The 67,520-nt window shown below is 44.3% G+C and overlaps 4 protein-coding genes across 5 annotated transcripts; all 4 read right to left on the bottom strand.

Moving 5' to 3' along the window:
- Positions 1–12,231: 12,231 nt before the first annotated feature.
- Positions 12,232–17,781, bottom strand: LOC115390403 (beta-1,3-galactosyltransferase 5-like). Of its 2 annotated transcripts, XM_030094260.1 has the most exons (3): positions 17,551–17,781; positions 15,477–16,498; positions 12,232–12,452 (listed from the first exon to the last, which is right to left on the bottom strand). In XM_030094260.1, the coding sequence occupies exon 2, from the start codon at positions 16,482–16,484 to the stop codon at positions 15,507–15,509; it is 978 nt and encodes a 325-aa protein (XP_029950120.1). In that variant the 5' UTR covers positions 16,485–16,498; positions 17,551–17,781; the 3' UTR covers positions 12,232–12,452; positions 15,477–15,506. The 2 variants fall into 2 exon arrangements, with proteins under 2 accessions (XP_029950120.1, XP_029950119.1); XM_030094259.1 differs by lacking the exon at positions 12,232–12,452 and having other exon boundaries at positions 13,724–16,498.
- Positions 17,782–21,153: 3,372 nt separating this feature from the next.
- On the bottom strand, positions 21,154–25,907 carry LOC115390757 (arrestin domain-containing protein 3-like). The gene is made up of 6 exons (XM_030094756.1): positions 25,652–25,907; positions 24,206–24,263; positions 23,970–24,117; positions 23,488–23,584; positions 21,926–22,182; positions 21,154–21,837 (listed from the first exon to the last, which is right to left on the bottom strand). The coding sequence occupies exons 1-6, from the start codon at positions 25,905–25,907 to the stop codon at positions 21,589–21,591; spliced, it is 1,065 nt and encodes a 354-aa protein (XP_029950616.1). The 3' UTR covers positions 21,154–21,588.
- A 7,820-nt stretch (positions 25,908–33,727) lies between these two features.
- Positions 33,728–37,421, bottom strand: LOC115389488 (uncharacterized). Its single transcript, XM_030092888.1, has 4 exons — positions 37,118–37,421; positions 36,869–37,024; positions 36,648–36,740; positions 33,728–35,026 (listed from the first exon to the last, which is right to left on the bottom strand). The coding sequence occupies exons 1-4, from the start codon at positions 37,253–37,255 to the stop codon at positions 34,748–34,750; spliced, it is 666 nt and encodes a 221-aa protein (XP_029948748.1). The 5' UTR covers positions 37,256–37,421; the 3' UTR covers positions 33,728–34,747.
- A 13,698-nt stretch (positions 37,422–51,119) lies between these two features.
- LOC115391141 (beta-1,3-galactosyltransferase 5-like) lies at positions 51,120–64,085 on the bottom strand. The gene is made up of 4 exons (XM_030095252.1): positions 64,052–64,085; positions 63,780–63,840; positions 52,311–53,326; positions 51,120–51,226 (listed from the first exon to the last, which is right to left on the bottom strand). Exons 1-4 carry the CDS (start codon positions 64,083–64,085, stop codon positions 51,120–51,122), a joined length of 1,218 nt encoding a protein of 405 aa, XP_029951112.1.
- Positions 64,086–67,520: the final 3,435 nt, after the last annotated feature.

Here is a 67,520-nt window from a genome sequence, read left to right as displayed (position 1 = left end):
CACAGCCACAGCGAGCATTTAGGAACAAGGACAGCAGCAATGTGCGTGCGTGCGTGTGTGTGTGTATATATGTGTGTGTGTGTGTGTCTGTGTCTGTGTTTGTGTGTGTTAGAACAGGAAATGGTCGTATTAGCAGTCTAAACTCACATTGATCTGACTCTTCAGCCCCATTCAGGGAAAACCATGACATTCCAATGCGTTTGGACCTTTGATTCATTTCCTCATAGACGAAGCTACAAATGATCAAAAACAATTACATCTGAAAACTCTGACCAAAGTGGAGATTTGGAAAACCTGTGGTGCATGCAGACAGCTGAGAGTTTAGCGTCACAGTAACTGACAGAAGCGTCATTTCAGGTCAGTCTTGCAGCAGTTGGTGATTTAGTGAGGAAACCTAATCGATTAACGAACACAAATTGACATGCATCAGAAACAGTACAGCTGGAAACATCTTCTGCGTCTTGGCCACTCCCCCTCTCCTGTCGAATGCATGTGTCATTTTTCTTCAGACGGTCAGGTTTGGAGCCAGTTTTCCTGATAGGGCTCTGTCCACACTGAAGATAACTTTAAAGCTGTGTTCACCCGCACTGCTTAGCGTAAACATTCTGTAAACACTGGAGCTGATCGTGATCCATAGCCATCCAAATACAGAAGGAAAAAAAAAAGGAATTAATCAATTTTCTGTATGATCTCAACACGTATTCCGTGGTTATATTCTCACCTGAAATGTTTTCAAGTAAAGTGATGAACAAAGAGCTGCAGCCAGATCTGTTCGTATCCTTCAGTAACAGTTTGCTTTATAATCGTTACACTGCTTTGCACTACATACTTTTTGAGTATGTATGAGTTAGTAGACGATCTGGAGAATAAGAAAACGCATCAAATCGCCGCAGCATCTCCACACAGCTGTTCCACTGAGCGTCTTTCCTCACCATGGAAGCGGAGAGACTCTGTTCTGAGATCGATCTGAAAGTGAGCCCACCAATACCGATCATAACATTTGTTTATTTGTGATGAAACAGATGTGCTCTTACTGTGAGCTACACGCTTAACTTCTTACGACCGGCTCTTTTAACGAACTACAAGCTACAAGAAAAGCCAAGACGGCTGCATCATGTGACCAAGATGCAAAGCATTATGGGAACTTGTCAAAACAACAGCAACATTGTTTTTGAACACATAGAAACACAAATATCTGCTCGACTGTCTGTAAACATGGCCTCCGGTTCAGGTCAGGTGAAAAACTCCAGAAAGCTTCACTGAGGCGCCGTTCACACAAGATCTGAGTGACAACGCAAAACCTTCTCTGGGCTTTGAGTGTCCGTTTATACGACAACGGCGCTCAGAGCCAACGGCAACAGACAGTTTGGAAAACAGTTCCCATGGTGGAACTTTTTGATGCTCTGATTCCATCACTGTGAAAATGGCGGAAAACTTTTAGAAAATGCTGCGACTGCACATGTGCACCAGGAGGTAGTTCTTCTGCACTGCAGTGTACCGTTATCACCATCGCTAATGCTTATAGCATTTTGCTCACCGCCTGCATTCTTGTGTGATTTTGTGAAATAGAAATAGAAACAGAACCAACAGTGCCAACTTGTGGCCTGGCATGCTAACTGCATCTTTTCCAGTGTTTCTGCTCCGTGTAAACAGACGTCCTTTTTCAAAATGCTGACGTGCGAATGCGAAACGTTTATGAAATAAAAATTTCAAAAAACGCTGCTCTGTCATGTGAAACATTGTCCTGTAAACCCGGCCCTGTATCCTTCACATGTGCTTCACATGCCACGGTCCACAGCCAAAGCTTCAGGTGTAATTAGAGCTTCAGACTCTGGTTTCAGGCTCCTCCCCTCCTCCGGTCTGATTGCTGCTCTGATGTGTTTCACCTGTGTGTGAGTGTGTGTGATCGTCTTCACCTGCTGGCTGTGGTATATATTGTGCATCTTGTGTGTGTTCTGCTTTTTTCTGGTTTGTCTCTCTTTTGCTGTTTGGTGTCTTGGCGTTATTTCCCGTGATCTCCAGTAGGGTCGGGCGCTATGAACAGAATCTTATATCACGGTATCAGAAATGTCATATCTCGGTAACAGTGTGTATCACGGTATTATTTTTCCCCTGTAAATTCAAATAATTGCTTAAAAATAACCAAACTGTCACATTTGCTTATTTTCCTCTTATTTTTTTAAACTCTGGTTTATATAACTTCAATCATCAAAAAAAAAAAAAAAATCACATAATGAAAGAAAAAAAACCCCTGAGTTTTTAGCGTCACTCCCGGAGCCGCTAGTCTCTGCATCCGCCATTATGGCTCCCACCTCTCCTGGAGACGCTGGTGTTGTTCGCCAGCGCACCCTGTGCTTACCTGACCAATGAAACGCAGCGAACAAACCCCACATGATGTCAGGACACGCTGTGAAACTGCACAAATGCACCCAAACAATTGCGCTCCGGCTGTCCTGTTAGCGAGTGAGACGACTGAACACTGACTCAGAGAGCTGCAGCAGACATCTGCTGTCTCTCCGGTATGAACGGTGTGGCAAATTTTCAACCGGTATACGCTTTTACACCGTCACACGGTGTTATACCGTCACAGCGCTCAACCCTAAACTCCAGGATTTAGAGCAAAATGAGCTCCTGCTTTGTCTGAAGTCCAGCTAAACACATCAGAAACTGTACATGTAGAAACATCAGACTGCATGTGGAAACTTCCCACTCAGTTCAAATCAATCAAATCAATCTTGACAGATGATCTGAGTCTAAAACAAGTCAAAAGTTTAAAGGAGCTTTTTGTAATAATTCGAAATGCTGCTTTAAAGCCGACTCTGCTCATCAGGACCGGCGTCTCTGTCTGTCCTCCTCAGAGAAACCAGGTGTCACATCGAGCTGGGGAAGATAACCCTCGCCTGTGGGGGGGGCTCAGGGTCTTGCTCGTGGGCACTTTTGCCCAGACGGATGCTTTCTGTTGTGATAAGTCTGGTGAAAGAGTCGGAGTGACCCTCTCTTATCAGAGAGGAGGAAGACAAGGAGAGCAGGAGGAAAGAGGGAGACGAGCAGGACCTGAGGAGGAGTGGGAGGAGACGAAGGTGAGGAGGAGAACAGGGTGAGATTTAATGATGGAGGCAGGAGGGAGGAAGTCAAATAATAGGAGGAGGAGGAGGAGGAGGAGGAGGAGGAGGAAGGCTCAGTCATGGGAACCCGTGTTGGGTAAACGCTCCAGACTGGAGCCGTTTCTGGCCTCGTCAGTGTTGTTGTTTTGTTTTCTCATGGCCTTCAGCCTCACGGCTCGGACCACAAACAGATGGGATGACGTCCCGCTCAGAGTCACCGGCGCTGCTAATGGGCTGTGGTCAGACGTTTTCTGAGGACGGACGCCATCGCAGAGGAAGCCAAGCTGCGATTTAAGAAAAAAAAGAAAACAGTAGAAGGAATCATTCCTGGGGGAGTTTGTCTGAAACTGAAGTGAGACTCAAAGCCAATGTCCACAGGTTCCCAAACACGGTCCGGAGGAGGGTCAGAGCCTTCTGGTGGTGACGACCATCTTAAAGGCGTTTAGCTTGACTGAGACGATAAATCAGCCATCGGTGCCCAAATTACTGGAAATAAATAAAAAATAATAAAAAGGAAATAATCAGTTGTTTTCAAAGTGTTGTCAATTGAAGTTCGGTTAGACTTTGGTTTTCCCGTTACATGACGGCAAGCCATGAGCGCCACGGGGAACAGATCCTCTGAGGAGATGGACAGTCAGCGTTTTCCTCCAGAGGGTCATGACCCTGTGACCCCCCGTCCGCCTTCTCCTGGACTTTGTAGTTTTACAGTTAAGTCACTGGAATAACAATCTAACTCGTCGTCGTCCAAACGATCGTCTCTGTTCTCGTCACTGTTCATGTTTTCAGGGTGTTATTCTCTGTGTGAACAGGTTTCATGACAAAAAGAGGCCACAGCGCCAACTTGTGGTCGGCTGTCTCCGTGCAGGCCAACATCATTTTTGCGTAAACATGACATTTTTCTGAAACTAAAACTCAAAACCGACGAGTTTTCACTGGATAACTGTGAGTAACGCAGCTCACCTGCCGGGTCCTAATGTCTCTGATGGAATGTTACTGTGCTGCATTCTGTATGAAAGCAAACCAATAACAAACCCGTCGGCGTGTCAAACAGTCAAACACGTAATGCATTTATGAAATCATGATATTGAGCTTGTTTCCTGGTGGGGAGTCAGCTGAGGAAGTGTCTCCGTTACAGTAACTGTAGATCAGCACTTATGACACCTTCCATTTCAGACATTATAAATCACAGTCCTCACTCCTCATTAATCTATGAACATAAACTCCTTTCAGCACTCTGCATGACCTGGATCACTCTGAAGATTCCACATTCAGAAGAAAACAGGCTAAATCCATCATAACAAATGTTTATCTATGCAGAGCTCGAGTGTCGAGCGCAGCTCTCTTTTTCACAGTTACACACACGGCACATGAGCCGAATTCGACTTCTCTTCCTGATAACTGCTCAGTGAAACGTCGTCTCTTTATCTTCACGATCAGAAACCTCAAGAAATTAATCAGATAAACTGAAGACAATGTCCAACTTACATCATTTGCTTATTTTTTAAGTCTGAAATCTTTTAGAAGAAAATGTTCATGTGTGAAAAACAAAATAATGTGTAGGTGTGGAGAGTAACAGCTTGCAGGGAGGAAACTCCCTGTCAGTGTGAACATGAAGCCCAGCAGATCTGACACTGTGCACGATTCCTCTGGGACCGAAAAGGAGGAAGGACGGGGGTTCTGGGGAAAAATCAGATGAAAGAGACCACATGTACAATTATTGTTTGGCTCTGTGTGTAAACATGATACTCTGACTCTGTGACATGTTTGTGTTTGTCTTTGCGTGTGTGTGTGTGTGTGTGTGTGAGTGTGTGTGTCGCGCCGCGGCGTGAGGCCTCCAGCAGCCGGGCCCGGCGGTGGTTCTCACAGCCCGCCGGGTGACTCTCCGACAGGGATCGTGAGAAGCTGGGCGGCGGCGGCGGCGGCGGCGCTGCTGGCGAGGAGGAGTCTGACGAGATGCAACGAGGAGGAAAACGACGCCCGGAGGTCGACGACGCAGCGAAGTGAGGGGAAAGGAGAGAAAAAGAGCCGCCGCTTCACTCCGTCCTGCTAGACTGTTTCCCGGTGGAACCACTTCCAGCATCACGGCCTTCATTTTATAACTAATCCCACCGAATTATTGAGTTTTCAACTCAACAGGTAAAATAAACCCAGGACAAGAGGAGGTGGAGCAAATGTTAAATATCACTTCATCACTTTGACAAGTAGAACTGATTATAATACTCATGAAAGTATGAACTACTCAAATATCAGTTATTTTTCTTCCCTCTTAAAGGTAATGCAGATAGTTCATTCACCTTCAGTCAATGTTTTCAGTCAAATATTTAAGAGACTTAAGTTAAAAAATAAATAAATCCAACTTTATTTATTCTCGAAGCAAGTAGGGAGGACCCGAGCGATGAGACTCAGAAGAGTCTTCATAAGATATGAACACTTGGTAAATTAAAAAAGTATATATATTTAAATAATTTACTTTAAATCAGAAATACATAAAACATGCAATAAAAAATATAATTTAAGAAACTGCATTTTAACAAAGGATAAAAAATTATGTTCATAAAATCAGCATTTTACACAGATATGGAAACTAAGCATTAAATTCCTGCTTTTTGGCAAATATGCAGATTTAAGGGCTGAAATGTTCGTTATTTTTCATTCATCTATGGACATTTTTTGTAAAGTCTTTAAAAATTAACAAAGCAGTTTATAAAAAGTAGAATGGTCTTAGTGAGTGAATTTAAATGATTTAAAAAAATATATAATCCAAAATGCTGCCTGGATTGTAGATTTCCAGCCCAGGCCTGCTGAAGACACTGAGTGTGAAATTAATGATGTATTTATGTTTTGTTAAATTTCATCTGCTCAAATATTTGATGTTTTTTGTATTAAGTGAAAAAGACACAGGTGTTGCAGAGCTGCTGTCTCTCTCTGTCCAGCCAACTGTTTCAGTAAAAGCTTAAATTTAAAGGTTATTACTCCGCGAAACTCCTCACTGACACTTTTCTTTTCCTTCATCTGCATGTTCCTGGTCGATCGTTAATCCCAGCTATTAGAGCGTCTTCCCTGCATTATTACTGCAGAAGACACACTCAGTGCGAGTCGTCTGTGATGGCAGGCTTCTGTTCATCAGACTCCATGTTCTTACACACACACACACACACACACACACACTCCTACGCTGCCGGGATTCCTTGGAGACAAAGTGTGTATCTTCATTAAAGTCCAGCTGACCGTTTGAGGACGTCCTTCCTCCTGATCTTCAGTCAGACTTGTATTTGATTTCCAGGATGTCCTTCGCCGTCTGTCTCTTCGCTCCTCGTTCACTCTGGAGACGTCGCAGACGTCTGTGTTCATGCCGGACACCATCCTCCCCTGAAGAGGCCGTCGTGAAGCAGACGCGCTCCAGCTCCTGTCATTCTCGGATGACCGAGGCTTTTCAGAGCGACTTGCTTCATATGGAATCAGTCACAGATCCTCACAACGGAAAAAAAACATGGTCGGCTAACAAACACTAAACAGCAGAGAAGACGACTCTTCTGAAACAACGGAATCCACGGAGGATTTAAACAAGCAGTCAGTCATGAAACAAACGGAGGACGACCAGCTGAGCGGTGTGTGTGTTTTCTGCTGGACCCAGCAGGACGTCTGGACGTTTCCCACACCTGTCTGTCCTCTGCGTCCCGGCTCTGTCCGTCCGTTCATCCAAACACATCGTCCCTCCGTTCTCCATTTGTCATCTGCGACCCGGCCTCCCCGTGGCTGCGGGATTATTTATGGGCTGGTGAACGGAGGGAGATAGCACGAGACCCCGAGCTCGACCTTTACCCCCACCGCTGTCTGCTGGCCCTAAATCACCGGCGAGCGGCTCGCTCTCTCAGCGATGGCTCATTCCTGGTGGTGTGTGTGTGTGTGTGTGGAAGCCTGTACGTGTGCACGTGTCCCAGCGAGCCGCAGAGAAAGAGGTGGATGGAGATTCATGCACCATTCGAGCCGTCTTCCCTCAGATGTGCTTTCACTGCCCGTCTGGATTCCGTCACACGGAGACGACTGCAGCGTTTCACACTGACGTCTGGAGGAACAGCAGAAAGACATCGCCGCTAAATAAACACCTGCGGGTCTTCAGGAGGGCGCATGGCGCTGCGATTCCAGATCAGCCTTTATTTCCAACCTCAACCAGTATTCAAACGGAGGACCCGGACACAGCGCCGCCGAGAGCCGTTCTGGAGAAGGTTTTGTTGACCAGGAAGGAATTTTAAGTCCAGTATTGACTTTATATGTTTGTGTCTCCAGGCGACGAATCTCCCCACCATGATTTGCCGTTACTGAAGATTACACTGACGACCCCGTTGTTCATCCTTTCTGGATTGTGAAAAAATGTTTACAGACCTACTTTGTTCAATTTATCAGTTTTTAGAGTCAATCCTAAAACAACAAACAAACAAACAGAACTCATTATTTTAAAAAATCTCTAAAAAGACTACATTTCTCAAAGAGCAGGTTTTTCCTTCGCTGTCCTTTCAGAACTCGTCACTGTTTGCTGCATCAGCAGCTGTCCTGACTCACTCCGTCCTCCATCAGCTCCACTGGTTACTGATTATTTTTAAATGTATTGATCTTAGTTATCCTGATTAGTCGAAACGATACTTAATCCCGTTCAACTGTTCTTACAGTTTAAAGCAGGCCAATCAGATATTTTTTGTTGTACCATGAATTAAAAAGGAAACTAGAACAGTCTCCCATCCTCCTACAATGTACTTTGAGTTTTTTTGTTTTTTTGTTTTTTTTGAAAAGTGCCTTATAAATGAAATTTGATTTGTTTTGATAACCTCCTTTAAAAATGCCACAGCTCAATATCCTAAAACTACCTTTGTTCCAATTGCTTGCAATTTTTTTTTAAATGATTTATTTACAGTTTTTATTCTTTTATTCATTTATCATTATCAGCAGCATCTGTGGCGCAGCGTGTTTGAGTAATGCCTGCAGAGAGCTGTGTGTTTATGGTGTGTGTGAGTGTGGCTGATGTGTGTGAAGGAGTGTGTGTGTGTGTGTTGTGATTTTGAGGTGTGTGTTTGTGGGTTGTATGTTTACTGTTTATTGTTTGTATGAGTTTTGTATCTTATGTTTTCTAAAATGTCTGTACTACTTTATCTGTCGTATACGTGTAATTTCTGTGTTTTTGTGGATTTCAGGGTCTCCTCAGGAACAAGGTGGTTCATCCCAAGAGGTTCATCCTCTCAAGAAATAAAATAAATCAAATATCGGGGAGGCCGACTGTCTCTCCTTTGAAGGTTTGGATTCCGACTTTTCTATTCAGTAAATCTTCATGAGGGATTCATGTTTTATTTGTCAAAGTGTCTTGAAATGATTATATTAGGCAGAAAATATACTTCCTGCCATCTCACCACGGTGATTGTTCTTCACTGTAAACCAGCTTATTTATTCAGAGTTTAGGAACTTTTGACACACTTGATATGGATTTATTTCAGCGTTTAGATCTGCTGCAGCGCACGTTTGAAAAGTGAAAAAACATCGATGAAAAAACTATCAGTTAAGAACGACCATGAAGGGAAAGTTGAAATGTTGCATCAGTTTCATTCACAAAGAAACCTGCATTCTTCTGAGCGGCTGTTCTTGTCTTCAGTGTGAGAGTGTGTGTGTGTGTGTGTGTGTGTGTGTGTGTGTGTGTGTGTGTGTGTGTGTGTGTCTGTGGCCAAAACAGAACCAGCTGAAGTTTATGGCCCTGCAGTGCGGTCTGTTTGGTCAGGGTGACAAAGAGGACAGCCGGTCTGCAGGGGGCGGGGGCGGCCGGGGGGGGGCATTAGAGACACCTGGTCTGTGAGTTACAGCCGAGAGCTTTTGAAAAGACATGTTGTATTTATTTAACGCGGTCGTGTCTTTTGAGCTGCTTCCTTTCACTTCAGCAAGTCGCAGTAACTGGGATTCGAACCCGAGTCCCAAAACACTCGGCCATGTTTTACCGGCCTGGACCACTCAAGATGAAACTGTGGCCCCTGAACTGCGATGTGTTTGACACCCCCGATTTAGTATCTTTGTCTTTCTTCTTATTAGCTTCAGTTTCAAACCTTAGGAAGAAAAATGAATCTAAAATGAACAAGCAGCACAAACGGACCCACTCAGAGATATTTCCTCAGTAAATATAAATCTGAAAGCTTCAAAGGAAGTTGAGTTGATGAGCAATTTCCTCTCTGCCGTGCGCGTCGTGCACGGAACCATGGCGTTCATACCTGAGACGACGAACGAGCCTCGTGATGCTCTCCCAAATCAACCGTCCAGACAGGAAATGACTGAGGAGGAATACACACATCCTGGCTCTGAGCAGAGAGAGGGCTTTCAGACAGTTGCATCAAAGTCTTTCTCACGAGGGCTGATTGTTTATCACGGCGACAACCGGCAGCGACTGTACTGTAAGACCAGCGGCTGAGCTGGATCTCACAGCCTAGAGGAAGACAATGAATCCCGTCCAGAGATTTATGTAATGCTGAGCCTTGAGAGAGAGGGAGAACAGACCAGGACTCTGGAGGACAGCGGAGGAAGTGGCGGTCGAGTCGAGGTCCTCTTGGCCTTTTGATGCAGTGTGAGCTCGAACTGGATTTGAGTTTACGAACTTCAGCTGGATTTTTAGGCAGAGAAGAAAGAAAGGGGTCAGAATTATATCTTCTACGTGCTGCAATTGTTTCCTCCTCTGCTCAACGACTGAGAAGTCATGTGACCTCTTCACCTGACCACGGTGCTGGATTTTACATTGTTCACTTTGGCAGATATCGGATTTATTTCCACAGATTAATGAGGAATGTATCCAGTCTAAAAATATCTGAATGGACTCGTCTTTTCCTGCTTATAATATCTTAAAGCAGGTTTGATCTGGATCACATAAGAGCAGAAAATCACACCTGGATCTCTTGACACTGCGGACGTCACGCCTACTGGCTGCCTGAGAGTCCAGAGATCCACTTCAAAATGTGGCTTCTTCTCTGTAAAGCTTTGGATTAATCTCAGATTTACCAGGAGACTATTACCCATCCAAACCCTAATGCCTTGCTCAGTGTTCAGGGCAGGGTGTTAATCAGTGGGCTAATGAAAGGTTGAGAGACAAAAATGAATTTGAAGCTGAATTATCTTTTGTCTGGTTTTTATTGAGCGTATTGAGCATAATGCAGTGACGATGCAGTTCGCCAGATGACAGTAAATATCTCAAAAACTTCTGCATGTCAGCAGATTGTTTCTCGTACAACAGGGGTGTGAAGCTCATTTGATTCACATATGGCACAATTCGATGTTAACTGGCCTGAACCAGTAAGTAATGGCATTTAAATCTCTGTATTTGCTTTTAGAAAGTTCACATTTAATGAACGATCCTGTTTCAACACATGGCAGACCTGAACTCTGAATAAAGCAACTGCAATTTCAACAATATTATGTCTCAGTTCACCTTGGGCTTTTTGACTTACAGAGGAAACTCACGCCGGTGTGCTGCATAGGTCCATTTTCCTGGAAGCACAATTATTTATTATCCTAGCATTCTTTTTTTTTTTTTAATCCTGCTCAGCACACTTCTCTTTTATCCAGCAACATTTCTCACATCCTTAATCCTTTTCTCTTTTGGTTTTCACTCATTGTATATGTATGCATGTGCAGGTGTGTATGTATGGGTATATGTATGTATGCATATACGGGTGTGTGTGTATATATATATGTATATAGTCTTTATTGAATTGATTATTTTCTGCATAAATTATAATTTTCTTTTTCTTTCTGATGCCGTTGCAATACAGGAATTTCCCAGTTTGTGATTTATAAAGTAACACTCTACTCTTACAGAACATAATGAACTTTTTTTTTTAACTATTTACATCTTCAAAGCCGTAAAACATTTGACCACATTTGATTGGAAGTGAAAAACTATAGAAGGTTAGCGGACAGTATGATCACATCAAGTGGAAATGATCTTTAATATGGACACTTCTTCCTCTCTGCAGTCATCCTGATGATTTGAACTGATTCATTACATTCTACAGACCAAAGCGCACCCTCTAGTGGTCGTATGGATGTATTCCACTGAATGTCATCGTTTCTCAAACCTGGACAATGTCATCTCGTGGGCCGGAGAGGACTCTCTGGTGAACCGCTTCCGTAGATGGAAATATATAATTTATCACAGGATTACAGCATCTTTCCTGTCATGAAAGAGATGGAATAACACAATACCATGCAGCTGACTGAATGGGTTGTGGATGGAAAGTGGTCCAAAGTGTTTAAATCGATGCTCTACCTCATCAGTCAACAGGTATAGAGGGTCCGGATTTTCCTGATAAATCAGGAAAAAAAGAGAGAACTTGTCTTGATGGGCCAAAGGTAAACACACCGACAGGATTTTGTGCGGTGTAAGTTCGTGACACTAGTTGAAAGACAAGATTCAGGAAGTTGGTTTTAACTGTTTGAACACTTCTACAATTAAAGGTTAAAGTCTATTTAATTCAATTAAAACACAAAAGGTCACCAGTCCATCACAGCTGACAGAGGTCAAAGGGCAACGATGAAACCCGAGGGGTCAGATCAGAGGCGGAGCGTGGGTCTCAGTACAGGGGGGGGCGGCGCATTCTCGACAGGCCCTTATGATAGTAATTTTACCATTCAAACAATACTTCATTCCACCGTCAAACACACTTTTATTGAGCCAAGCAACCTATATGCCTCAGAAAGCAGAATAAAGTCACAAACCAGTTCACAAAGTTGTTCTGAAGAACAAATACACATATGCACGCATGCACACACACACACACAAACACACACAAGCAGCCTGACAGGTGTCAATCTCAGAGCGTCCGCTGTCCATGGTGCTGAAAACTCAGATAAAAAACTCACTGGCTAAATCTGTACCATCTTTGATACAGCTTAAATATAAAATGAACACAGCTGGTCTAAAATTACACAATCTATTCAGATAGATATAGACACAGCTATCTATATCTTTTGGAATTCATGTATATTTGAAAAAAATAGACTCAGTGGTCTCTCATAGTTGAGAGCAACACAAGGCACATTCAAATAGGCATTTCATTTAAAGAAACGAAGCGGAGTGTGGCAGGTGTCAGTGGAGACAAGTCAGGGCTTGAATGATGCTGTTGAAAATGGAAAACAGTGTCTTGATGTTTCCTGCGTCAGAGCTGATGAGTCCAGAGCAGTGTTGAGATTTAGCATGAGAAATGGAGTCGCTGTGAAGAGAGAACCAATCGTCGTTATGAATGGTGAGACCAGATTTCCTGCAGAGGCTTTGGAGTTGTTGGTTTTGGATTTGAGAGCGTGGAGGTCAGGGGTGAAGCAGGGAGCAGGCTGGGTAAAGAAAACAGAGCAGGGTTTGACAGGAGCGAGTGAGTGGAGAATATTACCAAGACCTTCATTATGCTGGGTGACAGAGTGGTGGTGATGTGTGTGTGTGTGTGTGTGTGTGTGTGTGTGTGTGTGTGTGTGTGTGTGTGTGTGTGTGGGGGGGGGGGGGGGGGGGGGGGGGGGGGGGGGGGGGGCACGTTCAGGCTCTGTGACACCCGCCACTGACGTGAGGGGACCAAGGGAATTAGCAACACAGGCTGGTGCCCCTCGCCATCAGCTCCAACACACACACACACACACACACACACACACACACACACACACACACATTGTTGCAACTGAAGGGTTATGATATCTCTGTCCAACATGGAGGAGGACTGCAAAGGTGCACCACTGAGGTACTATGTTATCCAAATCATAGTGACAAATGGGAAACTACATTTTATCCAACTAAACCTTCAACTCCAGACAGTGACTGGAGACAGAAATCTCATTAAAAAGTTATTTTTAGGACTGGCCCATAATATCCAACCCTTCTGGACATACCGTAAGTAACATCAGTGGCTAATGAAGTCATGGTAATTGATCAAATAACACTTGCCTGGCAATAAATCTTTCTGATTCTGATTTGAAGGCATGTTCAGCTGCACTTCATAGCCTTTAAAAATAAAATATTACAAAAATCACAATGCAGAAACCTTCAGTACCCACCGTTAATACAAAATACATGGTAGAGTCTGGAGAGAACCGTTTCTTAAATACTTGAATAAATATCAGAAATATGTAGCTTGACCTTCTTGTTTGAACATTTCTAACAAACACTGAAGACGAGCCTCACCACAACAACACAACCACAACTCCTTCACTTCAGTGTGAGTCGATCACAGTAATTCCAGAGCATCATGATGCTCTGGAGCAGCTCTGCGCCTCCTTTAAGTTTTACCTGGTGTTAGTTTGCCCTCTGCTGGATGAATGGAGAACTACAACACATTCTGGTCTTACTCCAAATCTTCATGAATGCACATCTGCATTTTACTTTTTTGATAATAATGATCATTAAAGAGACATTCAATACAATTATAAATTCAATAACAGCATCTAAGTGAACAACCAAACTTCACAAACCAGTTCTATTCCTTTCACAGGAGTGTTATTGACTTGATCTTCACTTATAACAGCAGATAAAATGGAAAACTTTCAGTTCAGTCTCTGATTTAGCTGCCACATGGCTGAAGTTTCTGACGGTCATAAATAAACAGAGAAACACAAAAATATCTGGAAACATCAACAGATAAATGACAATCTTTATTCCACAGAAAAAAAAAGTAGACAGTTCATGTCGGAAACCCTCAGTTTGTGGTTCAGAAATAAATGACCGCTGCAGATTATCAGTGGTCAAATAAAAATCCTCAATCTGTAACTTTAACAGACCAATAGGTTGATCCGTTTCTTATTCTGTAACTAAAACCGCAGCTTGGTTCTTTGTTTTTAACTATATCAGATTGTTTCAATACCACGGCGTGGTGACTGCAAGGGGTCATCCCTATGTTCCCCGCTCCCAATACCGGGGAACATAGGACCCCGGTAAAGAAGGGTCCTATGTTCCCCACTGTCAGGTGAGGTCTACGTAAAGACCATCGACAGGTTAGGGTTAGGGTTGTCGATAGGTTAGGCACGCTTTAACGCGCACACGGACAAGCAGACACTTTCAGTGCACGGCGGGGAGCTGAGGACCCTTATTTACGAGAGGGTCCTACGTTCCCCGGTCACATACAAAGCGGGGAACACAGGTACGCTCCCGACTGCAATAAGCCTAAAACACTGCATTGTTTAACACTTTAACTCTCATCTGACAGTTAAAGATCTGTGTAAATGATTAATGGTGAATTATTTTACATAATTCTGTTTGGCTAATTTAAGAATAACATCTGCAGCTAAATGAACAAAATCTCATTATTAGCAACAACATAAAAAAGTCAAGTGAGTTATAAAAACATAATAAAGCTTTTATTCTTGTAGCTTTTTCTGTATCTGTGAAAGATAATTTAGTAAATACAGATTTTTTTTCCTTTGAACACTGTTGGTGTGATCAGTGGTTTGTTATACTCTGATGAGTTATTTTTTAAAATGATGGTTGTGTTTATCATGTGTTCAACTTGCTTTAGATCTGTGCTCCTCGGCTCAGATCAACATGAACTTATTGAGATTGATTTTACTATTTATATTTTGAACACAAATTCAATGGTTTTTTTATGAATTGGTGATTGCCTTGTGTTTTCGATTGTTATTCTACAGTTTGAGGGCTGCACGGTGGACCAGTGGTTACTGCTCTGGATGTGTAGCTCCATCTCATTTTCAGCAACAGTTTCTCATTTTTTGTCATTTTAGCACACAAGTTTTGCACAAATTTCTCTTCTGAAAGATCCTCTTGCTCATCTTTAATAATCACTCAATATTTCTTTCTGAATTATGTTTTATTCACTGTGGTTTTGCTCCTCAGTGCTTTATACTCAGGTAAGACAAATGCAAGGAGTCATGCCTCAGTCTGATTTGTTGATGATCTCCATGCAAATGTTTAGGAATGATGTGAAAAAATGCCGGAGTTAACACTGGTTCAGCAAGACTTTATAATAATTTAGAAGATTTGGTAACACTTTAATTGAAACACCCAGTATAACACATTATATGTAGTTATAAACACTCATAAATGATCACAATGCTTTATAACCTACTATACAGCATAGGGTTAGGGTTCGGTCCTGATGCTATAAAGCATTGTGATCATTTCCGAGTGTTTATAACAATAGTTTTACAGTGCTGTAATGTACTTATAATGTGTTATACAGGGATGCTTCAAGTCAAGTGTTACCGAAGATTCGTATTCTTTAACAGTCATTGAAGAAATAAACTAACATTTCAAAGTGAAACTTTAATGAAACTGTCTTATCTGCAGCAAAAGAGATCCGGGTGGATTTTTATCTCCTGTCTGCAGGATAAACTGCTGTTTGAAAACAACAAAGACAAAACCTTCTCAGCCCTTTGCTCCAGAGCGACAGCTCAGCAGTGGACGTCCTCCCGGCTCCTCTCCCAGTAGCTCCTCATCTGGGAGGGGCTTGTCGTCGTCACGGCGACGACCTTGGAGAGGCTGCAGGAGGTCAGCGGATGCCGGGGCGCCACCAGGAACATGTCTCCCCGCGGGGGGTCGGTGGGCGTGACGCCCAGCCGCTGCAGGCACATGCCCAGGTAGGCGTCCTCGATGTAGATGGGTCTGATCAGGGGCGACACCTCCAGGATCCTGGCCGGGAGGTCCAGGGACATGACGTACGCCATGCCCAGCGGGTACGGCGGGTACTCGGACTGGGCGATCACCGCCCTGGGCATGTAGAACCTGACGAAGGGGTTCCTCACCACCGGGCTGTGCCACCACACCAGGCCGCTCACGTAGTTCCTCCGGGCCGTGCCGGGCTCCAGCAGCAGCGCCACCAGGTTGCGCACGTGGAGCAGCACGTCCGAGTCCACCTTCACGGCGAAGGCGGAGCGCCGGCAGCGCTCGGCCAGCCACTCCAGCATCACCATGGTCTTGATGGTCAGGTTGTGGTAGCTGTCCCGGAAGTCGCTCTGAATCAGGTCGCCGTGCCGCCGGCTCTCCCGCCGGAGCTCCCGCTGCGTGCGCTCGGCGTCGCCCCCTCCAGGCAGGCCCGTCACGAACACCGTCTCCACCCGCCGGCCCAGCACCAGGCTCTCCCCGCCCCACGTCTGGCGGATCAGGTCCCGGGCCGCCGCGTCCCCCGGCGCCACGGGGACCATCAGCACCAGGAAGGGGGTGGTGGATCTGCAGGTGGACGTGTTGTCCATGATGAACCTGTAGTTTCGGGGATAAGCCACGTGATACGGGCCCGGATCAGACCCCGCTGGCTCTTCATAGCAGTTCATCAAATAGATGAAGAGGATCGCCGCTGCTCCCAGGATGAAGACGAAGGTGTGTTTCAACTGCGTCCTCCAGTGTTGCATGAAAGCTCCACAGAAAACACACATCAGGACGCAGAACTCTAAATTCAGAGGAGGAAAAAAAACAGCTTTTATTCAACTGAAATCAGTCCGATCGAACCACTGATCAAGAAGATCTTGACATTTATGTAACATGACAGTAAAAACAGTTTTAAATGAGATGAATTGATATCAGCCGTTTATCTACTGTTTCAGTAACAGTCACAGACAGCCCTCAGAGCCAGAACTGCACTGTAAGATGCAGCGGAGAACGTTCCTCTGTTGAGAATGTAGCAACAAACCTGCCTGTGTGGAGGAAGACAATCTGGTTCACAGGATTTCTGGCCTTCATATCAACTTACTATCATGAAAATAAGTGAAAACGTGGGCGTCAGGGGGTGGTTTAACTGTAGAAATTACTTATTTCAGATGTTTCAGGCTGTTCAGGTTTTAGAAAAAGGACTGAATTATTCAGAATAGTTATAATTAAGATTATGTTAGTTTTATTTTCTTCATCATTTTTAATGCATCTCGCAATGTGTGTGTTTTTAACACTTTAGAGTCCAGGTTTTAGTTGATTTCTGTATGCAGTTTGCATGTTTTCCCTGTGCATGAGTGGGTTTCCTCCTTCAGTCTGAAACTTCTGCCTGATCAATAAACTTGAAGGACAGATGAATGGAAGGCAAGGCAGAAAAAACTTTTTCTATAGACGTGTGTATATAAGTATATGTGGGTGTGAGCACGTGTTTGCATTTACATTATAAACAGATTGTTTTGATCTTTAGCGATTTTGACGTGTCTGAAATGAATTAATATAAAAGTATATGATCCATACAGTGTAGGAAAGACTAAATATTATCATATGTGAGTGGAAACTCTGAGTGAGAGCAGGCAGCAGTGTGATTATAAACCTCAGTATTTCCTGGTTCCTGCAGCAGTTGAGAGGATTAATCTTTAACATGAACACCACCTGTAAAGTCAACATCCTGCAGCGGCTGACGAAGAAAAGCCACGTAGAACGCATGAAATCTGCAAACTGAGTGAGACGAGAGCTGGAGAGCTCCACGTCAAGTCATCTCCGAGTGAAGAACGAGGTTTGCTGCTTCCTGCTCACCTGGATTCTGCTTGATTCTTCTGCTGCTCGGTGTTTAAACTCCTCCTCCTTGAACCGTCTCGACGGAAGGCCACCACAGCTCACAAACACACACATACACACACATACACACTCTCTCTCTCTCTCTCTCTCTCTCTCTCTCTCTCTCTCTCTCACACACACACACACACACACACAAACACACGCCTGAGAGCCTGAGACAACCTCAGAACGCGATAAGCTCGAGCTTCAACTCTGTAGTTCACCTGAGCGGCCCGCTAAGCCCCGCCCACCCAGCGCGAGCCTAGGCCCCGCCCATGCTCTCACCTCATATTTTCAACACTGTGGTTTCAGTTAGAATGATCTTGATAGTAATGATAATATTGATCTCCCAGCTTGTTGTAACTCCTGTAATTCAGTTTATTTTTCAGTAAATCACACTCTGTAGTTCTGTGTGGGAAAATTAAGAAGCGCGTCATCCAGTGTGTTACATTGAACAAATTGGTATAATAATTTAAAAAAAAAAAAAAAAAAAAAAAAAATAAATAAATAAATTAAATGTCAGGCGAGATGTAAGCAAATAATGTAACAAGGAAATAATTGATTTCAGGGTCTTAGCATCTTTCAGATTTTACTGCTTTTTCTGCATCTGTGAAATAAATGAAGCTTTGTAAATAAATGCAAATGATTGTTTAGTTTTAATTTTTCTATGGAACAGAATGAGAGCTTGCTAAAATCTCATTTTCTCTGAGGGTGGGAGAGAAAGGAACTTACACTGAAGAGACAGCCCCGCCCTGCCCCCCCCCCCAAAAAAAAAAAAAAAAAAAAAAAAAAACAAGAAACACTGTCTGTTTCTACCACAGAATATAATTTTTCTAATCAGTCTTGAGTTACTTGAGTGGTCTTCACTCTCACCTCTGGGAGTTTGCATGTTCTCTCTTCCCTCGATCAGCTTTACTCAAACTGTCCAAAAAGAGCTTGAGTACCTTGGATTGGCCGTACATGTGAATCTGTGTTCGAGCAGCTCTAGCCCGACACGATCACACAATTTGCATGGACAAAAATACACACAAATGTGCACAAAACATTCAAACTCCTGCTTTGTTGGTGTGGATGAACCATGTTTTTTTGGGGGAGTTTTTTCCCCTCCGCCATGTCAACAGACGGTCATGAGAAACAAAAGATTAAAGTCCGGCTGTGTGTGTGTGGTTTCTGTGATGGAGGGACAGCAAGACTTCCTGTTTCTTCCATGTGTGCACAGAACAATACAATAGAAACTTTAACAATGAAAAAAAATGCACACACACTCATATGGACAACCAAGTTGGACTCCTATTTCAATGTTTTTCCACTCTAAAATGATCAAGTTCAGGGGGAAATGTTGTTGTTGTGTATCTACTCATGTAAACAGAAACCAAAGAACAGCGAAAGGTTTCAGGTTTACCTCGAAAGGCTCCTTTTCCAAGGTTACTGCCTCCAGCTGTGCAGATTAAAATCTGCTGTCAGAGTCCAAAACGGAGACAAACGAGCCTCTGAATCCTTCCATCAACCAAGATGGGGATTAAATGGAGCTTGGGGAGAACAAATTAACCCCACACTGCATTTACTGAGCAGCCATTACCGAGTTTACTGTGGTTAACATCACCAATAACCATCTGGGAAAGCATTGGTTTGATTTGAAACTCTTGAAACGTTGTCAAAATCAATGCCTAAAGCACTGCTCAAGAGTCCAAAGGAAATTTCCACAGTCCTGACAGGTTGGCATTTATGATGGTTAGTTTGTCTTCTGCTAATATTCCCATCTGTGAAAAACCAAACTGCAATTTCCTCCTAATGGATTTACAGAATGTCAGTGTGAACAATTCACAACAGAACAAAAAATATCATCCTGTATAATACTATAGCTCCGTGTGTGTGTGTGTGTGTGTGTGTGTGTGTGTGTGTGTGTGTGTGTGTGTGTGTGTGTGTGTGTGTGTGTGTGTGTGTGTGTGTGTGTGTGTGTTCTTGTATTTCTAACCTTGTCGGGGCCAAATGTCCCCACAAGGATAGCAAAACGTGGAACGACGTGCCTTGTGGGGACCTTTTTCCGGTCCTAAGTAGGAGAAACAGTGTTTTCTTGACCATGTTGTTGTTACTGAAAAAAGTAAAAGTGCAAAAACATTTCTTTAGGGTTAGGCTTTGTTGTGGTGTGGGTTAGGGTTAGGGTTAGGGTCAGGGTTAGGGGCTAGACATGAATGGGAGTCAATGGACGGTCCCCACGAGGATAGAAATACAAGACTGTGTGTGTGTGTGTGTGTGTGTGTGTGAGAACAGCTGCTGTCCAGGTGACAAACTTCACTAAAACAAACACTGGTTGTTTCTCTGCACTCAGATGTTTGGTGACTTCCCACTCCGCTCGGCGTTTCAACCAGCCTCCAGACTGTTTGCTCCATTATTTCTGTGTGTAACGCAAATTGAAAGAGGCATGAAAAGTGCAGCTAAAAGCACGAAACCATGCAAACCGCATGAAAACCAACGTTTACAAAGACTCCGCTGCAGCAGATTTGGCCACCGGTTAGTTTGGGAAGGGATGGATCAGTGAAGGTGGTGTGGTGAGTTCAACCACTTGCAGCCCTCAGAAATCTAATATTTGTTCATCCCACCGAATCAGATCCGAAATGAAGACGAGAAGTTTTCAACGTTTATTGAACTTCAGTGGTACAACTGGCAAAAAACAAAACCAAAAAAATGAATCATAATTTATTGGATAATTAACCAAAAATATATCAAACATGTTATTACGCTATTGGTAAGGTCTGAAGTCTTGGACCAGATGATTCCATTACTGTACTGTCAGGTATTTCACTATTCGTCTTGATTAAGCTATCGCCTGTTCCAGGGTCCCTGCCTGGGCTTCTTTAGGAGCTTTTTGAGGATATTTCCATGAGAACTCTTGTGTGTTGCGGCAGGAAAACATATTAAACATTTCACAGGACAGGTCCAGAGTTCACACTCCTGCTTTAAATTCAATTTTATTTCCATCGTGGAAAATATTCAAGGCACTTTCCAGAGGAAAACCAGCAATTCCACAGAAACAAGCACAAGCGACAGACTTTAACAGCTTTTGGTTTATAAGAGTGAAGTGGACTCTTGCTAAGAGGGTTAATAAAATGTTTTTGACGCCATAGTTTTTAGCTCAGTGCAGAACTTCCTGTGTTTCACAGTGAAAGATGATGAGATGATTAGGTTACCACTGCCTGTAAGAAATCAAACCCTTAAATATGCACCACATCTGAACTGATCGTTTCTCATTTTTACACATCACAGATGACTTTGATTTGGTTTCCTGTACTAAATTTACTATCTTACTTTTACTTAAAGACAGAATTTGCAAACAGTGAGGGGTTTTTTTTCTTTTTTTTAAAGAAATAATCATGACCTCTACCTCACAATTCAACTATTAGGAGTCAGTCTTCTTTAATTTAAACATAATGAATTCCTATTAAGGACAAATATTAATCCAAATGAATATTTCAATAGTAAAATGATTAATTTCATTAATATTTTCATAAATAACACCTTAAAATTACTAAATGCACAATTATATTTTGCATGACTTTAAAAATTAGATAATTTTTCTGTTCATCAATGATCCCTGAGAGCAGCAAATAAATCTAAAACTCAAATAAATAAATAAATAAATAAATAAATTTCAGTCTGTATTATGTGATGAGTCTGCACCAGAAATTACAGTTTCTTTATTCACATCTCAGCTTTGTCTCAACTGTCAAAGGATAGTTTAATAAGTGCAAATTTCTTAATGATGTACCAACACTTTGTTGCACTAAAACCAAGATTTACAGTTCTGGTTATTTATGGATTATAAAGCTTGTATTTACGGGAAGCTTGAGATCAAATTGTGCTGTACGTTTCCCCTAAAAGAAGTTTGACACTAATCTAAATCACAGATCTGAAACTGATTAGGAAAATCAAAAGGCAGCAGCAGGTGAAGTGTCATGTCATGCACAGGAACACACTGATTAGAACACTGGTTATAGGTTACCATGCCGGTTATAAACACTACTCTGTGTTGTCAGCAGCAGGATCATCTCCTCCTTGACCTTCAGGGACGCCGCTGTCCTCTGGGACACCGCTGTCTTCTGGGACACCGTTGTCTTCTGGGACGCCGCTGTAGTCTGGGACGCCGCTGTCCTCTGGGACGCCGCTGTCTTCCTGGCCGGCCTGAGCGGCAGCCAGCAGGGCAGGAGGAGCGACGACCAGAGGAAACACCAACTCCGGGTCGAAGGCAAAGCTGATGTCCAGAGACACCTGAGAAGCATCAACTTGTAACTGTTTCCTCAACATTCTGGGAGAATCATCCATTCAAGTCAAGAAAAGTGTGTGTTTCTTTTCACACCTTGACGCTGTATTCAACCGAGACGATATCACAGTTGTGGACGGTGCAGGTAGCATCTTCGGGAACGACCAGTTCACAGCTGGCCGTCTTCTCCGAGTTGGCCATGATGGCGTCTCCGACCACCTCCACCATGCGCTCGTCGCAGGTCTTGGTGTGGTTGCCGGTGCGGTACACCGTCTTCTGCTGCAGAATGAACTTGGGCTTCATGCTTTTGGACGAGGAGTTGCAGACGATGGCAGAGGGAGTGATGGTGTCTCCTGTCAAGCACATTAATTACACTATTGGAAAACTCAAATATTTTCATTTTGAGCAAGTGGCACATAAATTGGGCAATTTCCGTCCTAAATTTATTGTTTCCTGTTTATGTCATTCTGTAAACTGAATAAGAAATTAGTTTGAAACCAGACTAGTTGGACTGTTTGAGAAGGTTTTTTGTTATTTTACGAGGGCGGACCGGAAAAAAACCGGACAGCGGTTATAACTTTCAATGTGTTTAATTGTAACAATTTTTCAAAGCTGTCGCCTTCACAGTAATCCCCGCTGGTTTGAATACACCGTTGCATCCGTGTTTTCCAGCTTTCAAAGACGTTTGAAAACTCGTGCGTAATGATGCCGTGCAGTGCGTCCTTCGATTTTTGTTTAACCTCCTCGACGTCCTCAAATCTCCGCCCCTTCAGCTCTTTCTTCATTCTTGGGAAGAGAAAAAAGTCACATGGTGCTAAGTCCGGCGAATAGGGCGGATGAGGCAGCAGGATCATCCCGTTTTTCTCCAGGAACTGCATTACGCACAGGGCCCGGTGCGCCGGCGCGTTATCGTGGTGCAGCCACCACTCGCCATCCCGCCAAAGCTCCGGACGCTTCTGCCTCACTGCTCCTCGGAGCCCCTCAGGACCTGGATGTAGTGGTCCTGGTTAACAGACCGCCCAGGCGGCACAGACTCGCTGTTTGGCTTCCAGACAAAAAGATCCTCGCGGATCTGTTCCTGCGTGCGTGAGGATGCGGGTCGTCCGGAGCGGGGCTGGTCTTCAACGGACATTTCGCCCCTTTTAAAGCGCCCATACCACTCGCAAACCTGCGTTCTCCGTAGGGCACCATCTTTATAAGCCTCCTGGACCATGGTGAGTGTTTCTGACGCTGTTTTTCCCAGCAAAAAAAAAAAAAAAATCTGAAGCTTGCGCGCTGATCGCGTTTAGTGATGTGTTCCACCATTTTGTGCTTTTCCGAAGAAGGGGGTCCCGCTGTGTTGACGTTAGCGCTGTTTGTGAATTCCCTGTGTAACTTTGTGAGACGATACTTCGCAGAGATCTGCACAAGAACATGCTGTAGCGAGATTTAACAACCAGAAATCTGAAATCATTCTTGTTTTAATTTTATAAACACAGTCCGGTTTCTTTCCGGTACCCCCTCGTACATCCGAATTATGTTTGGATTCAGAAAGAAATCAAAATGGAATTTCAGTATGTTCAGTAAAAAAAAAAAAAAAATAAATCTGTTGATTCATCCTGCCTCATCACAGTTTGGTGTGTGCTTGTGTGTGAGTGTGTGAGCTGCAGTCACTGTACCTGGAGAACAGGCCTTCTTGTCCACACTAGCAGACATTTCCACCTGTTCCTTGGAGAACGTCCCCAACTCTTTGATCACCGAATCCGACTGAGGACTCTACAGTTCAGAAACAGACGTTTTCCTCATCGGTGAGACTGAAAGTCGGCGTCGTCTCACGAATCCTGAACCAACTCCTACTGTAAGTAACTTTATCTTTAGTCTGGACCCACTGAAACATTATCAGCTCCACACAGGCATTAGCTGACCTTTAATACACTTTCCTGCAGCTGTCTGCACGGTCCATGGTGAGCTGTTTTCAGATTCATTAGTAAAAAACAATCCTTCTTCATCGTCTGCCATCGAATGTCTGTTACAGTGTATTATTGTCTGTGCGTTTCCACATTTCTGTGTAAACACTGATGTAATTTTCAAAATGCTACCGTGTGAACCTGAAACGTTTCAGCGTTGCCGTGTGAACGGAGCGTCGTGGCGCTAAACTCACCATGATGTTCTCAATATGCGGAAAAGACTTGGACAGAAAGCAGAACTCAGTCTTCGCCTTGCTGGGCCACTGCCAGCTTTTACACAGCTTCGCCTCGATCAGGTAGACGATTCGTGCATTAGCGTCTTTGAAGGACGACGGCATGTCCCTGCGATCAACATGAAGGAAGTGCTTAAAAAAAACAAAACAAAAAAAAAAAAAGCTAAAGCCACCAGGAAGCTGAAAAGGTCACTCACTGATTTGGAATCTCGATCTTGAATTTAAAGCTGTGGTCTCCTTGGCTGAGGACAGTGCCTGGAAACAGACATAAACTTCAGCTTTAATACAGGCGTAGAAGATTATTTTTTAATGTGTTTGACCAGTTTCAGATCATTTTGATCCCCTTGGGGACATTTTACAAAAACGATTTATTTCTATAATACGGTGTAAAGCTGCGACATGGACTGTTGTAACTATTAAATCTTAAAACACCTTAGTTGACCCTCATTGGATGCTGGAGGACCACAGACTTGCTGTTTCCTTTGTCGCTCAAATGTGTGTATTATGAAATGAAAATCTAGTTAAATGTAGAGGAATTCCATCCAGTCTGCAGGATGACTGAGAGGAAAAATTCGGACATGGTGCAGATTTCAATCATCTGCCAGTTTGAATGTGACCAAGTTTTTTTAATGGGATTATAATCCTGGCACTGTGTGCAGGAAGAGCCTAAAACCACTGGTGTAAAGTAGAGGAGTCCCCTGGGGAAGCGCTGACGATAACTCAGCAGTTTGTCAGACACACATATGGCTGCATGAATAAATAATACAGAACAAGCACACATACATGAGTAGGTTTTTTTTTGGGTTTGGTTTTTAGAGGGGGTGCAAGATCAGCTGAGTTTTATATCAAACTTGAAAGCATGTCTCTCCTTTTAACTCATTCATATTGCCAAGCTACTAAGTTTAAGCATTTACATCAGGAGTGTGACATTTATTTACGATCTTTGTTTTTATTATTATTATGAAGTGTCTGCATTATACACAAAGGAAAAACACCTGGAGAAAAAATGGCATCAAGTCAGGCAAAAAAAAAAAAGAAAGCAAAGTCGTGTCCAGAGAATTTAACAGAATATTGAAGCACAAAATGTAATGAGGCTCTGTCAGCTTTTTCCTGGTGGTACAGGGTGTGGTTTGGGTGGAGCTGCACGAGGAATTCTCCAATGAGGAATTTAATAATCAGTTAGATTTACACTGTTCAGTTCTCAAATCCCTTTTTGGTTCAAACTCAAAAGCCTACAGAGAGATAAATGTCTTGTGTTACTAAAAAAATACACAAACATGAACATGCATAAAAGTGTGACTGGTTTTGACGAATCTTAAACAAATCAATCTGAAAACACACTTTGACAACAGCTTCATGAATAATCACGCAAGATGAATGCATTTCTTCATACAGCTATTTCTCACACTTGTTAATATTCTATAAAGAGGTTACTTTGACATTTCTACACAGCAAATCCAAGCGTTTCTGTATTTGGCTAGTAAAATGGAAGAAAAGAGAATTAGTCGGGGAAGTAGGAAAGATCGTTATTTAAATCCCGAAGGCTGCAGCGCAGCTGCTGCTGTTTAGAATTGCTTATAGGCACTTCTGACTAGTAGGCCAAAGAGTTGATCAAAGAAAATCTACAGGTTTCTCTGACTTACCTTTCGCATTTTCTGCTATTAAGAACTCTTTGACTTTGAAATATCTCCTCTTTGCACTGTAGGATGAGTTGGGATCCCCGTTCCCATCGGTCCAGCTGACGCGCCCTTCTCCTTTGGCTTTCACGAAAAGGTTCTTGATTTTGGTTTCTTTGGTGAGGCTGAAGGTGACGGAGCCTGTGACGACGTCTCCTTCAGAAAAGGTGCCTTCCTCGTTCGGTTCATCATAAGTCAGACTGAAGTCCTTCACTGGAGACATCTCCGATCTCTCAGACGCTCAGACCTGACGACTGTTAACTGGCTCTCGGCTCTCAGCCCGAATGAAGAGTCAGATCAATACTAAACCACCAATTCTGCTCAGATGTCCAGAGGAACTCCTCCCACAGCCGGACACAGGAGCCCACTCACGTGTGTGTGTGTGTGTGTGTGTGTGTGTGTGTGTGTGTGTGTGTGTGTGTGGAACTGGATACAGATGGAAGGTTATAAAGACTCTGGTAAAACACTCGATCATGGATTGAACAAAGAACGGATGAAGACGGTGTCGTTTGTTTAACTGGAAGGTAAAATCCTCCATAAAGTCACTCAATACAAAAGAAAAAAAAACCTCCAGATAATTTATCGCCAAACAGGACAATCAGGTCTGCAGAGAGAACGATCGGTGAGGATCTGCCCTCCATCCAGGACCTGAACCTGTCCAAGGCCGGGAAGCGGACAGGCCACATCTCTGCAGACACACAGACAGTTCTCCTGATGGAATCTCAGTGATCACAGAGACCCAGGATCCACTGTGCAGTAACCCACACCAAAGCGTATTGGCACCTTCACCTCAAACGCCCTGCTGCTTCACTGGCACATGCACTGGATATATTGTGATTTTTAAAATATTAACAGCAATATTTTATTCTGACCTTTTTCCTACATCGAGAGTGAAGATACACCAGAGTCACATTCCTTGTTTGCTCTATAAACTTGACTGATTCTAATTCTACAGTGACAAATTCTGGCATACTGACAACTAGTTAACATGGCATTGTTGCATTTTCAGTGACTCAGAACATCGTTGTCATGTAAACAGACACTCAGAAAGATTTGCATTTTCATTTGAAGACACTGTCATGTAAACAGGGCCTCAATCAACAGTTCGAGAGAAAGTTCAAAGTGATCTAAACAACTTCAGACAGAACTTTCAGGATGGGTAGGATAGTCCCTCGTAGTGAAATAACGCTCATTGCAATCACGTTCTTCACTTGCAATCAATGAGTCATGCTGCCTTTTCTTCGTGTTTTTTGGGGCAGGCCTACTGCTGCAGGAAATGAGCTAATAAAACAGCTCCCATATTGATGAAGCAACTTAAATCCACACACTGACCCGACTGAATACACTTATTGAGGGGAGGTTCTGTTTATTGTACCAGAACCAGAACTGTTCCACATCTTAAAGGTGCCTTAAGGAGTTTGCACGTTTTATGCGAAACAGCGCCCCCTGCAGGCCTTGGGTGTAATGCAGCTTAGTGAAAAACTCGTCCCTGTGGCTCACGTGCACATTAGAGGGGGACTCCGTCTTCGCTCGTTTAGAAGCGCTCAAGTAAGATTTAAGTGTCTTCTCCCTGGTGGAGTCTGTGTGGAGCTGTGGCAGTGCTGGAAGCCAGTCTGTTCTGACTTCCTGGAAGATCCTGCTCAGTTGTTGCTCACTAAGCATCTGGCGGAGTAACGGCGGACAAAGCGAAACTGAACGAGCCAGAATGCGCATTACGTCATTCCTTTCAAATTCTCCCCAAAAAAACTCTGGTGCCGGACCGGCACTGCAACTTTCAAGTGACAATTTAGCGCTGTTAGAGGTACTTGTAATGAATATGTCAGGGCACATTGTACACATCATTAAAAATGTGTAACATATTTATGGTGGAAAATAAGTATTTTTAAGGTTGTAAAACTCCTTAATGCACCTTTAAAATGTGTGATTCATTCATAATTATCTCCATTATATTTAAAAGTGTTTAAATAGACCAGTTTTATGACTTCTTCAGGAAGTCCACTGATATTAAAATGTTCGGTTTTATTGTGTTTTTAAACAGACTAGCTCCATAGTAACTTCTCACCAACCTTCATGGTCACATTCGCCCACACTTTCAGGAATATGAAGGATCCGTCTGGCGTGAGGACACAGGCTCAGGTGGGAATAAATGTTCAAAATGAACTGATGCTGCTCATTTCTACTCACAGAGTACTCAATAGAATAGAATAGAATAGAATAGCCTATTTTCCTGATCAAACCCCCTTTTTGTGTTCAGTACTGCAGCCTCCTCCCCAGTCACTGATTCTCTCCTTCAAACCCACCTGTTGATATCTGCATAAATACAAACAGTGTATCCTGTGGAATGAGTCTGCAAAGTGCTTATTGTGCTTGAAGTGAAACTCTTCCAGAAGCCTGTCAGCACGTCCACCGTCGCCCCCCCATCAGTTCTTCAGACGTTCAGCTGTTATGTTTGTTCATTGCTTCGTCTCGGTGCTTTGTGCAGCATTCACATGGGCTCTTCAGAGAGTGTTGCTCTTTGTTCCCTTGAGTTCCTGTTCCAGTTGATCATTAACAGCTCACTTCTGATACTGAACTGCATCTCACCTGCCAGCACTTGCATGACTCAGATGGGAGTTGACCTAATACCCACAACACTGTCTCAGAGCGACTGTTAATTTCTGGGGTTAGGTTTTGGGTTTGCGTCTGAAAAGAACGGACCGTTGAAACCCAGTGCTTTCTGCTGGAGACATGTTAGCCACCCGGTCCACATGGCAGAGACAAGATGTTTAGGCCCTGTTTACACCATGACGATCCAAGGGAAAAATGCATCGTTTTTGCATTTTAGTTTCAAAAAAGGTTTTGTGGCAACATTTTGAAATGGATTCCTATAGACTGAGCACCATTGCAGCCATCTGACAGCCCCGACTAAAACCAGCATCAGCAGCACAGTGGCCAAAGTGTCGGCGGTAGGAGGTGTCTCAGAAGAAACTGAAAGCAGTTCAACGGCTACTTGCATTATCTGCGATCCCAGCGTTTCAGGAGGCGGATGCATCAGAGCTCAGTTCAGTACGGCCAATTTGATGCGACGTCCAAGAAGTAACCATGTGAAAATGTGTGGTCTGTTAACACGTGGTGCTTTTAGAGCTTTTGGATCCGCAGTACGTCCGGCTGTCTCTGCCATCTCGACAAACTAAATATATGACAGGATCGAAGATCATTCGAAGCAAGAAGTGAACTTTATTAGTTTTAGTGCAGACATTTGGAGCTGAGCTGTTTAGCTCTGAGCATCACTGGGTTTATCCTGACACCAAATTCAACAGGGTTTTATGGACATCAGTGTCACAGATCCTTCACCGCAGGGAACTTGAAAGTGAACCTTCAGGAGATTAGAAACAATATGGGAAGTTTCTTTTTTTTTTTTTTGCTTTGTTTTCCTTAGAACGATATATTCAAATGATGATATTAATATAAGAAAAATAATAACCCAGGATTAAGTATCAAGACCAATCCATCCATCCGTGCATCCAGCATTGAGAAAAGGGCAGGCCCGCTCAGGGCAGCTTGCTCAGCACTATTAGTAATCATTTCAACTCAACAGTATCCTCCGCCATAGTTCCTCTCTTCAAGACAAAAAATCAATTTCATATTGCATTTCTTGTGATTTTCAGAAAATGTATCCTCCGCCCTACCCAACAAACTTCAGCTCCATCAAAACTCTTTCTTGCAACACCCAATTGTACATTTTCTTTATTTCCAAGGAAGCCACTGACATTAATACATTTCATGATGAAGCTGTAACTCTGTAAATCTGGGCCCTTGAATGCACTTCTAGTGTTAAGCCATATAATCCATATCCCTTCTGGCTTTTCAACATCCATCCTGACAAAGTGTTTAGTAGCTCTGTTTTTACTATAAAGTCCTTCAGACACTCGATAAGGAATGTGAAGTGAAGGCTGCTGGCCTGTGGTGAGGAGCCTTCGGTGGATGCTTCCCAGAATCCTCCTGGGAGTTATAATAGCCTCTTTCCCAGCCCTCTCAGCCTTCCCTCCTCCCTCCTTCCATTATAGGCCATCAGCTGCCGTAATGCCCAATTACCAACATGACTGGACATTGTGTAACGCGTTGGGTCTTCCTCTGGAGATCTGTCATGTGATTTACTACAAACACGCTCTCATCGCTTCAGAGTTGATTTGATTGGTTGATTCTCTGTAGTTACTACTGCTTAAATGTTCTCCTGGAAGTTGTCTTTCTTTAATTTTCTTATTTAGTCTGGTGTGTGGGCGTGAACTTTGTTTAAACAAACAGAAGGTTTACTACCATGTGTCCTGATCGTAAATAATCCTAAATGAAAATAATCTCTCAGGGTCATCTTTAACTTTATGGTTTGTTTGGCTAGTATTATTGAGTGACTTTCAGCTATAAAACTACCAAGTCCCAGGACAACAGGAACTAGGAGTCATGCCACTCTGGAGGTCGCTTTTGGCGTTATTGTTACTGAAGTATTGATTACTGTAAGTAATTGATTACTTTAAGTAATTTAGTTACTTATTAATTTGAGTAAATTTTGATTTACCAATTAATAATTGATGACATTGATGTATTTTCATCATTTTTTTTGTTTTTGTGTTGTTGTTTTAAACGAAAGAAACAAACTAAACTAAACTAAATAATTGCAGGTCATTAACAGTGGATCACCAATAACAATCAATTACTGCGTAATAAACTGTTTAAAGTGAAGCACCAAGAAATTCAACCCAACATCAATTATTATTAATCAGAATAAACTGTCATTTATCGTTAATAATGTTAAATAATCAGCTATTTGGGAATGGAGTAAACCACAGAGTGATTTAACCATCAATTTATTGATCAACAAGGTGTTAATAATTAATCAATAATTCCACAAATAACCAATTACTGGAAATGAGTAAATTACAGAAAATAAGCTGAGGGAAGTTGTGAATTATGCATTAAATAAACCTGTGGGTTATTTCATTAATAATTCCGGGGCACCACCTCGTCAGAGGAACATTCATTACCAATTTTCAGTCTCAAAGATGGAAAGATAATTTAAGCTGGTTGTTAATCTTTGGATAAACAACCGTTAAGTTATCAGAGAAGGTGTGAGATCGAGCACAGACTGTCCAACCATGAACATTGTCACAAAACACAATCCAACCATCATGAATGTCCAGTTCAGTTAATGAGCGTTTATTAACAATGTCTATTACTAATTCACACATGTAATTAACAAAAACAGAACATTCAAACCTGCAAGGTGTGTGTGTGTGTGTGTGTGTGTGTGTGTGTGTGTGTGTGTGTGTGTGTGTGTGTGTGTGTGTGTGTGTGCGCGTGCGCGCGTGGTGTGTGAATGGAGGTGTTGCCCACTGGTTTTTCATATGTATTATTGCACTTTATCTGATATTATTGGTTCACTGAGTATAACAGTATATATGTTTATTTGGAACTTCTGCAATTATCATTACATTCGTTATAGTTAGTTTCATTTTGATACGTCTCAGGAAACCCGTGTCACGTGATCGCCCGGTCCACGCCAAGCTCGGGGTGTGGTCTTGTTATGTAGGGTAGGTCCACAGCCGGTTCATGGCGAGCTGGCGTGTGGTGCAGTAATCAGGTTGTGGCCTACAGAAATGTGATTGTGGCTAAGACGTGGGACTTTTTCCTCGTTGACACTTGTACAAAAAAAAAAAACCTTTAAAAATAGAGCTCAAAATAAAGGCTTCAAGGGACTACGGACTTGATGTTCATTTCGAAGGGGCAACAGAGGCGGAGTGGTGCGTCTCTCGGTCCCGGGGTCTGCTGCTGCTCCCGAAGGGGGGCGGGGGGGGGGGGCACTCTCCCGGTGCTGGCTTCCCCAGCAGGGATAGCGGGGAGAGAGAGAGAGAGAGACGGAGAGAGAGAGATCACGTTCTCAACAGAGAGAAGGGGGGGGGGGGTGTCGAGCGGGCGAGGGGCGAGCGACACTGCGCGTGCGTGCTTCCGTCTGGAGGTCGATGCGCTGCGTTTTGAATTTACTAAGCTCGGGTTGGTAAGACAGGAGAGGAGGAGATGAGCTTACTTTCTCACACGCGTAAACAAAGCGGCTCAGCCGGTTGTTTTGAGAGTCTCAGGTGAGAAGGGAAGCTCGTGCTCACGGCCGTGTGCGCGTGTGTGCACAGGAGGAAGTATGAGGGGCCGTACAAGACATAAGTCATTCTGGCCCTCTCACATATATATATTCTCCTATATTCTCATGCTTATACACACTTATATTCTCCTTCCACATACATATATTGTCACGCTTACACACACACATATTCTCCTTTCACATACATATATTCTCCTTGCACACAGATACATTCTCCTTGCACATACATATATTATCAAGCCTCCACACACACATATTCTCCTTTCACATACATATATTCTCCTTGCACACAGATACATTCTCCTTGCACATACATATATTATCAAGCCTCCACACTCACATATTCTCCTTTCACATGCATGCATTCTCCTAAATAAGTAGACATATATGCATGTGTACAAAGAAAAATATATGTATATAAGAGAAGCATGTATGTATGTAAGAGAAGAATATATGTGTGTGCAAGTGAGTATAGTGGAAAAGGAAGTGCGCTGTGATTGGCTGAGAAGCTCAAGCAGCTTGTTCAGATCAGTCTCAGCTGCTACAAGCAACTGGTTTATTTGGGAAATATTTTATCATCCCCAGAAATGGCCAGATCCTTATCCTCATGGCTTGAACAGCAGGTGACAGGTTCATCTGCTCCAGACTGGACTCGCAGCATGGTGGAAAGTGAGAAACTCTTCAGACCTGCCAACATCCAAGTGGCTTCAGCAGGACAAGCAGCTAACGCTAACACTACACATGGCCCAACTGGAGGATTAGGGCAGTGTTTTTCGACCCCGTGCCATCGTGTAAAGGGTGAATAATGCTTTCCATACGGATATGACGCCTTAAGACACAGTAAATAAACATATATTATGGAGAAAAAAAAAACTCCGCTAGCTTAATGCTAACGTCTATGGAAAATAGAATGGCCATGCTAATAGTTAGCATAAGTCACAGAACTTACTGGAACAAATTAAACTGAAAATTTCACTTAATCAATACAAAGCACAAACTAATTATTTCAATAATAACTAGAATATATATTCCTCAATCAGAAAATTACGGACAATAAAAAATACTGACATAACACACAGCAAGTATCTACAGAAGCCCAAGAGGCTGAAAACGCAAATCACAAATTCATCCAGAATTATCAGATTCTCATCACTGTTCGTGTTACGGGTACCGGGCTGCGGCTTCTGTGGACAGTTATATGTTGCTGAAACGATACAGTAGAAGTGATGACACGGGAGCCGTGGCTTCTCCTTCGCTGGATCATGCGGTTATTTTTATTAAACATGTCATTCTATTTACTATTCATTCACATCGTCCATTTTTATAGGTAATCAGCAAATCACTGTTTCTTGTTATCTCTGAAGACATATTCACAGGTTCACAATACATGTGTTTCTCTCACACCATGTCTTTTGCAAAATATAAACAAATCTGTCACATCTTTCAAAGTCATTCATCCAAAATCCACGCCAAAAAATATCAAGGCAACACATGCACTTGATATGCATCTTATTTTAAATACTGTAAAGTATACTCATGGACTTGTACAAAACAGAATCATGTAAATAGACACAACCTTGAAACTTTTTAACCAAATCATCTTCACAATAACATGAATTTACTTCTTTTTAATAAACATTTTACTATTTAACCTCTTTTTAACAGTTTCTTTACATGCGTGCCAATCAATCTTAATGAAATCATGTCATGGAGCCAGTTAAATCACAAAAAACATTCTTTAACCAACAGAAATGAGTCGTGCTGCCCATACAAAGAAATATAAAGATATCTTTTAACTGTATCTGCATGCCACAACGCCATCTTTGCCACTTCTGACTGCCATGTGGTCCCAAAAACACAAAATTAAGAGCTCTACGGATCATTCTACACTCTAATAAATAAAACACTGTGCCAACACAAAAACTTGTGTTAACGTTTTCCACTAGAATTTTTAAGTTGAGCCAATTGCTGGCAGAATTACATTAATTCAAAGCAATGTTTTGAGTTTGCTGAATCACATTTTCGTACCCACTAAAACACATTTCTTAGTACACTGAACTTAATAATTGTCAACATGGATGCAAGTATTTAAGTTGATCTAATACAATGTTTTAAGTAAGGTGAAGAAGCTTTTAGGCCACAATAAAACATATTTCTTTTCACACTGAACTTAATAATTGTCAACAGGGATGCAAGTATTCAAGTTGATCCAACAGAATGTTTTAAGTAAGGTGAAGAAGCTTTTTGGCCACAATTAAACACTTTTCTTAGTACATTGAACTTAATAATTAAGTTGATCTCTGCAAGCATTATGTTACAATATTTTTTTGTGTTTCCCAAGAGACTAAGTTGTTCAAAACTCCAATTTTGGCTTTTTTGTGGGTGGGCTGCATCTTGGTGCAAAATAGCTCTATAGGAATTCATTCCTGCAGCTGAAAATGAACAAAAATTCAGACAAATAATCACATCAATAAGAACCATTTATTAAAATTAACACCACAAAATCCTCAGCGTCTCTAAATCCTTGCAAGTGCAAACAGCAAATACTAAAACCTTCACAGAACAGAGGCAAAAATAAAAGAACGTGTGTGTGTGGGTGCGTGTTTGTGCTTGTGTGTGTGATGTATTTTCAAATAAGATAATACTGATATCTATGGCATAAAGATTGCTGGCATTTAAAGTCAATTATTACATTAGTTAAACCTTTAACCTGAACTCAACCTACAAATCTCGTCTTAGAAAAAGTCCGAACATTGTGACTGAACTGATAAAATGCTGAGCAACATTTGTACAAAACGATAGTGACATCTGCTGTGAAACCCTTTAAGTTGGCCACTTCAATGATTATCAGAAAGGGGTGTGGGTGTGTGTGTGTGTGTGTGTGTGTGTGTGTGATATGTGAGCATCTCACTCAAGCAAGGTTGAGCGGCTCCACTCTAGAAAATGCCGTATTTCAGATTCGTTACCTTTGAGCTGGCTTTTTGTCCATCAAGCTCAAGACATAATTTCTGGAAGGCCTCAAAGGTAAATTTCAACTGCTTGGGATAGTCCAGGTTGAGAGCATAGATTATTCCCATGAGCAAGGCACAGGATCTGGCCACATCAATCCCCTCCAGGATCTTGTTTCCCTCAATGATGATGGTCGCATGCCCATTACCGATGATAGCAATCTTCATCACTTGCATGGCGAGGTCTGCGTCCAGCTCCTCCACATCCTTGCAAAAGCAATAAGGTGTTAGAATCAGGTTTTAACTTATTCTTTTTTAAAATGTTTCACCTTCTGTTTAGATATTTTAATCTTTTTGGTACATTAGAATTAGTTCTTATACTGCACCTTTTTTAATTTAATCCTATTTTATTGATGAATCCTTTAAATCTTTGATTTCTTAATTGTTTTTATTCCATTTTCCTATTAATTTTCATCAATTCTTTGTCAGTTTTTATCCATTCAATCCTCCATTTGTCTACAAGGCAGGGGAAGGAAATAACCAATCCAGGATGACAAAACCATTTCCAGGACATTTGATCTTATTTCCTCAATTTTTATACGTTTCACATGACTGGAAAATTGGTCTATCATTTTCCAGGTTTTCCAGGATGCAGATGAATGGGAAACCCTGACGATTTATAAAATACATGGCTCAAACTCTTCAGGGTGATGTGCTTAAACAAATGCAGGGTGACCATGACCATGAACTTCAGCGCCTCGCCCACAGGAGGCTGGTGCACAGGATTGAAACAGACAGACCTCTGCTTTGGAAAGCTACAGCTAAAACTGTGATATCCACAAATTAAGTATTTTGTTAATAAATATTACTTTTTGTTTACTTCTCTCCTGTTACAATTGCATTTTGCTTTATTTTGACTGATAAAATACCGCTTTGGCCCGAATATAAGACGACTCTCTTTATAAGACGACTCCTATTTTTCAAATATTTTGTGAAAATAAAAATATGTTGAAGACAATAAAGGTTACTCAGAAAACAACTTTTTTATTGTACAATTATTCTAGGAAAACTCACAACAGAGATAACATTTCATGTTAAGATCAAGAAATATTACTGCAGTATTAAATAAAAAACTATATTCTCTTTCTCAAAATCTGAGGCTATGACTCCGTGAAGAAGCAACCAATAAGAACCTCAAAGGTTCAATAACTGCATTAATGATGCAAATAACTTTATAACCATCAAATTCAAGTTCTATTCAACTTCATGAACATGAACAATTCAGTCTAATATATCTTGGCAGCTTGGCAGTTGTTTGTTGACTCTGCTGCGTTGAACCATCAGTTTAAAGTTGCCATCAAAACTTTGCCTCTCTTGTTTGCTCACTTGTCTGTTCCAGATGGTCACATTCCTCCACTTTTTATTAGATCCCTCTGACACTCCATTGACTTCCTGGTCACCGGTACTTTGGCTCCATCTAGTGACGCAGATGTGTAACGACAATCTAGTCCTGGATTATAGTATGACCCCATTTTGGAGAATACAATATCTGGAAAAAAATATTGTCCTATATTCCAATATGGTGCTAATGACAGTCATATAGTGCACAATGATATGCTGTTCCACCAAATGGAGAGAGGGTGGCAGCACCCTCCAGCAGTGTCATTCATGGACCCTCAGCGATGCCCAGGTGAAGGAGAGCACATAATCCAAATGGATGGAGAATGAGCAACTGTTTTCCTGCGTCGCTGATTTTTCTAACATTTTCACTGTTTCCAGGTCATTCCTTTCAAAGGATTATCTCTATATCTGCCAGTGGACACCTAGCCAGGACCCGCTACACAAGCAACTCAAACAAAATTCAAAACAAGTGTTATCAAGTACTTACACAGTACTGTTTGAAAAGGTCCTCCTCCTTCTCTCCAAGATAGATTATGAGGCAGCGAATGGCAATTTCTCTTCGCTTTTCAATCGCGTTGTCCTGATTCATAGAAAGAATAGATAAAAAAACAAAATAAGATGCAAGTCTCACCCAAATCATGAAAACATGAAACAGTTAACAGAAACATATCTAAAATAAAGGTCTATTTGTAACAAAGTTACTTATACCTCAAGGAGCATGTCCTTAATGTGCCTTATCTTCATGCCTGCAGCTCCTCCTTTTGATTGGGTCAAGGCCATCAATTTTGGGGTGCACTGGTCCAGCTTGCCCAGAAAGGTCGATTCAAGGCTGACTGTTGTTATCCTCTTGAACTCTTCACATATCTGCAGGGCACACCAGGATGAGAACCAAACATGAATCATTGAATCAATCCACAGTAGAAAAATTATTTTAAAAAAACCCTTTTATAATCTCACCTGCGCTTCACTGAAAAGTGCAGGCCAGCGCTTCATGCAGTCACTGATGGCAGGGGCCTCTTTGACTATTTCCTCCCGACGAAGGCTGAACGTCTTGGCCATTTTTTGAGCTACCACCTTGGAGTTATCCCTTTTCATGATTTCACTCAGGAGCTCCACTCTCTCTTTTTCCAAACTTGCAGTAGATTCACCTTGAGCATGAGGGGGTAGGTAGTTCACTTCAGCCTTCTTCGGTTTTTTCAGATTCTTTGCCGAATGCGGGTCATGTGCTTGTTTTCTCTTGAGTGAGTTTATTTCAACTTCAGGGCAGCCGAGACCTCAAAGTTTGCTCCTGAAATTGTTCATCTTATATTTTAGGCGCTGTGCCCATCCATAGGACCCATTAAAGGACCCTGGTTCTTTGAGGCAGGGATGCTTTTGAGTGAGGGCCTCTGCAACCTCACTGATCTGCAGACTAGATGGATATGCAGTGTACTCATAAATAGCCTCTGCTAGTTTTCCAAGTATGTCTGGGAGCAGCGGAATGACATCTTTTGTAGAAAGAAGAGCTCCAGATTTTTTGAAGCGCTCGTTACCTGATTGAATTTGGAACTCAGTGAGGCCAGAAAATTTGGGAATTGGAAACTGAGTGGGCCAACGCTGAGAACGGTGGCCTGGACTATCTTCAGATGAGAGAATCAATGTGTCATCAGTTGACACAGACACGTTGTCATCAGCATGGTCCTCCTGACAAGACTGATCATGCATGTTGGTCACATCAGTTAATGTTAAAGTTACTGCAGACTCCTGGTCTGGAAGGAACACAACCTTGATTGTGTCCTTATCCTTGAGGTCAGTTGTAGAAAAAAGGGTGAAAAATTCACCAAAATCAACATCTTTATAGTGCAGAGTGAATTCTCTGGCAATGGCAAATGTATCACAAATGACTGCGTGAAGGCTGTCCACTGTCTCAGGGATTCCAGATGGTAGTAGAACTTTACGAACATCATGATCTGCAAGGATCACTCGGAGTTGAGCCGGACATGACATCATGCAACCTGGAGACAAAAAGTGTGACACATTACAGTAATCTATACAAACAGCGTAATAGTGAAGACCATTTTATATTCAACTTTCAGGTACGGAAATCCGGAACACTTTACTTTATATGCCAAGTCTGAACACAGTAGAAAGACTGCGACATGTGAGTTTGTTTCACTTCAACTTACAAATAGCCACTGACTATGGGAACCATCTATTGAACATAAACACTGCGCTTGAGAGTCATAATGCATGTACCACCAAAGACGTAAGATATTAAAGGGAACATGTCTGAAAGCTCAGCTGGCTGTATGACTTTCACAGAACCGTTTTTCTCAAGCACATAGCTCCTCAGGTGCTCAACTGACCAAGCAGCTAGACCTTTCACAATGAATCCAACGCTGCCCTTCACAACCACAGTTTGGATTAACTCCCCAAAATCTGGCAGACCACCAGTGGAACCACAAGACAAAATCATTCCACTGACGTACTTGGTGCCTCTGTAACACACGCTTTTGGCTATCTGGACACATGTCTCACCAGGAAACTTAGCCTGCAGTGCTTCTTGAATATCATCTCTCAGAACACTGACATCAACTGTAGACAGTGTTGTAGCCTGTACACTGCAAAAAAGGATAACCTAAATACAAGATATCCACACTCAATTAAAGAACATTACCCTTAAAACTAGTGAAATTATCTGTCCATGCAGCAAGTGAATTTTACTTAAAACGAGATCTTGATATAAGAATATTTAACCAAGAAATAAGTCTCTGTATCTTAAATATATCTTAAATCAAGTGAGATGAGACATTTTCAATGAAAACAAGACTTTTGAACTTGGTAAGATTTTGAATTTTTGCAGTTTTTGCAGTGTAGCAGAGGTCTGACAGCTCTGGAATCATGTTGGTTATAAGCTAGCAGCAACTGGTGCTTCATGGCAAGTGACAGAAGAATATTTCTGAAGCTACGAGTGTGTCTGACAACACGCTTAAAAAAGCTGTGTTTTGCCTCAAACCACATCGTCCACAGTGACACCAGAGGACCATAAGCCCTGATCAGTTCTGGATAATGTTCCAGGAAATGGTGTTTTGGGATGAGGTGTTGTTCCGGAAAAACCATGAGAAACCGATGTTTATGCTCAGATATCTTACTATCCAGGAAGCAAATGCTCTCCTCTGTGTGGACTTGGTTTACGACAAGTTCAACAATGTCTCTGAGCACAAGAAGCACTTCCCATGCTGGGTCACCTTCAGGGATTTTTGATCCAACCATCAGTGGCAGGAGTCGTAGCAAAGTCCAGTTCTCGTGGGCATTGCCACCCACGGTTTTTCGTGTGGAAAAGGTCACAGAGACAGGCTGTGGTGCATCGGTTTTGTCTGACCATTTATAGGGGAACTCTTTGATGCATTTGTTCAGCTCTTCAAGAGTGAAGTATTTGTTCTGAATGAACACTCTGAGGCACAGTGCGATTTCTAGAGGCACTATACCTTCAAAGAGATCATGCAACACATCAGGTGGGTACCCAGACAAAACATGAAAATATTTCAGTTTTGCTGTCAGTGCACAAAGCCTCTTCACTCCACACGCATGCACCAAACTCTCATTCTCCTGTACAGCCTGAATGTGTAGTGCATGTTGCTCTTTCGTTCTGGGTGGAAATGCACCTGTTCTCACTTCTCCATCTTGAAACTGTGACTTTTCACCGAGACAAAATCGGCAGATGTGTGAACTGGAAAAGCTCTCAACAAATCCCCCTAAAGAATGGGCACCAAGATTGTCAGCAACCACACTAAACACAGTGCCTTTGACTCTTCTGCTCAATGCTGGGACATACAGTCCTTCCTCCTCTAAGACCACAAGATCTTTGAGCAGTGGCTCCAACACAGCACTGTATCCAAATCTCTTCACATCTTCAGCTTTGCACAGAATTGCTAAGAAGATTGACTGTAGCTCAGATCTGAGCAAAGAGGGGACATCAGCTAACACCCAATACACAGCTGTGATTTTGTGTTTTTTCCTGGATGTACCAAGAGGATTGCATATCTCAAAATCATCCACATAGAGATTGAGAGCAATGGCAGGATCACTTCCTGAGAACAGCTTATTGGTTTTGTAAAAGGAGCCATCATGAAATGACTTGTACACAGTTGTCTTAGCTTTTGTCTCAGTCAGGATCAGGTCCTGTATGTCTTTCTTGCTAAGAACCTGAAGTAATGACTTTAGAATGGGGACATACTGGAAGCTGCTCTCTCCACTAAGAACATACTCAGTAGGTTCAATGACAGTAAAGTGTTCGTTAAAATACTTTCTTCTTTTGAAGGCAGAGGAAAGAGGACCACCATCACGGAGGGCAGAGCTAATGGGGTTAGCAGCACAAATGTTGCTCACCATTTCAGACACAATGGCTTCATCAATTTCACAGTTGTGTCTGTTCAAACAAGACTGTAAAATGTCTTTCATGATGGGAGCAGAGGCTGAATCCTGAATAAAATGCAATTCCTCTACAAGCTCATCAATGCATTGATTGGGCACATGAAAGGAACTCTCCAGTTTCAACAATAAATGAGCCAAGTTTCTTTCAATCAACTTTGGCAGTTCTCTTACATCATCATCTCTGATTTCATCAATATCAGACTGCTGACCTTCCTGATAAACTCTATCACTGCACTGATCTGCATCTGAAGGGGTCTCATACCTCTTTATCACATCGTCTTTGAACTCATCTAATGAGTGGGGGGTATGCTTACGATTTCTATGTGAAGCAAAGGTTCCATAGATATTTGTTTTGAAATTACAATTTCTGAAAACACAAGTGACTGTTTCTTGCTTTTTCAAATGTTGTCGAAGGTGTTCAAAATACTCTTTTTCAGTGGAGCATGTGCCCTCATTACATAACTGGCAACAAAAACTGAGTATTTCAGAGGTTGTCATGCTTGCTGATTGAGTTGAATGTTTCCTTGACAAATGTGATTTCAGGCTACCGAATGATTTAAATAAGCAAAAACAATCCAGGTGAGGGCATGGCAGAGGTTGTCCACTGGGGACATGATGTAACCTGTAATGTTTCAACAACTTGTCCCTAGTAGGGGCCGCACATTTGCAGATTTTGCAAGACCAATCCATATTGGTGTTTCTGTCTCACTTCAAACTTCTTCACATTCACTTCAGAAGGATCACTGAATCCACAACACCTGGTAAAGATAAACCTTGGAGTTTTTGGTCCTAGCAAGGCACACAGGAAGGTGGCTGAAGACCTAAGTAGGGAAATAAGAGCATAAAAGCATAAGTAAATTAGGTCAAAACAGTTCTCTTTTAAACATGCACATAAGAAGCCTTTTAAAACATTTAAATGAACTTAATTATCATTACTGTTCTCTCTAATACAATGTAAAATGCCAGTTTTCTTATAGCCTGTGTACTTATTACTTCCAATCAAACATCCAAATTAAATGTACAGTATTCTTTTTTAATTCATTATCACATTAACTGTCTTATCAACATTAATTTATTTACCCATACAAATGAAATATGGTACTTTGCAATAAATTTTAACAGACAATGCAAGCAGGCTGTCAGAATATTTCTGTTGAAAACAAGCACTGAGATCGGGGCAGAGATCTAGATAAATAAACATTATCCAAGCATTAAACCAGGCATTTTCTTTACTCAGCAAACTAACCCGAGAATAGAATAGCATAAAAAAACACTTTCATGGAATATTAATTTGATGATCCCCCAATGGGGGATTTTTTTTTTTTAATTAACAACCTGACCATAACATATATATCAGGGATGGAACTATTCACAAAATCCAAGGTTTGGATATCCTGGTTTTGTGCTAAACAGTTTTTGGTTCTGCTTGGTGTACATTGTTGTCATTTTAAGCAATTATCCACCGTCTCCTCATCAGAGGTTTTACTGGATACACTCGATTTTGTTAAGGAAATCCGGATGTTGTTGGCGTTCTTTTTGCCGTTTGGTACGATGTGATCTGTGGAACTTCATCCGTCAGCATCCTGACGGATCAAAATATGGACTTGATCCGTATTTTGGGCGTGCCAGCGTGGAGCCGCAGAGCCAGAACGGAGCGCTTCGGAGGATGTGGAACCATGCTGGCTGATTACAATAGTAACTATTTACTGCGGAGTGCAGGGCGGAGTGGAGTGCACATGCAGTATGTGGAATGAGGGGGAAAAGTCCTGCAAAAACTGCCCGTTCAAAAACGCCGCACAGCTCCGGATCTGGACACGCACCGCATGCAGTGAGCCCGGCGTGCATAGACGTGATGCACGGAGTCTGAAACGACAGAACGCATGCGTGCGGCTCTATGCTGTCAAGCTAAAGGCTTTAGAAACTCTGAACGGAGAGGAAATGGGGGTACTGGCATGTTTACCCGGTTAATGAAAGGCGGAAATGAAATGCTGAAATGAACGGAATAAGTTTCGTGTGTGTGGTTTTTTTTCTGTGTGCTGCCTGCTGTTACCGACGGCACCGCTGTTATGGTGAAATGGCGCAAAGACCGTTTATTATGAGTTAAATACAGGAAAATTCGGCATTTTAATGGGTGATTGGCAATCCTAGTAAAACTATGATTCAGATATTGTTAATCACCTACCGAAAGTAAACCATTATTTCTGCATTTAAGTCTCAATCAGTGACTGGCATCAGCTAGCAAACTCTGCCTCAGCACACAGACCATTACCAACACTGCTCAGATTTCAGAGCAACAACTTCCAGATTTCAGTATTTAGTTTCATCAACACAATTCTGAGCGAATGAAAGTCGGCATAATTAAGTATAAAATGACTTACCATTCACCACAGCGCTTCAATGAGCTTTGGCTGAGCCCGCCATGTGCTCACCCTCATGGCAGTGAACGTTTCCGCTGCACGCAGAGGGAAACTGTGCGTCCTTGACACGTCATCAAAATGTATTTTACATTAGCAGAACTTAAAATCAAATTGTTTCATGATTGACTGAAAATTTTACACTCTGACAAGGCGACGATAGTATATTGAATCAAGAGGCATGATTTGTGTGTCATCCAAGCTCAATAAATTAACATTTACAAGTAAAAAGTCTAACAGCAACTCAGAACTTGATTTTTGATTTCAGAACAATACATTTATTTAAGTTATGACTAAAGGTCACCTGAATCAGTTTTTAGAGTGTAATCAACTGCATTTCGCCAAAACCAAACTCAAAGCATTTGTGAGTTTTCTGGACACTTTCATTGGTTTTTGAGTATGTTTCATACCTGAAACGATAAAGTAGAAGTGATGAAACGGGAGCCGTGGCTTCTCCTTCCCCGGATCATGCAGTTATGAGAGTGAACCGGAGGGTGAGGTGACAGATACCACAGGCTCACAGTGCCTCCTACTGGTTGGAGTGCTGCGACTACATGTCAATTTTACAAATCATTACCTTTTGTAGGTCTTTTTCACAAAATAATACAAACACATCAATGGGCAAAACTCAAATAAACATAAAAATACATTTACAGAAGTGGGCACACACTGGTTGCCTCGTAAACCAGACCCGCCCACTCCTCATCCGTTTGGATTTTGGAGAGGAGCTCAGTCTGGGCAGGAGCCCACAGAAGGGGATTTCACACAATCCTGAAACAGCCGAGCCAATCAGCGTTGCCGCTTTTTGTTTTCAAATTTTTTTGGCGAATTCCGGTGGCTAAACCGGAAGTGACGCTATCGCTACGCGCATTGGAGATGACGGACTTTAACTTTAACCATCGTCTGAAAGCTGCAATCAGTAAAGTTATAGCCAAAATACCAAGAATTACAACAATCAAGCAAGAGCAAGAGTCTGCGCTTGGTGAGCTTCTAACAGGAAAAGACGTTTTCGCGTGTCTTTGCGTATAAGGAAGCTAGAGCTAATGAGCTAATGCTAACCCTTAGAGAAGCTAATGCATTTTGATGACGTATTTGTTTTGAAGCGCTGATTGGCTGAAGTGCGCTGTCAGTCAAAGGAGTAACTGACACCCCCTGCAAGAAGTTTCAATGGGCTCCTATCCAGACTAAGCTTAACTCCAAATCCAAATGTGGATGAGGAGTGAGCGGGTCTGGTTTACGAGGCTAACACACATTCGCAAGGAGAATATATGTGTGTAAGAGTGACAATATTTGTGTGTCCAAGGAGAATATATGTTTGTGTAAGCATGAGAATATATGCATGTGAAAAGAGAATATATGTATGTGCAAGGAGAATGTATGTGTGTGAGAGGGCCAGAATGAATTACGTCTTGTACGGCCCTTCATAAGGAGGAGAAGAGAGAGATGAAGAAAGAACAACAGTCTCACGATATCATGAACAAGCTTTTGTTCTCTGTGGTCTGAGGTTTGCTGTCTCACCGCCACGGCGGGGGGTCATGCCTCCTTCCTGAGGAGGCACAGTACTTGCAGACAACATGACTCCGGGTTATGTTGGATGTAATATTCCTTGGTGGAATATTTCAATGATCAGTCCCAACATTGTCTTTACTACAATGTTGCACTTGGACCTTGACAGCATTATAGAAGAGATGGAGCTCTGTCAAAAAGTTCTGTTTTCAGTGGCTCTGAGCACCGTTGTTGAGTAAACAGATGCCCAAAACACAACAAAGGCTTTCTTTTTTCAGTTGAAATCATTTTCTAAACAGAGCCTGAAGTGCAACACAAGGTGTTTGGCTTCAGCAGCAGCCCTGCCTTCACCCACAGACATACAGTCCAGGGGACGGCAGAACAAGCTCCAACCTAGGAAACACTGGAATAAAACAAGATGTTGACACTATATAAAAACATACATCTATTCTTGTAAGCATATGTACAGTGACTTATGAAGGTATCCATAGTCCTTTAAATTTTTTCACATTTTGCCAAATTACTACTACAAATTAAAATATTGTTTTTGAGGTATTTTATGGGATCAACACAGTGTGTCACATAATTCTGAAGTGGTTCTGTCAAAGGGCAAAGTGTGATGGATAATTCCTTCACTGCAGCGATGGAGTTTTTGCTGGTAACGTGTCTGAAATGCCACAGAGAAAAGGATAAGTTCGGTCTAAACAGTTTTCACGTTGTTTATAGAACGAAGTAGAACAATATACTCACCCAGAAGGCTTTTCTGATCCAATAAGTGGTTCGGGAGAAATTTAGATCCAAAGTCGAGCTGGAGACATCCGCATACTGTCAGCCAATGGGGCATGTGTGGCGCCAGCTCCCAAAACAGCTTTAATCATCCAAAAACTCATTAGTTTCACCAATATTTCCTCATGGTCCGCTCAGCCTCTCCACGACAACCCGGTGTCGCAAAATACATGCTGTTGCGGTTTCACAGATCTCTGAAGTGAATACAGTGATTTGGATGTAAACTGAAGTACATTCACCAAGAGACACAGTAGGTGGCGCTGTGCACCTCCGTTGTTGGGCGCCACCCGCTCCAAAGAAGAAGAAGATCTCTGAACTGCAAACATCCAGGTCATAGAGCTGTTTTTTTTCAGTTTTGGTGTTATTTCACTTTCCTACAATGACTAAGTATGAAATTGTTCATTCTTCTAATGCATATAATGATTATATCTCGTTTCTATATTCTGCTAGAAGAATTTCAAAAAAGAATGTTAAAGGTTGCATGGAAGATCTTTATTACTAACAAAAATTAATTAAAGCTAAAAAATGTCGTTATTAAAGGTGCATTAAGGAGTTTTTCAACTTTAAAAATACTTATTTTCCACCATAAATATGTTACACATTTTTAATGATGTGTACAATGTGCCCTGACATATTCATTACAAGTACCGCTAACAGCGCTAAATTGTCACTTGAAAGCTGCAGTGCCGGTCCGGCACCAGAAGCCGCTGTTTCGCATAAAACGTGCACCTTTAAGCTGTAGCAGCCTCGTTTTTATCGTGATCAAAAAAAGAAAATAAACATGAATCAACTCTGGATGTTGTAAAACCAACATTACTTTAGCCAATAAATAACGAGGTAGCCTCGTTATCTATTGGTTTTCTAATGTGTCAATCAACCTCTCTACATTTGTAGCGTAACTGTCATGCTCCTACGCCGTTTTCGTCCCCCCCTTCCCCACCCGCTCCACCCCGCTCCCCCCATGCTAGGCTCTGCTGCCGCTATCAACACCTTTTCACCTGTAGACTTGAGACAATTTTTCTTAATCATAGCTGCAACGTGTTTGCCATTTGGCGAAAATGTATGCTTTAATCTTAAAACAAGACTTGTATGAAAAAGTCCGGAGAGTGACAGGAGGGGGAGGGGGTTTGTTTACGCCTGCATGCTGCAACGCACACAGATCAGCTGTGAGCTCTGAATGTCTGCTCCAGTCATTCAGCTCCACACAAACCTCCCCCTTCCTCTGATCCACCGAGAGCAGGGACGGCTCAGGTACAGGATTTGGCGCAAGTGCAGGATTTTAAATATTCGCTGTGTTTTGTGTTGTTCAAAAAGACACGTTGGTAGCTATGTGTTAGCGCTATTGTAGAGGCTTGAAAATAGTTGTTAAAAGATAGAATAAGTAAGTTTGTTCAAAGATGGAAATGGTTCTCTAAAAAGGTGTGTTAAAAGCAGACACCCCATAAAACTTTTTGTTTAATTTCATGTACTCAGTGGTTCAAATTTCAGCTCTGTTGCGTGAGATGCGATCCCCATGATACCCAGTAGATGGCGAGTATCGCGCACTGATGTTGATAGGAGGACGCACCACAGAGGAAGAACTAATTCTCGTGTGAATTAAACCCAGCTTCATTGTGCGTGCAATCTCTTTTCTTCATCACAGGTTGGTAAATACTCTAAGTTCACTCATATAAGGCATATTATCTGGTTTGTGACATGTTCGAGATCATATTGTGTTCAGTAGGCAGAGTAAAATGAAGTTGTGTCAGTGTTTTGAGTGACATGAACCGTGTTGGAAGCTAACCTGCTAAGCTAACTGGTGAAGCATGAGGGATCTGCAACATGGAGATAAGTTACTCCAGACCAGTATTGGTCCAAAGAACCACGTGAGAACATTATCTGAGGACGTTTGATGAAAGCTCTTTCATACAATACGTGTGTTACTGGGTTATATGTTTCTGAATGTGCATATTTTCTGGTTTATGGCCAAATACCAGTACTGCTATTGAAACTGTATTAAATACAGAACAGCCATTTGAAGATTGAATGCTGTTGTTGCATTATATGCTTAGTTCATGATATTGAAGCATGGTGATTTTGGTTAAATATGATTTCATTGATTTGTTTAAAATGTAAATACTGTACAATTTAAAATCATTGTATATAAAATCTGTTTAAAAAGAGTAATTAATTGTTTATGATTAAATGATTGTGGTTTAAAAGAAAATGTATTGAAGTTCATGATAATAATAATAATAATAATGAATTTTATTTGTCATGCACTTTACATTTGTAAAACAAATCTCAAAGTGCTACAATGGAATTTAAAACAACAGTGACGATTAAAAGTAACAAATACAGGCTAAATCATTAAAAACACTCATACTTACACTCATAAAATGCAACAGAAAACAGTAAAATCATTCAAAAGCTTTCAAAAACAAAAACGTTTTCAGGCAAGATTTAAATGAGTCCACCGACTGTGGTGCCCTCAGGTGGACAGGTAGGGCATTCCACAGTCGGGGTGCTGCAGCCTGAAAAGCCCTGTCCCCCATGGAACACAGTTTGGTTTTGGGGACCTTCAGCAAATTGATGTTGGTGGAGCGGAGGCGTCTGGTCGGGTCATGTGGAGAGAGAAGTTCTTTAAGGTACACTGGTGCACTACCATAGACACACTGATGGGTCAGGAGGCAGATTTTGTATTCCAGCCTGAACCTAACCGGGAGCCAGTGAAGGTTATGGAGAATGGGAGTGATATGGTGTCTTTTTGGCACCCTCATCAGGATCCTGGCAGCACAGTTCTGGATCGACTGAAGCCGTTGAAGGCTTCTTCCAGAGATCCCGATGAGGAGTGCATTGCAGTAGTCCAGCCTGGAGGAGACAAAAGCATGGACCAGCTTCTCAGCAACGGGGAGGGAGAGGAAGGGGCGTAGTTTGGAGATGTTCCGGAGGTGAAAAAATGAGGTCTTACAGATGTGTTGGATATGGAGGTCAAAGGAGAGGGTGGGGTCAAAACGGACACCCAGGTTGGTAACGGCAGTTGTTGGGTTGATTATGTGACCGGCAAATGATAGAACTGTGGAAGGGGAGGACTTGAGTTGATGTGGAGTTCCAATTAATAGAAATTCAGTTTTGGAGCTGTTGAGCTGGAGAAAATTGTCATTCATCCATGCTTTAGTCTCCTCCAGGCAGGCGGTGAGTGATTGAATAGAGAGGGAGGAGGTCCGGTCCAGCCTGACATAGAGCTGAGTATCATCAGCATAGCAATGGTAGGAGACTCCATGCCTGCTGATGATGTGGCCCAAAGGGAGCATGTAGATGGAAAACAGGCTGGGTCCCAGCACTGACCCCTGGGGAACCCCACAGGTGACAGCGTGGGACCTCGACCTGGCTTCCCCAAGGGCCACATACTCAGCCCTACCAGTCAGGTAGGACCGGAACCACTGGAGCACTGTATCTGAAAGACCAATGAAATGCTGGAGTCTGTGGAGGAGGATGGAGTGGTCAACAGTGTCGAAGGCGGCTGAGAGGTCCAGGAGTAACAGGAGTGAAGGAGAGCCCTGGTCAGAGGCCACCAGCAAGTCATTGGTGACCCTGACCAGAGCTGTCTCAGTGCTGTGAGCTGAACGGAAACCGGATTGGAATTTGTCATACAGATAAGAGGACTGGAGGTGTGTGTGAATTTGTGAGGAGACTACTTTTTCAATGATTTTTGACAGGAAGGGAAGATTGGAAATGGGCCGGTAATTTGATGTTTTTTCAGGGTCAAGGGAAGGTTTTTTGAGAAGTGGTTTAATTATTGCAGTTTTCAATGACTGTGGCAGGTGACCGTGTTGCAGGGAGTGATTGATGATAGTTGTGATTAGGGGGCTCAGTGTAGAAACATGGGATTTGATCAGGGATGTGGGAAGTGGATCCAGGTGACAGGTGGAGGGCCTCATCTTGCGAATGACGTTCTCTACCTGTCTGTCTGTAACAGGGGAAAACTGGGAAAATTTGGAAGCTGGAGTGGGAGGTGTGGAGTTAGGAGAACTGGAGGGCAGGAGAGCAGAACGAATGTTATCAATCTTGGATATGAATGTATCCAAGAATGCATCACATTGTTCGTTATTGTTTGTTTTTTGTGTAAGAGGTTGTGGTGCGAGGAGTTTGTTTACAGTTTTAAACAGTTGTTTAGAGTTTCCCGGGTTATTGTTAATGATGTTTGAGTAATATTCAGAGCGAGCAAGACTGAGGGCTTTGGAATATGATTTTTGATGTTGTCTGTAAATTTGTTTATGGACTGTTAAACCTGAGGCCAAAAAGCGCCTCTCGAGGACCCTCCCAGCCGCCTTCTGTCTACGCAGTGCACCAGTGTACCACGGAGCAGATTTTGTGAAAGTCACGGTCCGAGTCTTCAGTGGGGCATGGGTGTCAAGGATCAGCTGTAGTCCAGTGTTGTAATGGTCCACTAGGGCATCTGGGGAGAAGTGGTGGGCAGTCTGGGTGAGGTTATGGAAGTCACGGGTCAGGTGGTCTTGGTCAATGTCTTTTATTTTGCGGAAATGGATTTGTCGTTTGTCCTTATGATTTGATGCTTGCAGGGGGAGGTCGAGTGAGATGGCACTGTGGTCCGAGATGCCGAGGTCACAAACATGGAGGTTTTTTATGGGGGTGTTTGTAATGATGAGGTCCAGGGTGTGTCCTTTGGCGTGGGTTGGAACATGTATATGCTGGGTGAGGTTAAGTGAGTCAATGAGTTGGGTGAGTTCCATAGAGTACTGACTCTTGGGGACCTCAACATGAATATTGAAGTCCCCAAGAATCATGACATTGGAAGATTTTGCACAAACAGACAGAAGGAGATCAGTTATTTCTGTGATGAAATTTGAATGTGGTTTGGGTGGCCGGTAAATGAGGAGAACAGTCAATGGAGATGGATTTGAACAGGTAAAAGCCAAACATTCAAATGAGGACAGTGTGGGAAGTGAGAGTGGCGTCAAATGTAAGTCAGTCCGGTAAATAATCGCTAAGCCTCCACCCCGCCCGGTCCCACGTGCCCTGTCTAGGTAGGAATACCCAGGGGGGCATGCTTCATTTAGTATGAGGTAATCACCAGTTTTCTGCCACGTCTCGGTGAGGCACATGAGTCCAATATTCTTTTCTAGGATGTGACTGTTGATCAGGGACGCCTTATTTGTTAATGACTGACAGTTAAAAAGTTCTATTTTGATTTGTGGTTTTGATGGAATACACTTTACCAGTGAGCGCAGAGAGCTGAAGTCCACCCCGCGTTTTCCGTGCAGCCTGCCGCGGCGCTGTCCCAGGACTACAGGGCTGTAGTTATTAAGCCCCGAGGAAGCCGCGCTCTGATGACGCGTCGGATGACGCAGTGGGTGAGCGCCGGTGCGAGCAGGTGTCCACACGCTGGGGATGAAACCCTCTGCCCGCGGTCCAGAGTACCAATATCTCCGCACGGCTCCTCTATGGAGGCATCGGGGCCGGCCGAAAGTTCCCGGAGGTTCCGCGGTTGCCGCGTGGGCACCGAGCTCCCGAAACGGACCCGGCAGATGACGGAGCATGGTGGACAGTGGGGTTAGCTTCACGTTGCTACTGCCTCCTGGGAACCATGGACCAGGCACCCAGAGATTGGAAACTGCAGCGGACAGCAGCAACACGTTCAGTGCCAGAGGTGTGACGGATAAACACCGAGGAGGGAGACCCATGGAGACAAGGTAGGCCAGATGGTGTTGCCAGAGAGACCGCGTGCTTGTCCCAGAGGTGAGCCAACGGTGGGCCAGACTCTGCAGGCTCCAGGAGGGGGCTCCGGCTCAGGCTAGCAGGTCTCGGGTGTAGAGCAGGCTCCAGGAGGGGGCTCCGGCTCAGGCTAGCAGGTCTCGGGTGTAGAGCAGGCTCCAGGAGGGGGCTCCGGCCCAGGCTAGCAGGTCTCGGGTGTAGAGCAGGCTCCAGGAGGGGGCTCCGGCCCAGGCTAGCAGGTCTCGGGTGTAGAGCAGGCTCCAGGAGGGGGCTCCGGCTCAGGCTAGCAAAGTTTTATTCCGTTCGGAGCTGCCGGTTGCCTCCAGAGAGAAACCGGCACCTTCACCCTCAGGTCATCAGTCAGCAGCACATTGCTTGGCTTGAGGTCCTGGTGCACAATATCCTTTGAGTGAAGAAAGTTCATCCCCAAAGCTGATGTTATGATATGTTGTGAAATTGTAAAGTATTTTGATGATGTTTAGTCTAGCTTTGTAAGCTATGGCCACATGGACTTTTGGACTCTTTAAGGCCATTTAGCAGGTTATCTGCATCATTGTTGTTGCTGATGTATGTTGAGGAAGAACTAATTCCTCGTGTGAATTAAACCCAGCTTCATTGTGCATGCAATCTCTTTTCTTCATCACAGGTTGATTGAGACAAAGCTGGGTCGTTCACACATCACGTTGCCCTCTGCCCCAGAGGAGCAACACTATGATGCTAAGTTGCTACATGCTACTTTCTGCGTAAGGAGGAGGCGTTCCTCCGTAGAGAGCAGGGGAGGAGGGGGTGTGAGTCACGCATGCGCAGAATTTCAAAAAGGACTAACTGTCACTGGATTTCTCTCTCCATGGAAAATCCTCTATACAACCTTTAAGGCAAAAACACAACAGATTTTATTTTGAAATCAGTTTTATTTTGGAACACGTATCTACATTCCTTCCACCACCCGACTTGCTTCTGTTTAGCTTGATCCTCCAGGGCTGCAGTGTGCGGAAAAATAGGATCCTTGCGAAATCTTTCTGACCGCCAGATGGGCTCTGCAGAGGCGCCGGAACCAGACCACAACCGCACAGTGGCTGGTGTGAGCCACCGCATTGATTTTAATGATTACCGATTAGTTGCAGTGTCTGGACCGGACCAGACACGCACCGCATCCAGAGTGAGCCTGGCGTTAAGTTGTAGAAACGATACCAAGGTTTGAACAGCTCATGAAGAGCCCGAATAGCGTACAAAGGAAAAGCGAACAATGACAAATACAAGACATGTAAATACCAAAATAAAACAGGAAATGACAAAGAGGTAATTGAAGATATGACCAGTGCAAGGTGGTCCAGGTTTCTTCAAATCGGTCCAGTACTCCAACAACTGTTCTGGAGAATCAAGAATGTAGGTGATGACCTTGGAGAATTCACAGCGATCATATCTGCTATTGTAGGCTTGAAACTGGGAGGGAACTGGTGGCGAGGTGAGCTCAAGATCAAGCTTTTTCATGCACATCCCAATGTAGGCATCCTCTATGTTGAAGGGTTTGATGGATTTTGAGATCTCCACATATTTCTTGGGAAGGTCGTTGGAAAACACATATCCCATGCCAAGAGTGTATGTCGGATATGTGGATTCTGGGAAGATCGCCTTAGAAACATACCACTTGGAGAACTTCCAACGGATAACAGGCCTGTTCCACATGAGCATCCCTGTCAGGTAGTTCTCCCTGGGGATACCTGGCTTCTGTAGCATGATCACCAGATTGTCAATGTTCAGAAACATGTCAGAGTCGACCTTCATGGCGTAGGCTGCCTCTGAGCAGCGTGTGGCCAGCCAGTCCATGATCACCATCGTTTTGATGGTCAGGTTGAGGTAAGTGTCCAAGAAGTCACTCTGAATCAAGTCCATGTGCTGTAGGTTTTCCTGTTTCAGCGTCTCAGCATCAGCTCTGTGAGAGAGACCCAGCATGAAGAGAGTGACTACCACCTCGCCCTGAACCAGACTGTTGTTACCCCACGTCTGCCGGATGGCATCCCGAGCGGCCACGTCATCTGGTGACACCGGGACCATGAGGACCAGGAAAGGGGTCTTCTTCGTGCAAATGTCTGCATTATCCATCACAAAGTGGTAGTTCTTTGGATAAGCTTGGTGGTACTGGTACCACCCAGTAGCACCAGGTTGTCCAGGAGGCTCTTCACTTCTGTTCTGTTCTAAAAAGTTCTTGAGTGACAGAAAGCTGCTGGACAGCATATAGCACAAGACCAAGGCCAGGCAGAACAGAATCAGGAACTGGAAGCATTGCTGAAAAAAGGCCTTCTTCTGATGATGCAGACTCTCAGTGAGTAACCTAAAAAGACAAGACAATGAGAAAACCTGATGATTATACAAAGACCCGGATGCAACCTACCGATTTCTCATATACTGAACAGAATGACTGATCAACACTAAAAGTGAAGGTTTTTATCAGGGTTGTTTGTTTGTTGTGATGGAGAATCTACTGAATGTCAGCAGTTAGCCGAACCCCCATACTGCACTGAATGCGTTGCAGCTGAGCCGCAGCACGTCTTTCGCAGTGGTGTTTGCCCCATGATCCACCATGTGTGGCTCTGATGCCTAGGCCGGCGAATCAGCTGGGTTCACTGCTGTGTCCACCATATGACTGTAACCGTGGACACAGATATCATCTCTCACAAAAAGAAGTTCATTTTCATAGCAGATGTTATTTCATGTTTCTGTGTCTTGTGTGTTTCGGATACTTTTGCTCTTCCGTCATGGGTGAGCAAACTGCCAGTTGAGTATACATATTTTTTTAATGAATTATGCTAGTATGTTTTTGAACTGAAGTCTGTGTTAACAATGTGGTTCAAGGACCTGAGGCTGTTTTAAAGTTGTAAAAGTCCATGCGGTCTTCCTCCACTTGCTTGGCTGTGGCAAATGGAGAAAATAGACATGCTGTGCAGGGACGGATCTAGGATTCTAGGAGATCAGGGGCTTAGCCCTGAGGGTTCAGATGCTGATTGATTTTTTTCCAGCATTTTTTGTGCCATGCACACTAAACTATCTTGATTTTATTTATTTATTTATTTTTTACATCAACTTACCACCAATTCAAAGCTGAGAAAGGCACGGAGAACACTTAAAAATCAGAGCCTTAAATGATGCAAATGTCTCACCACCAGCAGCCTTGAAGTCATTGTTTTATGCCTCATGTCCACTGAAAGAAAAAAAATCTAAAATACAAAAGTTATTCAGACTGATCATAAACTAAAGAAATAAAATACCTTATTTCCTGACTGCAGGCAACCTGTGATCCTGGCTGGCACCTCTGCTGTCCTTTACTGCTCTGTTCTTCAATCCTGTCCTCAAATCCTGTCTTCAATCCTCCTGTCTCTTCTCTCTTGCTTTCTCTGCACATTTTTTATGATTTCCTGTTCATTTTCCCCTCACTTTCTCTCTCTTGCTGTCTTTCATTTTCAGTGCGGTTGTGTTGTTGGTATTAGCTGATAATGCTGATAGCCAGCCAGCAAAATCAGTCAGAGTTTCACAAACCGGGAACATCAATCTGTGTAGCAGCTTCTGCTGCTGCTGCTGGTGGCGACGTCTGCTTTTTGAAAAAGCTTCTGATATCCATTATGAGTCGACTCTGGTCGCAGTAGAATCAAGGAACAGCGACTAGTGCCATAGGTGTGAACGCTTCTTCTTCTGGACAGGCGGCAGGCTGCTGGCTGCTCTCCAGCGCATGCTGCCACTCTCTGGTGAATTCCAGTACTGCACATTATACTCAGACCAGCTCGGATCCGCGATCCGGGGCTCTTGACAAAACATCCGGGGCTTGAGCCCAAGTAGCCACCCCCTAGATCCGCCTATGATGCTGTGTATCTTTTGTGCCACGTCGTGCAACTGGATCACATCCAGAGGAGTAACAGCCACTGTCTTTCAAACTCTACTGCTGCAAGGGAGGAAGAGGATCGCTTCTTCTTATTTAAAGAAGATGTGGATGTTTTCCTGAAGCTGAAGCCGAACTAGAGTCACAATGCTTTTTCAAGGGTCAAAGGAAGGACTTTCCAACTTTGCACCACTGTTCTTTCATCAAAAACAATTGAATGCAAAGCTGAGAAGTTAGTTGTGCTTCAAGACGCCAACTGGGGAGACACCATTAGCTCAGGTGACAATGGTTACACCAGTGTTAAATTACTGAAAATGCTTAAAATGTTACCTAGTCTAAAGTTCTAGTTAAATCATACATTGTGATAGGGGTGTCCTCAGATAGTAGACAATTCGATGATTCGTTCGAAGGGGCCTGATTCGACTGCCAATCACGCAGTCGAAGCATCGAAAAAATGTGGTTATTAAACGAGGACCATTCCATTCCAGCTGTATGGGGGTGCTGAATGACTGATTTTACATAGAATTGCTTGGGGTTTTTTTCCAAATAAACATGATATAAAGCCTATTTGATATACATGTTAGCCTATCAAATATACTGTGGAAAAATTTACTTGTACTTTTATTCAATATTCTATCTATTGAGTGTTTGTGAATGAACCACCATGGTGAGTGGCACAATCCGATTTTGCGCAGAGCTCCGTCACAGAGCAGCATCTCGGTGGTGATTTGGCTTAATTTTAAAGCTAGGGTCGGCAATCTTGGAAAACTAGCATGGAGCACGAATGTAGCATCTCCCAAGGCTCCGCCCAGCTCCCACTGCATTGGAGGAGCTCCTGTTGGCAGCGAACGCACTGGATGCGGAAGCGCACGGGAGCGCCACTCGCACAAAGTTTGTGATCGCCTTCAGTGTTATTAACTAGGGGTGGGACGAGACACAAATTTCACGGGACGAGATGTCTCGCAAGATTGAGTCCACGAGATCAAGACGACACGAGACGGGGGGGGGGGGGGGGGGGGGGAGCGGGTGTTGGTGCTGAGGTGTGGGGGGCAGCGCGGTACTCACATACTTCGTCGGAGCACGGGAGCCCCCCCCCCCCCCCTGTACACTTCGCCCTAGGCGGCCGTCTAGTTCCCCTATTCCCATTCAAACCGCTGCGCACAGACGACGCCATGACTGCATTTGCACTTCATGCAACTATGTGCGCTGTTTGCATGTTCAACCTTATTTTACACAGACACCACAGAGGAAGAAGAGCGCTGCAGCCGCTGCAGGCTCTCTCTGCATGTTGTGAGAAAAGGAGTGTGAGCCGGCAAGACGTGGTGAAATGTGCATTGATGCGATGCACCGTTTTTTCAATAAAAGAGAAGAACTTAACGATTGTTTCCACACATTTTCTTTACATCTTATCAATAAAACTGTGTCACAAGTAGTTTGTGTACTACAAAGACCAAGATTCCTTGCAGATAGAACATGCGCAGAACAGTATTTCATGTCCTTTTCGACCGGGTTTTTAAATATGAATATGAGCATATTCAGGGTTTTGCACGTGTTTATATGGCTGTGCGCCTTGTAATGTATTATTCTGTCAATATTCCAGTTAATAAAGAGTTTTTGCCTTGATATAAACGTACTTAATCTCGCGGCATTCGATCTCGCGAGATCTCGCGGCATTGCGGTCTCGTCCCATTCCTATTATTAACCTTTCTGACTGCCCGCACACAACGCGCATAGGAGCGCAGCGCGCCCGCTCCACTTCGTTCTATTTTCCACGCGAACTGCGAGCGCTGAGAGCTCCTTGGCAACGCGCGTGCGCACTGAACCAGGACCAGTGCACACCATTGAAATGTACGCGCAGGGGGCTGGTAGAACGGCGAAGGGATTTGATTGGTTCCTGAAGAGCGGTCCACGCGATATGATTGGTCGGAGTTTTTACTGTCCTTTGGCCGCTAGAGTTGTCAGATTTTTTCCGTACCTTTTTCCGTACACATAATGTATTGACTTCTCCCAGGGGGCAGGGAGCATTTCAATCAGTATGACTAAAATTGCTTTTGGACAACATCGTCTACCCTAGCTTTAAAAGGCTCACAATGTCGGAAAAAAACAGAACTTCAGACAAGGCAAAGATGATCCAAAAAAAAGTTAAATGTAAGTTGTGTCCTTTCATATCACTCCACAACAACATTGCTTTCCACCTTAAACGGGTAAGTAGCCAGATAATTGGGCTAATAAAAGACGGTTCTGTTACTCAATTCTCATTTTTAATGCTGACTTTTATTTCGTTTAATTGTAATATTTTAGGTTATTATTATATTATTATTTTTATTTATCTAAAAGGCTAATTCTATTTAATTTAGTGTTTGTTTTTGCATGGATGTTGCGCTGCGAAATGACCCGACACAGTGCAATTAAGCCTATTTCATTTAATTTGAGCAGATAATGTGAGAAATTGTTTAGCCAAAAAATGTGAGCTTATCTGCAGAGATTATAGATATAAATAAATAACATGATTTAGCCCGTTTGTTAGAAGTGGGGTTGGTTCTGGTCATTTGAACGATACTTCATTTGTTTGATGTTTAGAGTCACCGACACTTTGTTCCAGTCTGTGTTTCAGTGTGTAGGAAAAAAAAAAGAATTGTTGTTTTACCTGCCTGTGCTGTTTTTGTTTGTTTGTTTGTTTTTTTATTTTGTTTAATTTTTTTATTATTAGTGCAATCAGGGCCGACTGTAGGCATAGGCGCCCGTGAGCACCGCTCTGCACTGTGCTGCGCTCCGACGCCCGTGTAGGCACGCTTCAACCCCCAGCATTGTGATCATGTATGAGTGTTTATAACTACTTAAAATGTGTTATACCGGGTGCTTCAAGTAAAGTGTTACCAAACCCATCCATCCATCCATCCATCTTCAGCCGCTTATCCGGGGCCGGGTCGCGGGGGCAGCAGTCTCAGCAGGGATGCCCAGACTTCCCTGTCCCCAGACACTTCCTCCAGCTCTTCCGGGAGGATCCCAAGGCGTTCCAGGCCAGCCGAGAGACATAGTCTCTCCAGCGTGTCCTGGGTCTTCCCCGGGGTCTCCTCCCGGTGGGACATGCCCGGAAAACCTCCCCAGGGAGGCGTCCAGGAGGCATCCTGAACAGATGCCCGAGCCACCTCAGCTGGCCCCTCTCGATGTGGAGGAGAAGCGGCTCTACTCTGAGCTCCTCCCTGGTGACTGAGCTCCTCACCCTATCTCTAAGGGAGCGCCCAGCCACCCGACGGAGGAAGCTCATTTCGGCCGCTTGTATCCGGGATCTTGTCCTTTCGGTCATGACCCAAAGCTCATGACCATAGGTGAGGGTGGGAACGTAGATTGACCGGTAAATCGAGAGCTTCGCCTTTCGGCTCAGCTCCTTCTTCACCACGACGGACCGATACAACGACTGCATCACTGCAGCCGCTGCACCGATCCGCCTGTCAATCTCACGCTCCATCCGTCCCCCACTCGTGAACAAGACCCCAAGATACTTAAACTCCTCCACCTGGGCTAGGGTCTCTCTACCTACCTGGAGAGGGCAAGCCACCTTGTTCCGGTCGAGGACCATGGCCTCGGATTTGGAGGTGCTGATCCTCATTCCTGTCGCTTCACACTCGGCTGCGAACCGCCCCAGTGCATGCTGTAGGTCCTGGTTCGATGAAGCCAACAGGACAACATCATCTGCAAAAAGCAGAGATGAAATCCTGTGGTCCCCGAACCGGACCCCCTCCAGCCCCTGGCTGCACCTAGAAATTCTGTCCATAAAAATGATGAACAGAACCGGTGACAAAGGGCAGCCCTGCTGGAGTCCAACATGCACCGGGAACAGGTCCGACTTACTGCCGGCAATGCGGACCAGACTCCTACTCCGGTCATACAAAGAACGGACGGCCCTTAACAGGGGGCCCCGGACTCCGTATTCCCGGAGCACCCCCCACAAGACACCACGAGGGACACGGTCGAATGCCTTCTCCAAGTCCACAAAACACATGTGGACTGGTTGGGCAAACTCCCACGAACCCTCGAGCACCCTATGGAGGGTATAGAGCTGGTCCACTGTTCCACGACCAGGACGAAAACCGCATTGTTCCTCCTGAATCCGAGGTTCGACTATCGGTCGGATCCTCCTCTCCAGTACCCTGGAATAGACTTTCCCGGGGAGGCTGAGGAGTGTGATCCCCCTATAGTTGGAGCACACCCTCCGGTCCCCCTTTTTAAACAGGGGGACCACCACCCCGGTCTGCCAATCCAGAGGCACTGTCCCCGACAGAGACGTGTCAACCAAGACAGTCCCTGCACATCCAGAGACTTGAGGTACTCAGGGCGAATCTCATCCACCCCCGGTGCCTTGCCACCGAGAAGCTTACCAACCACCTCGGTGACTTCAGCTTGGGTGATGGACGAGTCCACCTCTGAGACCTCAGCCTCTGCTTCCTCCACGGAAGACGTGGCGACGGGATTGAGGAGGTCCTCGAAGTATTCCTTCCACCGTCCTGTGATATCCCCAGTTGAGGTCAGCAACTCCCCACCTCCACTGTAAACAGTGTTGGCGGAGACCTGCTTTCCCCTCCTGAGGCGCCGGACGGTTTGCCAGAATTTCTTCGAGGCTGACCGATAGTCCTCCTCCATGGCCTCCCCGAACTCCTCCCAGACCCGAGTTTTTGCCTCCACAACCGCTCGGGCTGCAGTTCGCTTGGCCTGCCGGTACCCGTCAGCTGCTTCGGGAGTCCCATGAGCCAGCAAGGCTCGATAGGACTCCTTCTTCAGCTTGACGGCAGCCCTCACCTCCGGTGTCCACCACCGGGTTCGGGGGTTGCCACCACGACAGGCACCAGAGACCTTACGACCACAGCTCCGGGCAGCTGCTTCGACAATGGAGGTGGAGAACATGGTCCACTCGGACTCAATGTCTCCAACCTCCCTCGGGACATGAGAGAAGCTCTCCCGGAGGTGGGAGTTGAAAACCATGCTGACAGAGGGTTCCACCAGACGTTCCCAACAGACCCTCACAACACGTTTGGGTCTGCCAAGTCTGTCCGATTTTCTCCTCCGCCAGCGAATCCAACTCACCACCAGGTGGTGATCGGTCGACAGCTCTGCTCCTCTCTTCGCCCGAGTGTCCAAAACACGCGGCCGAAGGTCAGATGACACGACAACAAAGTCGATCATCGACCTCCGCCCTAGGGTGTCCTGGTGCCAAGTGCACTTATGGACACCCCTGTGCTCGAACATGGTGTTCGTTATGGACAAACTGTGACTAGCACAGAAGTCCAATAACAGAACACCACTCGGGTTCAGATCAGAGAGGCCATGCGATCCAATCACCCCCTTCCAGGTCTCACTGTTGCTGCCCACGTGGGCGTTGAAGTCCCCCAGTAGAACAATGGAGTCCCCTCCCAGGGACTCCGAGAAGGCCGGGTACTCTGCACTGCTGTTCGGTCCATAAGCCGAAACAACAGTGAGGCACCTATCCCCGACCCGAAGGCGCAGGGATACGACCCTCTCGTTCACTGGGGTGAACTCCAACACATGGCGGCTGAGCTGCGGGGCTATAAGCAAACCCACACCAGCCCGCCGCCTCTCACCGCGGGCAACGCCAGAGAAGTGGAGAGTCCAGCCCTTCTCGAGAGGTTGGGTTCCAGAGCCCAGGCTATGTGTGGAGGTGAGCCCGACTATATCTAGCCGGTATCTCTCAACCTCTCTTACAAGCTCGGGCTCCTTCCCCCCCAACGAGGTGACATTCCATGTCCCTAGAGCTAGTCTCTGTGTCTGAGGATTGGGTCGCCGGGCACCCTGTCGTCGGCTGCCACCCAATCCACATTGCACCCAGCCCCTACGATTCCCTCGGCGGGTGGTGGGTCCACCGGAGGGTCGGCCCACGTCGCCCCTTCGGGCTGAGCCCGGCCGGGCCCCGTGGGCAAAGGCCCGGCCACCAGGCGCTCGCTTGCGAGCCCCAACCCCAGGCCTGGCTCCAGGGTGGGGCCCCGGCTGCGCCATACCGGGCGACGTCACGGGCCTCGATTGTAATATATTCATAAGGGCTATTGACCTGCCCTTGGTCTGGCCCATCACCCAGGACCTGTTTGTCATGGGAGACCCTACCAGGGGCATAAAGCCCCGGACAACATAGCTCCTGGGATCACGTGGGCACTCAAACTCCCCCACTACTTTAAGGTGGCAGGTCAGGGGGGGAGTGTTACCAAACATTTTCTCTAATTTGTTCTTTTTTTGCTATTGTGACTGACCTGGCCACCTTGGGCCTCCAGAACTGTTAGTTTCCAAGAGATCACCATTATAATTTGTTGGGATCCATGGAAATTAGAACCCCAGTTTGAATCTGGGTTGATTTTCTAGTATTTCATTTCTGGATGTATCCAGGATTTATGCAGTAAAGCGTGTGTTACAAGGAAAAAAAAACAAAAAAAAGCCTGAACGACAAGCTTGTTCTACTATTTGACACAAATTTTGGTCTTTTTCTTTTCTAGTTTTTCAAACTGCCACTTTTATTTCTAGGGAAAACTATGAATCTGAGTGCCTGTTTCAACCACTCAGGTACCACACTCTGCCTTTCTGAGCACACATAATGAAATCTGCTTCCTCTCCTCACGTGAAAGCTACAGAGCCCCTAAGATTTTATATCTTGTGTGCACAAGATTAAAAAAAATACAGGCACCTTTTCAGGACTTTAGTGCCTCTATAGAAAGCTGACTTCTCATAGTTATTGTCATATCAAAGGTGATTCCAACAGTTTGTCACATTTTTCCCTGCAAGTCAGTTATACTTTAGTTGTAATTCATTGAGTCAGTTTCCTCACCTTTTCCCAGCTGAAGAAGACTCTCGTTCCCTCATGACATCTGCCAGCCTTCCTCTTTCCTCGTGGTCTCTGCATCTGTTTAATCCAGAATCTGAACCTTCAGAAGATGAAGCCGTTGCAAACCTCAAACACTCTGTCCAGTTTGATCACTGGGGCGAGGCTGACAAAGAACACACCTGGTAGAGAGAGAGAGAGAGAGAGAGAGAGAGAGAGAGAGAGAGAGAGAGAGAGAGAGAGAGAGAGAGTGCAGACTACAGGAGACAAACAAAGTCCGTGACATGGGACCTTTAACCAACCTTTTATTAGTCATTTATCATAAAGGCATTCCTGATTCTTGCCCAACAGTGCAGAGCACCTCTTTGACTTCCACAAGCAGATGAAGATTAATGGAGGCTGGACTCCATCTTGTGGCAGGTGAACTCCACCCTGAGACGAGCCGGTACCAGATCAGACAAGAGCAGATCCACGTCGTTGTCTGACTTGCTTATATTTCACTATTTTAGCCTGATAGTTAGCCTCAGTTAGGCCTGTCCAAACAGGAAGCTTGCCAAACAAAAGTTTCTGTGCTGTGCTGGACTGTATTTAGGACCAAAGATAAAGAGGCTGTGCTCGTACATGAACCCTAGACCAGCTAGAAACTGCTGCAGTCAAGCTAATGGGATGTACAGGGACTTTGTAAGACACACTGTGAGGAGACTGAGGACACAGAATCATGCAGCCCTTCAGGTACACTTCAGAACCCCCGGCACCACAAATTGACTGAGATGTCGCCACCACCAGAGTGCTCTAACGGTGCATGTGAATAAAAAAAAAAAATAAATAAATAAAAAAAAAACACCCATTGAAGAACTATATACATAGTGTATAGTGCCTGAGCCAGGGACAACACGAGACGCTGCATGTGCCTGCTTCATTCTGGGGCACCAGACACAACCCCAGCATGGCTGACCCTGGAGACAGGAGTGTTGGGTGGAAGGGAACAGAGGCCACTCAGATGGCCTGCCCTCCATCGACCCTGGCCTGGAGGAGGAAGACCCTACTGCCTGGGCAAAGGGTCAAAGTAAGAAGACATCATCATTGCATGCTGGCACCCAGCACCCATTCCCCAAAGGAGGTGCTAGTAGCTATATTCAGGTTGCAGAATCTAGAAAAGGTAGATGGGCTCGACCAGGAAGCAGCTGCACAAACCTCAGAGGCGCTGGTTCCCCGCCACAAGGCCCAAGAGGTTGCTATGCCTCATGTGGAGTGTGCTCTCACTCTCTTGGGGCCTGGAGCACCAGAGTTTACATGTGCCTTTTGGATCGTGTCGACAATCCAGTGGTGTAGCCTGGAGTTTGATACCAGATGATTTCGATCCAGGCACCAGGGATGGAAGCAAAGAAACAGCTGATCAATTTTCCTGAATGCCCCTGTTTGCTGTATGTATGCTTTCAGGGCTCTGACTGTGCATAGCCATGTCTTGTCTCAAACCTCCCCGCTAACTCCCTGCACAGGGCTGAGAGATTTTGTCACCATTAGCTGGCTTATATGAAAATCTGAGAGCACCTTCAGCAGGAATGCCAGGTTAGGATGCAAGAGTACCCCTGTGTTCTCATACAGGAATCTAAAGGAGCTCTCATGTATAGACAGAGCCTGTAGCTCTCCCACTGTCCAAGCCAATGCTTCTGCTGAGAGGAATGTAGTCTTGAGGGACATCCACTTCAAATCGGCCAATTCCAGAGGCTTGAAGGGCCCCTGCTGCAAGGCAGCCAACACCAGATTTAGATCCCATGCTAAGACAGGCCGCCTCCTGCTGCCCGGGTCAGGTCTCGCCACACCTTTCAGGAACTGCAAAATGAGGCTACAGTCACCTTCTGTCAGCCTGTTATCCCCAACATGGGCAGCTTTGATAGCTCCCACCATGACCTCAAAGATCGTTGGTGATTTTCCCGCCGCAAACCGGTCTTGCAGGTAGCGGAGCAACTCTGGAGCCATACAGGCCAGGATGGATGGTTTGCCCTGCACCATGATTCAAAGATGGCCCAGCAATAGATATACGCTGCTCTTGTTGACAGGGCTGAAGTACCCTGAATGGTCCACACCACTGACCGCATTAGTCCCATGTCCAACAAGCTGGCCCTCTCATAGGCCAGGCCCAGAGCCTCTGCCCCTGGGGAAAGGGATGGAACAGGGCCCCTGGTGCCTGACTCAGAAGGTCCTGGCAAATCTGGAGTTCCCATAGCTTCCTATCTAGGCTAGGCACATCCCTGAGAACCATGTCATGTGGGGCCAGTTTGGAGCCAAAAGAAATAGGCCCCGGTTCCTCCACCTGAACCCTCGGCAGCAGGGTAGGAAGAAGGCTGAACAGGGGGAATGCGTACAGCAGCCCTGGAAGCCATTGATGTGCCAAGGCATTGATCCCCAGTGGAGGATTAGCGGGTAGTGTGCGTTGTGCCTGGACTGGGGCTGTCACGATATCAAATTTTCTCTTGACGATTATCGTGGGCAAAAAAATATCACGATAACGATATTATCACGATATCAGCAAAAATTGAACTAATAATGGTACAAACACTCAGATTCATCTTTAATTTTATTTTTGTTTGTTTTCTCTCTTTTCCCAGATGAATTACATTCAGAATACCTGTCAAATGAGGTGTTGAAACAATATGAGAACAGTGACTGTACAACTGCACACAAAAAGTGTAGTTACACTCAACTAATTAAAATCTGATGAACTGATTAACAGAGGATCCACAGCAGAGGCGTAATTTACGTAGGGTTGGTGGGTTATGAAAACCCACGGGCCCTGTTGGGGTGAAATCCTGTACCACCACCACACTGCCGAGAACTTTTGTTTGTTTGTTTAAATCTGAGGCGGAATGAGCAGCAGCTGCTTCTCTCCAGCCAGAGGTGCCGCTACTGGCTAGGGCCCTGAGCTGAAGGGGGCCCGGAGGGACGGCTGATATTAGTCAATTTCAATGACAAATTTAAGGCGCTACACTGGATGCTGCAACGACAGCGTGTCGAAAATCCCCCGCATGGGGCCCTTTTCCGAGCACTCACCAGTTAGTTGCTAGAAGGGGGCCGGCGGAGAAGACGGCGGATATCAGCGACACAACTTGAAATCCCCCCGGACACATTACAACGACACGTCTGGAACCTACCTAATGGGGCCCCACTGCTACCCGGCTTGCATCAACGTGCAGTCAGTGTTGCTAAACACACTTTATTCGGGTTAGGATGGAGCGTCTCGCTGTCGTTGTCAACCACCGCCAACATGTTCAGTTCACTCGTGACGCTCGCTAACTGGGAGCCCCGCTAGCTAGGAGCCGTGCCGCTACCGCTGCTCTGCTGTGTTTACATTTGAGGAGAGGGGGAGAGGTGGGGGGGCTGCAGGAGGGAGACGAAGCAGGGCGGAAGAACAGGAGCGGATTTTGAAAATACACGTTTCAAGTGGCACTAGATCCTCTTTACGATATTATCATGTGCGCATTTTGAGCACGATATTGAAATTTCATTTTTTATTGCCACGATTATCGTCAATACCGGTTTACCGCGACAGCCCTAGCCTGGACTTGAACAGGTTTTAAATGCCACACTGCCAAAGCGACACCAGATGTTCTCGAACACCTCCGGGTGTAGTCTCCATTCCCCCAGGCCAGGCAACCCCTTGAGAGGAGGTCCAGTCCCAAGTTCACCTGTCTGGGCACATGCATGGCTCTGAGTGATAGGAGTTGTGTGTCTGCCCATGTCTACACCCTTTGAGCCAGCTGTCATAGGCATGGGAAGCCCAGGCCCCCCTGTCAGTTGGTATATGCTGCCACCACTATGCTGCCAGTTCTTATGAACATGTGACAACTCTGCTGGCTTGGTGCAATGTGTTCAAGGGCCAGGTAAATGGCCTTTGCTTCAGGATATTGATATGCTGACCTATCCAAGCCCCACTTCAGCTCCTGCTGGTTCCTTCACCTTAATGGATTGTGCCCCATCATACCAGGGATGCATCAGTGGAGACTACCTGGCAACACAGCATTGGACCGAGCCGACTGCCCTTCAAGATATTGTCTGGGATTTCCCACCACTCGAGGGTCATGTGCAGCCTCTTGAGGACCTCCACCATAGCTTGAAGTTCACATCTGTGAACTGTACATGTCCAGAACAGTCAGAGGCACCAAGTGCAGGATGTACTAAGGTAGGGATAGGGCCATCATTGCCTCATCTCCTGATCGTACCCCTGCCCCACCTTCACCAATCCAGCTGGCCCCTCATATCCCCCTGTCTATAGGTGGGGTGAGTGGGTGGGGCTGCTGCAGCCAAGGTCATTGCCAGTCACAGCCCTGCTTCAACAGCCCTGATACCTTGTGTGCACAACAGTGGGATTCCTGTGCCTGGTGAAGCATCCTAGATCTCCCAAAATTAGCAGACAGCTCCACTTGCATCCCGAGTAGGAATGCCCTGTCAACCAGCTGCAGCATGGACTGTAGGATCCACAGGTGACGTCTGACCCCGAGAACCCAGACAAGACTTTCCTTGCCGTCTCTATCTGCTCTCTCATCAATTTAGGGAGAAGCGAGGACACCCACTACATCTCTGCTATCAGGTCTGTGCTGTACTCCTCCACCAACTGCTGAGTCAGGTGACATTGGTACAGAGTTAGGCACCTGGAGAGCACCGACTCGTGGCTGACTACCAGTGACCTCCGGACCACCTCCTTGAAATCAGAGAGGAGGGGCACCAGGAAGCTAGTGGGCTGGGCCCCTACCTCAACATCAAAGTTGGAAGGGGTGGGCCCCTGATTGGACGGTAGCTCACATTGCAAAAAATCCAAATCTGAGCAAGTTTTTTAAACTTCTTTTGAGTGAAAATGTCTTTTTACTTGATTTAAGATAAATTCACTTAAAGGTATAGTGGACAATGTTCTTGGCCTACGAATTCCGGGGTGTGAATTTGGTAACACTTTACTTTAAGCACCCGGTATAACACATTATAAGTAGTTATAAACACTCATACATGATCACAATGCTTTATAACTCACTATACAGCACTATACTACAGCATAGGATTAGGGTTAGGTTAGGGGAATTTTCTCGATGACACCCCCTCAAAGGCAATGCACTGGCCGGTGCACGTCATCTGTAGCTCACCCCCCTATATCACCTTAAACCATTTCAGGGTAATTCAATTGAGTTTTATTTGAAGAAGGGACTGGAGATCAAAGGTAAAAAAAAATACTAGATTAAAAAATAAAGACTCCTGTTTGAGTTATTTTTGGTTTATTTTAGGTGATTATTAGTTATTATTATAGTTGTAGTACTTAGCTTTGGATCTTTTACTTTTAACCATAGCTGAGGGGTGTCTTAAGGGGAAAGGGGAAGGGATGTGATGTGAAGAGAGAGAGAGAGAGAGAGAGAGAGAGAGAGAGAGAGAGAGAGAGAGAGAGAGAGAGAGAGAGAGAGAGAGAGAGAGAGAGAGAGAGAGAGAGAGAGAGAGAGAGAGAGAGAGAGAGAGAGAGAGAGAGAGAGAGAGAGAGAGAGAGAGAGAGAGAGAGAGAGAAGAGTTTTAGGAAGACAGGTCTGTCCAGACTCTGTTTTTCCTCACCTGTTCAGGTGTCAATCTACTGTGGGGAGAGAGAGGGCGGGTTTAGTGAGAGGCAGCGAGAGATATGGAGCCGTAGAGTTTTTTTGGGGGGGTGACATGTTGCACACCCGTGCAGACATATTCAAAATGTCCAGGCATGCAGGGAGGGGGTTCGAAATACGCTGTTTAATCACATCTGAAACATACAGAACATCTTTTTGAGCATCGCCATTCAAACACCAGCAACAGCTACACTGAGCAACGTGTGTC

The sequence above is a fragment of the Salarias fasciatus genome, chromosome 6, assembly GCF_902148845.1.
Source record: "Salarias fasciatus chromosome 6, fSalaFa1.1, whole genome shotgun sequence".
NCBI lineage: Eukaryota > Metazoa > Chordata > Actinopteri > Blenniiformes > Blenniidae > Salarias > Salarias fasciatus.
Note: the sequence above shows the minus strand (reverse complement) of the source record. Positions and strands in the feature narration are given on the sequence as shown.

Bases quoted from the DNA above. Each gene is read 5' to 3' on its own strand.
- LOC115391141 (XM_030095252.1), bottom strand. From the start codon at position 64,085: ATGCCTTGGCACATCAATGGCTTCCAGGGCTGCT. The intron at 63,841-64,051 runs GTACGCATTCCC...CCCTTTCCCCAG, and splicing joins CAATGGCTTCCAGGGCTGCT to GGGCAGAGGCTCTGGGCCTG. The intron at 53,327-63,779 runs GTCAGTGGTGTG...TTGTCTTTTTAG, and splicing joins TTGGACATGGGACTAATGCG to GTTACTCACTGAGAGTCTGC.
- LOC115390403 (XM_030094260.1), bottom strand. From the start codon at position 16,484: ATGTGTGTTTTCTGTGGAGCTTTCATGCAACACTGGAGGACGCAGTTG.
- LOC115389488 (XM_030092888.1), bottom strand. From the start codon at position 37,255: ATGAAAAGGGATAACTCCAAGGTGGTAGCTCAAAAAATGGCCAAGACG. The intron at 36,741-36,868 runs GTATAAGTAACT...TCTATGAATCAG, and splicing joins TTAAGGACATGCTCCTTGAG to GACAACGCGATTGAAAAGCG. The intron at 35,027-36,647 runs GTAAGTACTTGA...TGCTTTTGCAAG, and splicing joins ACCTTTTCAAACAGTACTGT to GATGTGGAGGAGCTGGACGC.
- LOC115390757 (XM_030094756.1), bottom strand. From the start codon at position 25,907: ATGTCTCCAGTGAAGGACTTCAGTCTGACTTATGATGAACCGAACGAG. The intron at 24,118-24,205 runs GTGAGTGACCTT...TGTTGATCGCAG, and splicing joins AAGATCGAGATTCCAAATCA to GGACATGCCGTCGTCCTTCA. The intron at 21,838-21,925 runs GTGTGAAAAGAA...GATGCTTCTCAG, and splicing joins CGGTTGAATACAGCGTCAAG to GTGTCTCTGGACATCAGCTT.